This window comes from Cydia pomonella, chromosome 2 (genome assembly GCF_033807575.1).
Source record: "Cydia pomonella isolate Wapato2018A chromosome 2, ilCydPomo1, whole genome shotgun sequence".
In the NCBI taxonomy this organism is placed as follows: Eukaryota; Metazoa; Arthropoda; class Insecta; order Lepidoptera; family Tortricidae; genus Cydia; species Cydia pomonella.
The window spans coordinates 20,711,597-20,783,685 of record NC_084704.1 but is presented as its reverse complement, the minus strand read 5'-3'; the positions used below and the strand labels follow the sequence as shown (position 1 = coordinate 20,783,685).

The 72,089-nt window shown below is 35.2% G+C and overlaps 1 protein-coding gene across 3 annotated transcripts; it reads left to right on the top strand.

Moving 5' to 3' along the window:
• Positions 1-34,903: 34,903 nt before the first annotated feature.
• On the top strand, positions 34,904-69,448 carry LOC133534617 (V-set and immunoglobulin domain-containing protein 10-like). 3 transcript variants are annotated; one of them, XM_061873815.1, is made up of 8 exons: positions 34,904-35,541; positions 35,868-35,938; positions 47,048-47,126; positions 51,139-51,338; positions 55,533-55,743; positions 56,487-56,614; positions 66,587-66,755; positions 69,045-69,448. In XM_061873815.1, exons 3-8 carry the CDS (start codon positions 47,060-47,062, stop codon positions 69,173-69,175), a joined length of 906 nt encoding a protein of 301 aa, XP_061729799.1. In that variant the 5' UTR covers positions 34,904-35,541; positions 35,868-35,938; positions 47,048-47,059; the 3' UTR covers positions 69,176-69,448. The 3 variants fall into 3 exon arrangements, with proteins under 3 accessions (XP_061729799.1, XP_061729798.1, XP_061729800.1); XM_061873814.1 differs by having other exon boundaries at positions 34,904-35,769; XM_061873816.1 differs by lacking the exon at positions 47,048-47,126 and having other exon boundaries at positions 34,906-35,938.
• The last annotated feature ends 2,641 nt before the right edge of the window (positions 69,449-72,089 follow it).

Here is a 72,089-nt window from a genome sequence, read left to right as displayed (position 1 = left end):
TGTACTAACGCGCATACCAGTATAACCTGACCTCAAGACTCATATTGCTGGTGTCATGTATAATCTGAATCAATTAGACTGGACAGTGAAATGGTTACTTGATAAGCGATTGAAATGCCAACCAAGTCTCACTGGGCATTTACGAAGCTTGCTTAAAAACAGTTATCGTTTAAGAGACCAAAATATTATTTAAATTATTGAAATATAATATAGTGGCGTACACAAAATATGATAATTTACATTAGTTTATTAATAAAAAAAGTAAATATAATTTGTATAGGTGAAATAAACAGGTACATTTTAACGATTTGAATTTGTAATACTTTTTGTTAACGTGCTTCGTATAGTATTTCGATCATTTATGATTTTGACATATTTATAGTACGAGAAACTCGAAAAAGTTGTTCGTAATCTTTAGTTGTGTTTTATAAATAGTGATCAGTGACCATTCTTATAATTATGCCAAAATAACAATATATTAACATTGTTTTCGCGATAAAATATACCTGTGGGTCTTTCGTTGTGTCTTTTGCATACAAAAATCAAGTGTATATTACACGCCGGTGGCATTACCGCGCGAACGTTATTGAGGCTTTCGTTTGTTATCATATTACAATGATATTATTACTGATAAATTATGAGGTGGTAAGTTAGTAATTTCTATATAATAATGGTACAAAAAATATTGGATTTGTTCTCCTTAGTTTGTTAATTGTTTGTTTGGTAGTTTATGGTTAGTATTTATTTCAATATATGAATGTTAAACTTAAAATGATATCAAGTAGCAAAAATTGATACTGAACAATCTAACAATAAAAATAATAAACTGCTAAATTAGAACAAGTTTCATAAAAGCATCAAATTAAGTTGCAATAGGATGTATGTACTTTAACTCCTTAGTTTGATTCTTAAATTTATGTCTTCTGTTGTTAAAGTTCTGTTTTAAACCTCCAGAATTGCACTCCAATTAAATATTTAAAAGGAAGTTTAGCAATGCCTAAATATGTATTTACATTAAATATGGTTTGCTGCCGTTGGAGTTGATGGAATAGTCGATGCTGCAAAACTGCTAGTACCTCTCCTCATTTGAAGTAAGACATTGTAACACCTCATTTTAGAGAATGAGGTACTCATACAAACTCATTTTAAATTGATGTCCTACCCATCACTATTGCTGGTATAAAAGCTAGCCAAGACAAATCTTGAACTTTAATTACAACTCAAGTAAACTATAACTTGGTACTTATCCATATAGATCTCAATTCTTTTGCCGGTTTCTTTATCTTAGATTCGTTACCACACAATTGCCCAGCTGGATGCCAAATTTTACCTTTGTGAGTTATCTGGAAGTGGGTTTTTTTTTTGGGTGTTTAGTGTCAGTCAGTCAGTGAGAAAAATCCCGATTTTTAGATGTTTGTATCTTAATATTCATGAAATTTAGGGTTTTAGTTAGTCTTAAGGGTCTTGATAAATGAACCAAAATTTCTGTTTACGCTTAATTGATTTTGATTACCTACGTAGGTATCAAAAGTGCCTTCAAATGCTTCGTGTAAATAACACACGGCAGCTGCATCGCCAATTCTTTTCTTTTGACCTTGGCTTATATTCATATATGATGATGCATGTTTGAGTTTCTATGTTTATGATGTCTGAGATATTCATAAATCATAAATCACTTATTTCGTGGTAAAACTTAAATTACATACAGAAGTATAAAATGTATACTATGATGAACTTTTTGTGTCAAGTGGTATCAAGCCATACAACCCCATTAAAATATGTCTATAATATTTCAAATAGCCTGCACGTCCTCTAAGCAGCTACTAACTGAAACTATAACCGTTATTCCAGTTTGTGTACATGCAGCTAATTTATGGCATGTAAACATTACATATTGACATCGGTATAACCGCTTCCAATAATTGTATCGGTTGATGATAATGCTTGTCATTAATTTTGAATGATGCTGCTTACCACACACATTCCAGCACAAAAAATGAACGTATATATCCAATGAACGTGAAAACTAATTCAAAAGAGTGTTGATACTTTTATTTGGAACCATCCCAACTGGTATTAATAATCAATTATAAGTAAAATACGGGCAAATGAGTGTCTTTGTTACATTGTTACACGTTACATTGTTACATGTTAGTAATAGTTTTACTAATGAATACCAACAAAATTACAAAGCTTATTACGCCTACTTAAGATATCGTGGAGCATCGCATTGTTCGGGTGTAAGACGTGGACAATAAGGCTAATAATATAATACTATAAAGCTTTTGAGATCTATGAAAAGAAAAATGGAGAAAATAAGGCGGATGGATAAAAACGAGCATGAGGAACCGTTCGGAATCGTGGGCGCGAGGGAAGAACTTGCATTTTTTTAATGAAAATTTTATTGCACTGTAAGCAAGATTTGAACTTGCGACCTTTCGGAACACCGGTCTGATCGTTCTATCCAACCTAGATATACATATGATCGACTCTTAATCGACCCTCGATGATTTTTTTCTCCCACTTCTCTCAAGTTCCCTATTTGCTTGCTTAGGGAAGCTCGTAGATATATCTGTCATAAGGGTACTTCAGCATCCAAGTCTCAAGTCATATTCAGAAATCGTGGATCGTAGATAAGAATGCGCTATCCCATACTAAATAATTTTTATACTAAACAGCAAATTCTGTTAGCAAAATTAAAATTTACCATCATCATTGCACGGTGCAGTGATTTCACTGAGCACTGAGGGGACGGCCGTGCGTGCTCCATTACAGGTAGCATTGTTAGTGAATTGTTATTTTTAACAACAACCGATGAGAATCGTAATCGATGAGTTTGATGTTACTTACGCTTTTATAGAAGCAATTTGTATGTAGCTTTTGTGCAAAAATAGTTAATTGGTAATGGAGCGGTTTAGAAGTATTTTGATATTTTTTAAACCACGTGAAAGGTTAAATTGATAAAATGATAAATTTACTACAAAAAGGCCTCAATAGTATTATTTAACCTTAAATAACTACAAAACAGCTCTAAAGTGTCCATTACATAGAAATAAAATAGCATACTTATTTAAACGACTACTCGCTCTTCTAAAAATATACTTACGTCTTAGTATACTTACATAAAAATGCCGGGACTGATAGCTACAGTATTCGGAGCACCAAGGCCGCATGGATCAGGTGATAGCCTGCGTGACAAATGACGTCCGAATATGAGGGCAGTGGTCGACAATGATAATGTCGACGGTTATAAATGGGTAGCTGCAGCAAATAGCGTGATCTGCGCTAGTTTGTAGCACGGAGAGTATTGCAGTAGTCATAAGCATTGTTATTACTACAACAGTAGTATATATATAATCAGATATTTCAACTACGCGTTATACAAAGATAGTCTATAATGAAGAACTTACCTGTCTCCAATGTCGCACATTTACGGACGGACATGGACGGACATGTAGAGAGTGGAGTAAAATAGGAAATTGAACTAACATCATAAATTCTTACATTCATTTTCTGTTACAAAAAAGTATAATTTTACTGGGTACCCTCTAGGAAATGCTCTTGGTACTGAATTTGTATTGCAAGAACCGAGAATACACACAATTCGGGAACACCGACTATGATTCAGATTTAATTGTTCAATAAAAGTCCAAAATTCTTATTACCTAATTATGTTATGTAGTATACTTTTTTATAAAACCTCCGCCCTACTGCTGCTTTTGCTGATTTAATATTTGTCTATGCAAATCGCTTGCTGTACTTTACAGAAAGCCACTATCAGCAGATATTTAGTTGGAATTTGATACGTCAGTTCAAGTTTATTAGATTAATGGAAATTTGATGTGCATAGACCAGTAAAAGGTATATCGTGTTAATAAGTAACGCAGCAGTTTCAGTATAAATTCGATATTTTTTTGTAAAAATAGTAAAAGTACAATTTTCAAAATGGTGGCTTTCAGTTTTAACATCAAATAATTGCACTAAAGCATGCTGGGCTTGTAGGCACTTATTCGCCAGTTCATTGAAGTAAGCTATTAACACGTTTTCCAAGAAAGACTAGGCGTTTTTGCTAATTTTCCATTAAATAAATGTTTCATATGCCGTTAATTATTTTTCACCAAATTTTTATTGTAAAAGGCTATCATTCTCGGCTCTTGCCTCATTTTAGTATTACTGGCAGCGTCAATTTTATGTGTTTTACATTTTCAATGCTTGAAAATGTCATTTTCGTCAATATATAAACTAAAAACTTTCAAAACTATTCAAATTTTATTTATTTTATGACAAATAGGTACGGAAAATGGCTGGGGCGTTTTTTTTTTTTTACGCACGATTCCAATGCGCGCGCAAGGCAATCTATAAATTATGTTATTAGCAATCAGTCGGATAATATAATGAAAAAGCACGAGTGTTATAATAAAGGTACTGAAAAAGAACGCGTGTTTAATATTTAGGATATGAGCCAAAAATCGGTGGAATAAAAACGTCGTTTTGAGCAAGTGTGTTGAAAAAACATATATTGAGCACATAGTTTGTAGTGATTATATTAAGCAAATGTTGAAGCAAATGGTGAGAGATGTTTATCGGTGACACCATCGTCACTTTTTACGTTAGCCATATCTAACGAGATAAAAAAACATAGTATTCATGAACATTTTGACAGGCTTCGTCACCTATACTAATATTACTAATGATCAATAAAATGTTGACTCGACGGAAAAGTATTTTTTATGAATATCACAGGAGAGCTTATTAAAGTTTTTTTTTTAATAAATAAAATGTATTTTATTTGGAGAGTACTGCACATCGCGGTTGCGTGGTTGGGCGGGGTACCAGAATGCTAGCCCGACCACACCATCTCAAAAAAATCATGGGATTGGTAGCACTAAATAGCACGTAAAAAGTAATGAATTTGTAAATAAACCAAAACTTATTAAAATATGTCGTGATTAATAAAATAACTTTTTTTAGATATCTTATAGTTATGAAAAAAAATCTAAAAGTGTTTATTTCGTTTAATAGTACACCATAACAGTATCATGGTTGGGACTTTTAGTAAGTAGGTATGCATCATACATGTGACAAGAAAGCCCGCTCTTCCTCAGTTATTTACGAATACGTTATCTACAACTCAATTTCAACGAAAGTGTCGCTCAAAGTTTTCTACCTTTTACCTTTCCACCATCCATGTCAATCTTAACCACTAAATTAAATTAGGTTAAAGTATCACTCGGGACCGTAGTCAGCTCTAACGTCCCCATGTCATTGGTAGCGTTGCCCAGTTATTTAAACAAAATGAGGATATAACTGAAATAAATATTTTGAATAAAATATTTCATAAAATTGATTTGTTCCTTAGTCGAAAATGAGATTTGTAAGTCGTTTTATAATTTCATAATTTCTGGCTTGATTTCATTATGTACATAGGTAGTAACTAGTAAAACTTGACGGTAATAATACATCTTAAAAATTGTTCTCGGGGCCGATTTGATTTAACGATTTGTTATCTTTACGATCATCTTGGTGATTGGTCCGCATCTCAGCCACGACTTTCATTTGATTGTACATATTTCCAATGCACCAATTAGAGTGAGCAATCTTCAAGGTCGTACCAAAATAATATCAAAATCGTTAAATCGAAGTCGTCTATCTTATTAACTCCTTGTTGTATCGAATAGCACGTTCAAAAACTAAACTAAGACTTTGTTATTATATAAATTCAGACACTACGAATCGTTTATTTAAAGCACATACACGGAACTGTCATTTTTGCACAAACCTTACCTCTCATAGGTATATTTTCACAATAATTCGTGGCTTCAGCAAGGTGAAAGTAATTTCGTCGGTAGAGTATGTCAGCAGACGGATCACCGGATGGTAAGCGATTACCGCCGCCCATAGACACCTGCAACACCAGGAGGTTGTAAGTGCGTTGTCGGCCCTTAAGATGGGAGTACGCTCTTTTCTTGAAGGTTTGAAGGTCGTATCAGTCCGGAAACACCGCAGTTCATTCCACAGTTTAGCTGTGCGAGGCAGAAAGTTCCTGGAGAAACGCGCAGTTGAGGGCTGCCAACCATCTAAGTGGTGAGGATGGAAATGTTGTCGCGAAGGGCAGTGGCGAAAATAAGCGGCAGGGATTAATCCGAGCAATACCTCGGAGCACTCGCCGTTATATAGGTACATGCGATAGAAAATATAGAGCGAGGCCACATCTCTACGCAGCGCGAAGGAGTAAAGAGGATCCGAAATACGCTGGCAGTCGACAATTCGAGTCGCTCTTCGTTGAATGCGGTCCCGAGGGAGAAGCTGGTAATTGGGGTGCCCCTGCCCATAAATGAGAACAGTATTCCATGTTTGGGCGCACTTGCGCCTTATAAAGCTTTACGTGGTGGGCCGGTGTGATTAAATACTGTCTCGATCTGTTGAGCACACCGAGCTTTTTTGAGGCTAATTTGGCGTTACTCTCTAAATAGCCACGGAACTGGACTTCACTCGAGATGTCGACGCCAAGGATTACGATTCCGGCTGTGGCAGACAGAGGTGTGTTCTCAAAACGAGGTAACATGACAAACAACGGCGCAAACTTGTGTCTTCGTAGGGTTAAAACGGACTAAGTTCCTTTAACACCTCACTGAGAGACTTCTTTTAGGGAAGTCTCAATTTCAGACACAGGTTTGTTCCGGCTTTCAGTGAAATTTTCCCAAAAGATATTGGTGCGGCTGGTGTAAGAATATTATTGTATGTCAGTAAAATGAGCAATATGTACTGTTTATATATAAAATATCCTGGACGATATTTGAGTCTGAGGAAAATTGTTGTACCCAAGTAAAAATAAAATAAAATAAATACTTATTACAGGGACATTCCTACACAAATGGACTATCTCCCGCAGTAAGCCAAGAAGGCTTGAGTTGAAGGTACTCAGACAACGATATATACACCTAATATACAAATACTTAAATACGTATAAAACATTCATGACTCAAGAACAAATATCTCTGCTCATCACATAAATAAATGTCCTTACCGGGATTTGAACCCAGGACCATCAGCTTCATAGACAGGGTCACTACCCACTAGGGCAGATTGGTGGTCCAAAATAATAATCTTAAATAAAATAAAACCACTATACTTACGTACTGATTCATGGGTAGGTAGCATGATATCGCATTCATAATTGAAAAAGTGTCATCTTCTTAAACATTCAAAACTAATCTGCACGAATCTTAAACCAGGGTTATTTAATTTACCGGGGAAAAACTCGTGCCATGACAAGATATTGCTAAACGAAATTCAATTTCCGATACACAACAAATTTAAAAAGGGACCGTGCCTTTCCCGCATTATCCATGCTTAACATTAATGTTGATCTATTCTGGGTCGAATGGTGATTCCTTGACATCTTTTATAAGGTTTGGTTACAAAGCCTTGTAAAGATGACAGAGATGTCGTCTATTTACATATATGTATTGGCAAACACTGCGGTCAAAATGATAGATAATTCTAGGAACCCTTCCATAGCAAAGGTGTTAATAAGTAGGTACATTACCGTTACTCATTGCAGGAGTAATTATTATAACTAATATAGTATTTTATTCCAATTGTTTGCATTGCTCTAGAAGTGATTAAGGTGTCGTGAGTTCAGGTCCTAACGAACGTAGCTCGCTGCGCTGAGCACTGAACGGACGACGTTATTGTATTGTTATAATTTAGTTAGTTTTAATATTATTGGGACCAAAATTAAATTACGCAATTTTAGAAGCAGTGTTCATGTAGTTTCAGCTTACAAATTTGGAAAAATGGATACAAATTGTTTTGTCCGTGTTTTTTTTCTGTGTGGCGGAAATTGTTTAATCAGGTTTCGAATCAATTATGTTACTAAAGAAAGGCCTCTAGATTCTAGAAAAAAGCCCTACGATTTCTCAAAAACTCTGCTGGCTGAACCCACCTTAAAAATATGATAATCGCCAATCTTTCAACTTAAAACTAGTTTTCCCGGTATTTTGCTAAAGTCGAAAGAATGGAGCGACAACGAGCGAAGCGAGGAGGAGGTGACCAAACAGGCGCGTGAAGCCGAGCGAGTGAAGCGAGCGTGCCGCCGCAGCGGCTGGCGAGCGTCAGACCTGACTTTATGTACCTATTATACAGTAGGGTCAAATGTGCATGGACAAGTTATGACTGAAATCATTCATTATATTGTCCATGAAAATTTGAACCTGATGGTACAGTGTGTAAATCCAATACGGGCAATAAATCCAAACCAGACAATAAATTTACCTGTATAATCATGAATGAAGAAGTTTTTTTAGTTGATTTAAATATTTTTCTGTAATTAATTTTTGATAATTAACCGAGCAGCAATGTACTGCAAACATTACGAGAGATTTCAACAAGCGTAGACAGTTACTATTAAAAGCTAGTATCTGGTAACTTGTGTGTTGCTTTTGAAGCAATTGTGGGTCCAACTACTTTGTATGGTTAATATTTTCATTGTATTTCCAAGCAAAAATTATCTCAATATAGGTACTTCTTAGGGCCTAAGCTAACCATTGTTTAAAGGTTTGCCCGTATTGAATTTAAACACTGTATAATGTTAATTTAGTTATGTTTTTATTTTCTGTTATGTGTATCGCTTTCACCAAAGCCTAGTTTTGACCATTGTAAACGCGTTTTCACTGTGTCGATAAGGAAAACTAGTTGTAAGTAACTAAAAAGGAGATTGTACGGTAACATAATATAGTATTATAGGTAAACACATACAGCGTTGCATCTTATTCAGTATTATTGCTCTTCGAATAGGTACGGCATAACACTCAAGGGTATTACATGTTTGCATGATCTCCATGTTTGAGGAAACTTCGTCAAATGGGGTTGAAGTAAATAACGCGATCATTTCGTAGCGAGTACTCGGTGCGCGTCGAGTATCATTGGCGAGATTGGATAAGATGAGATAATAATACCTTATATTTATGTCCTAGGAAGTGTATGTGTACCTACACACGTGTGTAAGATAAATTGAGGTTATTTTATTATACCAACGTTTCATGTTTTCACTTTACTTTTTTAGATCTACGTTGTTTAACAACTCCAAAATGAAAAAAGATAAAATATTAAAATGGCAACTAAGTTCGTTTGACTATAGGTACATACTTATTAATAAATAAATAAAAAAACAAATGAGAAGCCTTTTAAGCGACGCGTACGCCAAATATGTGTTATGTAGTAATAATTTACATTTACCTAGTCATAATTTACATTAAAAATAAATAGGCTATAAATATACAGTAGAAATCAAATTAATAAATAACTGAACTAGTACATTAACTGATACAAGAGACCGGTAGATAACACTATTAGAGGCCCGCACTTCTCCGCCAGAAGAGTGCCTGATACCCCATGCAGACAGCTCGCTTCGCTTTTGTAGCGGCAACTATGTGGGGCGCAAACTAAAACCGCGAGACAGATGCAAATTGAAATTCGGAAGGTATCGGGTTTTAAGGAAGTTTCAATACTTTGGGAATAGTGCGCTTAAGAGGCTGTCAACACCCAATGTCCTTGAAATTGATGTTACTTAAACAGTTTTTTTAAGAAAGACTATTTGTTTTAGTCAAGTAAGAAAAATATATTATTATGTTCATATTAATTATATTTCAAAGACCGTGGTTGTACTCGATACATGATTGAACGAAATCGGCTCGATAGAAAATAATTGCAAAGATTGGTCTTAAAATCACAATTTCAAAACATTTATATCTAAACCGCTATTGAGTAAAATATTACACTAATAATCCACTTTTTTTATTTTAATATTTTTCTTATTATTCCCTTGCAAAGGCCCAGTAACATGCGACAGTGCTATCTCATTTACTCTGATACAAATAGACAGTGTGCGCGCTTTAGGTATTGACAGCCTCTTAAAGCCAGTACCCGTCTTCTCTGACACTTACTCTTTAGAGTTTGGCACGTCCATTAGCTGGGTTAGAAGTTCATCCAGGTTCTATTTTCCAGTAAAGTAGACCTAACTTCTTTGTCGTTTTAGGTAAAACATTTGACCGGGATTTTTTTAGATCTGCCAAGCCCAAAGTTTCGCTTAGCTGAATATTTAGAATGGATTCTCTAGACCTACTTATATGTGACAGCGGCATGCCACACAATTTAGGTTTGAAACAAAGTAAGTACACTGAGAGAAAAAATATTGTTCGAATTAAAAACCTGATGTCTAAAAGACGGGAATAGCAAATTCGATTAATTTTTAAATTTTTTTTAGGCGATAGTAAATATTATAATTTCAAGGAAATTTTATTAATTTCATAGTATAGGAAATACAAAACGATTTTACTTAATCGTGAAATTAATATTCTTTACTCGGAATAACAGAGTTCAATACCACACCTTCGTAAAAAAAATATTTCAATCGTTTAACCCACCTAAATAAAATACGGGTATTAAAATACCGAGCTTTGAGTAAATACTCAGTATTTACTCACCCCTTCCCATCTCTACCCACAAGCATCCCTGTGGGACTTAGTTAATTTGTGTAATAATATCATATAATATTTATGTATACACTTTGTTTTTAATAAAAATGTCGCACTTACTGACGCGACGGTCAAATGATGAATACGCAATACAGTACCGCTTTAAAGATTTTCAAAAATTAACTACAATCTTTTATTTAAGCAAAATTAAAAATGTCTTTCAAAATTATTTAATAACACTTAAACCTACGTCTCATTTCATTTTGCGGTTGTATTTAAAATTTGGAGTCAATTCTATTGCCCATATATCATATGATACATCATCATGATTACTAAATAAAAATCAAAGTATTCAATTAAAATAACTTGCAGTAAAACACAGAATTCTTCTTTTTGAATTTAACAAATACATCTGTGTACACAACAGATGCTTAGCAGAACCGCAACAGCTGAGCAAACTTAGCTTTGTTCATATGCCGAGTTTCTAACGACTTTCGACAAATAGTGAGCACTAGGATATGGGTCGACTAAAGTAACTAAACACTAGCCAAATCTTAGCTAAGTCTAATAGTTACCAAGCGAGTGTTTGAGTGTTTTACCATCGTAATGTTTGAATAAGAGTGTTCTATTTGATATTGATACTAAGCATATCTAGGTTTTATGCTATGTACGTTTTATTAACCGACTTTTGTGTTTTTTAAATGTATGTTCACCGAATAAATCATTTTTTTTAAAGTAATTCCATTACAAATTATGCATTGCAATTATAAAATGTAATTTGAATTATGAATTGAAATTACGGAAATGTAATTTCAAATTGCATTAAAATTTCACTGCATTAGAAAATGTAATTCGCAATGCAATTAGAAATCACATTTTGTAATTTTAATTCGTAATGCATTATCATGCATTACAAATTACACTCAGTAAAAAAAAAACATTGTTTTTATATAGCATGCTATACTCGTTTGTAGGTTTTAATTTAATATGTTAAGGCCAAATTTAGCAACTCAATTTTAAGGAATTTATCTTCAAAATTTTCAAATTTTTTTTTTTACATACGTGTGTAAGTTTTTTAGTACATGTTTTAGTTCTTACATTCAACTTTGGACGCTATTTGTGTCAGTCCAAAACAAGAGACCTTATGACGGTATTTTTAGGTTGGTTGATTGTTGTATTAATAGTTAGGTATATGTTTCTAGATTTATATCCCTAAGATAACTCAATTTCCGCCAAAAGGTCCCTTTTGTTTAGGATTGATATATATATGTATACTTTTTCAGTTGACTGTACCTCCCGGTTATGATTATGTTACCATCCGAAGATCTACACTTAAACTTGTTAAAATCATATTACTAAGAAAATGTAAGACTAAAAAAATACTTATACCTAAGTACCTCCTTAAATGCTTAGTAAATTGTAAAGTGGTAAATTTGATCCTGTTTGTGTAAGTAATAAATAGTTTACACAACAATGTAATTTCAATTAAAAATTACCAGGTAATTCAAATTAAATTTAATTCAAAAAAAAATCTTTCTTTTTTTCTTTAATTCAAAATTCAAATTAAGTAGGGTCAAGTGTTATTTGGCTGCGGTTTTCTGTAAGGTGGAGGTACTTCCCCAGTTGGGCTCTGCTCTAGATCTGGAATGACATCTGCTGTGCTGTGCATCTGCTGTATGTGTGTGTGTGTGTGTGTGTTACGAGCATAATGATTACAAGTAATTTAAATTACATTGAATGCGTAATGCAATTACAAATTAATTGAATTATGCCCAACACTGATTAGTAGTATATCTTGCGCGCGAAGTAGAGTACTCGTATCTCTTTCTGCCGTAATTAAAATGAAATAAATGTATGATCATTAGGTATTATACAGTTAACCTAATGCAGTATAACATTTAAATAACTACCTAAGTATACTATTACGAAAACGACCTAAGGACGAAGAAGGGATTATGTATGTATAATAACATTAGTAACGAATACGCTTCACCACATTAATCTTAGTGGACGTAAGCTCTTTTGTATCAAATGGCTCGCATATGGACCCTTCGTCGCTAATACCGTGATGGCGACTATTTATCATAATAATTTTCTCACTTGCACGAGAAAGGTCGCGCTGAGATTAATACATCCCAGGATGAGAGGAAATATTTTGTTACAACCGTGCACTCACACATTGGGCTATCGCCATCCAACATCAGGCAAGAAATTGCATTGAGAGACGAATTCACTAAATCAATGTCTCATGTTAGTAATACTCAGTACCTTCGGAAAATGTTTAAATGAATTTGGGGCACGGTAGTGCCCCCGCTAAGACGAGCAAAGCGAAGTGCAAGGACACTACCCACCTTTTCTCGAAGCGCTTCGTCGTCGTTTTGAACCCTCATAACTTGGATTTAGATTATACCATATAAAAAAAATTCTCGGGATATGAATTCAGTAGTTGTTTTCTCAAATATATAAATTTTCATTCAATTGCACAGCTTTTATACTTTAGATATTATTGATATCTAAAAAAAAACGATTTCGTCACTGATTCACTCACTCACTGGTGATCATCAAAACTCTTAGGGTACTTTCTGCATTTGGTTTGTAAGCTAGTATTAGTTAAGTACAAAAACAACAAAAAAAACCTAAAAAATGGAACTTTAAGCCCCCAACCCCTTAAACTAGGGGATGGAAATTTGTATGAGGCTATCGCAAATTTTGATGCTAGAGGTCTGAAAATTGGTACAGGGACTCCTTTTTATAGATAATAAAATACATATTTCAAGATTTTAAAGTAAATTCCCACATTCTTTAAATTAGGGGATGGAAGTATGAATGGATTTTCCTATAGATACAAACTTTATTTCAAGCTAGATAAAATAATAGATTAGATGCAAAGATAGAAGAGAGTGCGAGCTATAAAAAAGGCACCCATGATGGGCAAGTTATACCTACACCCCCAAAAAATAAAGAAATAATGAACGAAATAAAAAAACATAGTAAATTTATAAAAAGTGAGAATCCCACCAAATACATTTTTTCTACTCGTCGACTGTTGTCATGTGCCTCTGCGCTCCTATAGATAAGACTAAACGGACGCTGGGCGGGAGTCGCGCGTATATGTCTATATTTTTGTTTACCTCAGTAAAATTGGTATGTATCTCATACATACCAATTTTCATTCTTATTTAAGTTATATAGTAAAAACAGTATTATCTTAGATGACTCGTAGAAAAGGTATTGTATACAATAGTGATATATTTAATTAAGGTTTTCAATCTCGAACCTTTCTTAGGCAATTTAGCAATCTTCGTTGCCTAAATACGGTCCACGACTGAAAAGCTCTCTATTATATCACGGTTGTATAAAATACTATTCATGTTAAATGTTGCCAAGACGAGATCATAATATGGATGGCTCGCACTGTCAAAAAGTGATCAGATCGCATGTAGCTTCTAACTCTTGTACACGCCTTAACTCTGCATACCCTAACTTCACAAACTCTACACCGTAGTCAAAATATGTGGGTTGGCCGTTTCGCTAACATCACATGGGCGTAAGATGAGAAATGTGTGCACTGTTAATTTGTTCTGTTATATAATAGTTCTTTTAGTAACGAAACGGCCAACTCGCATATTTTGACTAAGGTGTAAAGTTTGTGAAGTTAGGGCTTGCAGAGTTAGGGCATGTATGTAAAAGAGTTAGAAGCTTTGCTCTACATGAGATCTTATAACTCTTTGACAGTGTGAGCCATCCATAATATCACATATTATTATGACCTCGTCTCGGCAACATTTTACATAAAAATGTTTTTGGTGGGATTATTATGTATTGATTCGATATATACTCGTATTTCATATCAGCGTAGCAGTAAAATACTTACTCGCACATAGTAGAGCTTCAAAAATATTTTTGAGACATTTGTATACTCTACAACAAGCACTACCAGAAAAGTAGGTAAAGTAAGGTTAGAACTCTGACTTCACAGCTATTAGTAAAGTAGGTTAGGTGAGGTTAGAACTGCGACCCCTAAACGAAACGAACTGTTGCTAGGAAAGTAAGTTAGATTAGATTAGTACTGCGACACGTACACATAAGGAAAGTAGGTTAGAACTGCGGCACCTACACAAAACAAACTATTGCTAGGAAATAAAGTACCACACCATTGAATCCTTATAATTATATATATTAAATACTGATTGGAATTATTTTATGAATGTAAATGTGCTGTAATAATGCTGTAATAAAGTTATAAAATTTACATTACTACTTGCTTACCTAAATATTAAAATGTGTTTTAACTAAACAAGACCTAACATAATATAACATAATTATAAGCAATTTTAAGTATAATAAACTTGTATACTTATGTTTCTACTAGATATATAACATAAACACCCGTATGACCCGAGGTGGGCGTAAATAGCTGCGACACAGTACATACTAAGTCAGCTGCTTACGAAAAAATGGTTATAAGATGTATCTTACTATGTTCTATAAAAATCTTTAAAACTAAAGTTGAGCGTCTAATTAAAAAGGATTCAATGTGACTATGGAACCCTAAAAACTTCATTGTCACAAAGTTACACTTCCAAAATATTGATAACCCGTTATAAATGTGTAACTGTTTATTATTATTATTTTACGAATAAATTAGTGTATTAGTGATCCTGTATACAAATACGAGTATTGTTAAAATGCTGCTACTTTTGGGAGAATAAAGAAATACTGACAACATAGTTATGTATAACATATGTATGTATGCGTGTTGCTCATCGTAAAACATGAGTATAGTAGGCACACATCGATCTTGTTTCGGCTTCACTTTTGCCAGAGCAGTATGGGACTACTTATCTATGTGGAATTTTATGTCTCTTATAGTATTACAAATAATTATGTTTACAATACACAAATTATGAAACGTTTGCGAGTTAGACCTTAAAAAAATGTAATTTTAAATCTATTGTAAATACAGTAACTTTATAATATAAAGGTCATACCATATTTCTATCAGGAACAAATATTATTAATACAGGAACATGAGAACCAATTGACAAAAAAAAGTTACAAAAAATAACATTCATAGGGCTTCATTCATAAATGCGAGGAATGATGTGCCATTTCAATTTCTTCCTTTATGGAATTACGAGGCCATAACGCAGCATTAAACAAAATACCTATTACTAGCAAATACAACTAGTACCAGTTGTAAAAAAATCGTATTAATTTGTAAAAATTATAAAAATTGTGCAATAGAACTTTGTTAGTAAAGAAAGCTTTAGTCATTAAAATAAAACGCTTGAACTAATATAGTTATTTAAGTAGTATTAATCGAGACATGTTTCGTATGCTTCAGTAATTCATCTTCATTTAACCATTTTATTTTGATGGTAGTATGATTTATTTTAAAGTAATTAAATCACGATAGTTTGAATGTAATTAAAGTGTAGATCCAAGCTCTGCATAGAAAAGCATGTTTACTATCTTTCTTCCTCAAAGCATGGTAGGGAACTTCCGGAGCTTAATGAGAAACACCCCGACTGTCACTCTTCACTCTACGAACGAACATCCTTCCAACCTAACTTCTACTTATGTACTTGTGTGTATATCGTCTTATAGTTTGAAACCAAGGATCTTGTTTTAAACGATCACAACGATCTACACAAATTATATATAATGAAATTAATAGCTTCGAAGATTTTAATTAATATGGTACATGCTTAGATCCATCGTTATGATGGTTTTTGCACGAGAGGACGTTAAATACCTACACGGTAGTTACGATGTTCAAAAAATAATTTCAGTTAAACTAGTGCCTTTTCATCCTCCACTTATTTCGACGGTACTACGCAAATTGTTCTGAGTAGAATGAAATAGGTACCAACAGCAAATGAAAAAAATATTGTTGGATACCAACGAATAAATGGTGAAATTTTTGATGGTTTTGATACAGCAGGGCAACTTAAGACCCGAGAACTGAAAGAGTGACGGGTTATTAATTATCAACGAGTTTAGATAATACGAGTAATTGCAAATAATATTCATTTTATTTATATTTGAAAAAGTATATGTAACCATTTTTTACCGTTAATTACTCGCAGTCTTGCATATGGTGAGGGCGATCACACTTAATTCTTATATAGGTATATTTTTACTTATTTCAGTTCAAACAAACTTCGTTAAATATTAAATTACTTACATATAAAAACTTTTTTCGATTCCAGTGTTGCCTGTTACTGTAGTTTGTTGCTCGAAGCTTTACTTAAGCTACATTGCTGACATCAGACGCGGTCAAGTTAAAGACAAAGTTGCGCCCAGAGGAGCAATGTCACGTATTTAGTGAGATTTGGTACGATCAATAGTCTTTTGTCTACTGACTTAAGAGCCCTTAATCCTTGGAGCGTTCTCTGATTTCACGAAATAACGCTCGATAGATGGCGTTGGCGCTCGGTACGCGAGCGCCGGCAACGCGACGCGCGTTTCAATGCAGACTAGAATAATCTTGATAGTTTTCAATATAATTTCAAGCAACATTAATTTTAGTGTCATATGATATCATATGGGCACTCTTTATTTTATTGTATATGCACAGTAGTTTTTTTTTTTATGTACACTACTACTAAGTGTACAGACTACAGAGTGTACTATAACCCTTGCTCTTTATTCTGTCTCTTTCACACCAATGGAAAATGAAGAAGTTACTAAATGACTGCAGGTATAAATAAAGTATATTAGTGCGATAGAGAGACAGATAGTGTTTCGTTGTCGTATCGTAAACGATTGGCATGTTGGCCACACACTTGCTTAGTGCCTAGCCAAAATACCAATCGTTTGCGTATATTAGTGCGATAGAGAGAGAGTACTGTTTCGTTGTCGTATCGTAAACGATTGGCATGTTGGCTACGCACCCATGATACCTAGCCAAGAAGCCAATCGATCGCGCATATTAGTGCGATAGAGAGACAGATAGTGTTTCCTTGTCGTATCGTAAACGTTTGGCATGTTGGCTACGCACCCATGCTGCCCAGCCAAGATGCCAATCGTTTGTGCATATTAGTACGAGAGAGAGACAGATAGTGTTTCGTTGTCGTATCGATTGGCATGGTGGCTACGCACCCATGCTGCGTAGTCAAGATGCCAGTCGTTTGCGCACATTAGTGCTATAGAGTTTCAGTGTTATTTGAAATCACGTTAGGGTTTGTATTATTATTTTTGACCCGAATGAAGTCCATCCAGGTTCTTATGATGGAGTCAGGAGTTGGTCACCAGAACTCCTAATCTACTCATTATAATTCCATCGTGCTTGGGCTCAAAAGATTTGCCCTGACGAACACCATCGATCTAGATGAGGTCCAGGGTCTCATGACGGAGTCAGGAGTTGGTCACCAGAACTCCCCAGAACTCCTAATCTACTCATCATAACTCCATCGAGTTTGGGCTCAATAGATTTACCCTGATGAGCACCATCAATCTAGATGAAGTCCAGGGTCTCATGATGGAGTCAGGAGTAGGTCACTAGAACTCCTAATCTACTCATTATAATTCCATCGTATTCGAGCTCAATAGATTTGCCCTGATGAGTACCATCGATCTAAATGAAGTCCAGGGTCTCATGATGGAGTCAGGAGTTGGTCACCAGAACTCCTAATCTACTCATTATAATTCCATCGTGTTTGGGCTCAAAAGATTTGCCCTGACGAGTACCATCGATCTAGATGAAGTGCAGGGTCTCATGATGGAGTCAGGAGTTGGTCACCATAATTCCTAATCTACTCATCATAACTCCATCGTGTTTGGGCTCAATAGATTTGCCCTCACGAGCACCATCAATCTAGATGATGTTCAGGGTCTCATGATGGAGTCAGGAGTTGGTCACTAGAACTCCTAATCTACTCATTATAATTCCATCGTGTTTGGGCTCAAAAGATTTGCCCTGACGAGTACCATCGATCTAGATGAAGTCCAGGGTCTCATGATGGAGTCAGGAGTTGGTCACCAGAACTCGTAATCTATTTATCATAACTCCATCGTGTTTGGGCTCAATAGATTTACTCCGACGAGCACCATCAAATTACCATTATGATGAATAGATTAGGAGTTCTGGTGACCAACTACTGAGTCCATCATGAGACCCTCGACTTAATCTAGATCGATGGTACTCGTCAGGGCAAATCTTTTGAGCCCAAACACGATGGAGTTATGATGAATAGACTAGGAGTTCTGGTGATCAACTCCTGAGTCCATCATGAGACCCTGGACCTGATCTAGATTGATGGTGCTCGTCAGGGCAACTCTATTGAGCCCATACACGATGGAGTTATGATGAGTAGATTAGGAGTTCTGGTGACCAACTCCTGACTCCATCATGAGACCCTGGACCTCATCTAGATCGATGGTGCTCGTCAGGGCAAATCTTTTGAGCCCAAACACGTTGGAATTATAATGAGTAGATTAGGAGTTCTAGTGACCAACTCCTGACTCCATCATGAGACCCTGGACTTTATCTAGATTGATGATGCTCGTCAGGGCAAATCTATTAAGCCCAAACACGATGAGGTTATGATGAGTAGTTTAGGAGTTCTGATGACCAACTCCTGACTCCATCATGAGACCCTGGACTTTATCTAGATTGATGATGCTCGTCAGGGCAAATCTATTGAGCCCGAACACGATGAGGTTATGATGAGTAGTTTAGGAGTTCTGGTGACCAACTCCTGACTCCATCATGAGACCCTGAGCCTCATCTAGATCGATGGTGTTCATCAGGGCAAATCTATTGAGCCCAAACACGATGGAGTTATGATGAGTAGATTAGGAGTTCTGGTGACCAGCTCCTGACTCCATCATGAGACCCTGGACCTCATCTAGATTGATGGTGCTCGTCAGGGCAACTCTATTGAACCCAAACACGATGGAGTTATGATGAGTAGATTAGGAGTTCTGGTGACCAGCTCCTGACTCCATCATGAGACCCTGGACCTCATCTAGATTGAAGGTGCTCATCAGGGCAACTCTGTTGAGCCCAAACACGATGGAATTATAATGAGTAGATTAGGAGTTCTAGTGACCAACTCCTGACTCCATCATGAGACCCTGGACCTCATCTAGATCGATGGTGTTCGTCAGGGCAAATCTTTTGAGCCCAAACACGATGGGATTATAATTAGTAGATTAGGAGTTCTGGTGACCAACTCCTGACTCCATCATGAGAACTTGGACTTCATCCGGGTCAAAAATAATAATGCAAACCCTAACGTAATTTCAAGTGAAAATGCGTTTTTCAGAAAATCGCAGCCAATTAACACTAGACCTTACTCATAGTGTTGTGTTCCTGCCGGTGAGTAAGGTTGCCAGAGCTCAACGAGGGGTGGGAGGGGGTTAGGGTCGGCAACGCGCATGTATCTCCTCTGGAGTTGCAGGCGTACATATGCGGGCCGTATGCTTGTTTGCCACCGACTTAGTATTAAAAAAAAAGTAACACTGAAAATCCATCAATAAGCGAGTCTAAAAAATGAACTTTTATTAAGATTTTCTAATCGCAGTATATAGCACTTCTCGGAATTCCGTAGCTGATTACGATCGCAACGAATGCCCGACAATCGAGCACAGGTCCGTCCTCTAAGCGCGCTCCGCGCGGACTGAGAGCGGGGCGTCGCTGCTGCGTGATTTATACGTGTTTTAAAAAAATATAAATTTACGGCAATGTAGGTCCCATAGTTACGATTTTTTTTTTATAGGTTAACATAAAGTTACAGTTTGCTATAATATTATTTTTAAAGCAAAATATGCGTACAATTTGCGGAAATAAAATATAATAAAACCCTGTTTTCGCCAAAAAAATGAAGAAAACTCGGAAGGTATTTTATCAGTTTTTTCAAATGAATCTTCGATTGTTAATCAAACCAGCCCCTCGTACGAGATATGTTGAATCAAATTGTAGTCATTCATGTACCAAATGATTCTTGTTTATAGCAAAATTGAGAACCGAAACGCCACATCTCACTGCAAAATTTGGAAAAGACTCCCAAAAAACCTCATTAAAAAAGAGGTTTAAAAGAGAAAATGAAAATTTGAACTGTTGGAGCCCCTAGTTTAGGAAACGATTATTTAAGTACGTTATCAGTTTTTGAATAAATACTAATAGTTACGTCGTAATCTTGAATGAAAAAGGAAGCATTTTACAAAATACGCTCGTCTGTAGGAATAAGGACTCTTAAGTTACAAACTCAAAGTTGATTTGATTAAACATACAAAACAGCATTTTTTGTCTAGTTATTAAGTGTATTATTTTACAAAATCTCCCCACACAGACACATGTTTATATATCCACTTCATCTCCCTGTTCATAGAATTATGAAGTTAATAATTATGACTTAGTAAAGTAAACACTAAACTCACATACAAGTCTATGCACAGGCACATGCCTCCGGTACATACCTAGTTCATTTCACGGAAACATTTGACTATTGTTATGCGACCAAAGACTCATTTCGTTAGATGCAGTATTTATCCTTCGTATTATTGACTAGGTAACCCATCTCCTCAATTTGACATCATTCGCCTGCGAATCTCGTCCGTACTTTGAAAATATTACATAAACTCTGTGCTAGATTGAGTGGTGCCGTTTTTGCACTGCGAAAACTAAAACCCCTTATATCTCGGGACGCCTTAAGATCCGTGTACTATGCGCATTTCCACTCATCAATATCTTACGGGACGATAATATGGGGAAAATCGACAGATGCAAGACGAGTTTTAGTTATTCAAAAACGCGCACTACGTATCTTGGCCGGAGTGAATGCTAGACACTCGTGTAGGGATCTGTTTGTAGAACATCGTATTATGACGCAGTTTGCCTTATATATTTTTGAAATCATTATGTTTGTTAGAAACAATATATCAGAATTCAAAAGCGTTCATGTCATCTAATTAAGCTGTCAAATTCGAAGTACGAATTTATCTTAGACTTTACACATCTTACAATACGTAATCAATTAATATTCGGCGCGAAACAATTTCTGGATTAAGTCTATGTATCTGTATTTAATTACGTCTAACGCCAAGGATATTCAATACCTTAAAATAATGCTGGGCAGTCGCCATTATGAAACTTTCCAAAATCATTTCACTAAATTATTTCATCGCCAATTAAAATCAAATCCTTTTTTTCAATTATTGTATTTTTCTTGAGAAAACATACCTTTTAAATTAAAAAAATAATTTCTCTCCCTAAATCTGTATAAACAATTCAATAAAATAAAAAAAAACTTCAACAAGCGTATAACGAAATATTATCCCTTTTATGAGATAGCAATTAATTGTTAGGTTTGAAATAAGTACCAAGCCAAATCTTAGAAGCGTGAACACACTATCGAACCGAATGCCAATTCTGGTGCGGTTCGAAAATAAAGAAAGAAAGCTGACCATCAGTAGACGGGACTTCAAACATATAAATTGTTAGCGCAAGTATAAACGGTGATAATATTCTATATCATAACTTTTGATAGTGGGTTTTCTTTATGATTTTAATGCAGCATTTTTTCGGACTCACCAACACCTTCCCTTCCGGTGGGCACTGGGCTGGGCCTATATTTTTTATACTACGTCGGTGGCAAACAAGCATATGGCCCGCCTGATGGTAAGCAGTCTCCGTAGCCTATGTATGCCTCCAGAGGAGTTACATGCGCGTTGCCGACCCTAACCTACACTACTACAAAAATAAGTTTCAATGTTATATCTGATAAAAAAGAGAAAAAATAACTAGAATGTGACCTGTGACCAAGCCAGCAGGGTACGTTTCAACTTTCAAGGTCTGGTTCTGAATCCATCAGGATGTTTCCTTCACAAAAATGTTTTTTCATCCTTGCTTGATTAACAAACTTAACGAAGAGGACAAATCGCCAAACGTGTAATAGGCGTCGTTAAAGAGTTTCGTTTTGGTCTGGGCAGTTCCACTTCACCATCAAATGGCACTTTATTTTTATGCAAATGCTTGACTTGTTGATAGAAATACAATTGCTGGTGATGAACTGTATTTATGCTTTTGAAATCGGTTCAGATTGATAACCTTATTTTTAAAATTCGGTTTAAAAGATGTCTGTTGCTACAACAACTTTACTATTGTATAACAGAAAAGTGTGAATAATTTTTTCACCTTACGCCCATGTGACGCCAAGCCACATATTTTGACTAAGGTCAAAACGACTAAGCGCTTCAAGAAAAGGTAGGCGCTTTCGCTTGTCTCGTCTTGACAGGGGCACTGCCGTGCCCTCAGATTCTTATTTCGGAACGATAGCAAGTTAAACCGCATATTGCATAAATGGACAAAAAGTTGTTTCAAGTTTTTAATTTTTTTCTTTTACATACCTTAAGTCACATTCATTCATTCAACACTGTTTTTGCGATAAGTACGAGTACTCTGTGTGTTATCATTCTCTTCAACTCTCCTGCCGATAATTATAGGTATTCGAACTTATTCGACGTGGTGTAACAAATCAGTGGTAATCAATATCTTCAATAACAAATGTACCCGTCTAGTGCATTTAAATAGGCTTATATTAAGCTCCCGTCTGACCTTGTGTAAACATTCTTCATCTGACATTCTTTCCACGAGATATGGTCAGCTGATATTTTTAATTACTTTCAATTTATATACATAAATATACTTAAATACTTAACAGTTCTGTTACTGGCAAACAATTTACAGCCATCTTTAATCTACAACGCTTTAGGTACTAAATATCACCAGCTTATAAGTGAAGGTATGACCAAATCCAACCTTCTTCTTTGATTGTAAACAGCTAAATAAAACATGCAACTAAATTAGCATCATAAACGTACCAAGGGGTTCAAAGGCAGATTTAATCCACTAACTATGCAATCAGTAAAGCTAATAAATAACTGGAGCACCAAGCGGACACAAAGTCGGAACAAACTCGAAGATTATTGGCTAGTTTGAGGGACGATTTATTGGACGTCTGCAGCACAAGACAAAGTAGTTACAAAGCTTAAACCCTAGAACAACAAAGTTAACCTTAATATGCGACCGCAGCCGGCAAAACGTCTCACTTTGTCGCGTGCCATAAGGACGCCTTGATAGGTTATTCGTATAAAGATATAAGCAAATCTCATCCTTATGGCAAGCGACAAAGTGGGACATTTTGCCGGCCATGGTCACATTTAAGATACCTATGTTCATATTGTATGGTTTTAATGGTAACAATATCAAGCAAAGCAAGAGCAAAAAACTGTTTTCACACTTTGAAAATCTAATTTGATTGACATTACAAGATATTTCATATCAATATTAAATCAAGTTGAGCGTTTTAAAATTAAAATGCAGCTGCAGCAGCTACTCGATAGAAATAACCAGTCTATGAAAATAGAGGCTATAGTTAATCCCGTAGTTCCTAGTTCTATGAATCCTAGTTCGGGCCACCGAATTTATCTTTAATATCGTAATTTCTTAAATCTGGATGTACTGTATAATTCGGCTGCCCTACGCAGAAATCAAGTATCTCGAAATTTACCAAAAAAGTTTTTTTACATCATTCGATTCACTGTTTGAAAAGACATCTTTCAATATTTTAATTTTTTTTTAATAATGAATATTTTTCTAAATACAGAACTTTTAAAAATCCAAGTATCTTTTTTTAACGGGATATTCTACGCTAAAGTCAAGTATATACCCTAATTCTATCTTGAAATCGAGTATCTTGCGAAATATACTTGCAATTCATATAGATTGCTAAGTTACTTGACTTCAGCGTAGAAATATTGATATAGATCGCGAAATTACTTGACTTTAGCGTAGAAATTTTCATTTTATTACGATACCAAAACCTTATATTTATATTTATTTGAGTTTCGGGTAGAAATTGTCGTCGATATTTATTAACTACCTTTTTAATTCAAGTAATGAACAGTTTGCCTGTTTTCTCATATGTTTGTCAGTCATAGATCGTATACATACGTGAAGTGTTATTTAAGTGCTTATTATCTGATAAGTGAAGTGTTTTCCTGGCTGTGTAAGTTATTTACAATGAAAAGACGCAAAGAACACTGGAATAATTCAAATGCTCGCCATAGGGCAAAACAGATAGTTTCTATGTGTTTAGAAAATAATAACAAGGGCTAAGTAGTTTCTACCTCTACCTATCTTTTAATTCTGTTGGTTTAAAAAATACACAGTGCACGAATTACCAAAAAAAATCAATGTCTTAAACGGCAAAGGTGTCAGAACAGCAAAAAAAAAGAGATTTTGGAAAAGTTAGTGCCCTTAATGCCAAATAATCGACAACTATTTTGGACACAATTACAAGAAAATTCACAATCACTAGATTTAATAGAGGAAGGTGAACTAGTCAGTACAGATGTTTGAATAAAGTTGATGTATATAGGTACTTTTATCTTTATGTTCTGTACCACGTGTAAGTAATGTACATTCATTTATATTGTATGTTGATTAATTAAACAAAACTATAACTTTTCATTTTTTTTTTATATCTTCCACGCGTGCGTCCAGATATTTTATATATTTTATTTAAATTCTATATATTTTAACCAACTAATCAACATACAGTATATATTTATATATATTGTATGTTGATTAGTTGATTAATTAAACAAAACTATAACTTGCCATTTTTATGTCTTCCACGCGTGCGTCCATATATTTTCCACAGAATGTCGGGTTCGAAGTTCTTTTTTGGTTAGGTATTTAAGTAGTTTCCTACAATTTAAGTAGTTGATGTACATTTTTAAGTATTTTTGAATCAGAAATACTTTGTTCCAGAAAAAAACTTATACACCTATGAATTTTAAAACAACTTGCATTCAAACAGAACAGGAGCTTCTTTTCCTTTTAATACTCCAATATCTACTGCATTAATATTGAAATAATATATTTTACTCAAGCATGACATACACTACATTATAGGCAACTAAAATGTAGTATAAAACATGCTTGTGTTATAAACTTATCAAGAAGAAGCCTACCAAAGCACTAAAATATATACAGATACTTGTTTTTTTGTAGAAAAGCTTTAAAATTATCTTATCGCATTCAAGGCAGAAACCTGTTTTTGCATTTTAAAATGATTGCCCTCATAATTTTGAAAAAAAAATACAGTACACTATTAATGATATCTTGCATAATAAAACACGGCTATTTTAAATGCTATCATTTAACTAGTAAACATGTAATCACGAAAAGTCTAAAAAAATAGTTTTTTCGCTCTACTGTAAAATTTGACAAAACACAGATACTTGATTTCTGCGTAGGGCAGCCGAATTATACAGATGTATAATCGTAATTCTTTAATCCTCAATATTACCATACAAACTCACCAATCATGAGACAGTTTACAGAAAATAGTGTTTCAGAAAATACAGTTGTTAAGAAAAGTTAATTATTGTCAGTTTTGTGACGATAATTAAGCATTCAATTTCAATAAAAACTTGGTTTTGGTGTTAATTTTATAAACTATAAGCGATATTACAATGTAAAAATAATCATAAAGATTTCATGCTTAGTTGTTATCACAAAACAAAACTGTCAGGGATTAACTTAAATACTCACGTTAATTGAGTACACTATTTTCTGAAAACTCCCATAATACATAACATAGGGAAAATAGCAAGGAGAGGAAAATAGGTATTAAATGTTTCAATAATGTACCATGTACCGTCCTCTATATCATCTCGAGAAGAATGTATGGAGAAAAATCTCATTTGAGTACATTACTCTCATTTTTCAATAAGAATATAGTCCATACACATCTCGAGATGTCAGTGATGAGCGCTCAGTTTGGCAAAATAACTCATTATGTTATTACGTACATCACCCCTACTTTCAATACAGACCTTGCTGATCTACCAGGACCAAGAGGTCAGACACAATAATGCTTAATAAACACTACTCCCGAACGTGCGTAATAAAAGTCTTCTAACCATGGAAATACTGTATCCCGGTTGATATATTGGTTGGCGAATGCGTGTACCGTCCAATCTAGTTGATTTACAGTACCAATAATCTTTGGTGTCACGCCACACCCGTCAGGTGAGCGTAGCCAGCAGCTTTTGTCATATATGTAGGTAGGTACTGCGTAAGTGCATATTTTTTTGGTAAAATATATTCTATATGTAAAATAATATCTTACAATACGAAGGGCACGAAAATATTTTGCACAATCTTATACCAACACAATCTTAACCAAACATACTCGTATATTATACATTTAGATAATATAAAATATATTTTACCAAAAATATAGGTACCTATTCACTTACACAGTACCTACATAATCGATTTCTTCCATGTCGTATTATGATTGATGACTAAAGTACATAATGTAATATACTTAAACTAGGTAAACAATTCACTCTTAATAATAGTAAAGTTAGTTGCCATGGGGATATGCCTGATATGTACAGTCAGCATCAATAGTAGCGGATGAAACAACGCGCCAAAAGTATCTGATATTCCGGATAACTTTTCCAAATATAGATAAATCTCTAAAATTTGCATTCAAAAGTATATCTTTCACCGTCTTAATTGTTCTACATATATAACCACCACATGTTGTTAAGCTGTTTCAGAATGGTAGATACTTTTGAAACCTTGTTTGATCCGCTAATTTTGATGCTGACTGTACTCCGTATTAATAAATAGCTGATTTGTCACTCTGGATATGACTGTAACTACACACACACACAGGCTTATCCTAATTTTAATAACAGGATATAAATTAGATCTGCATTTGATCTGTCAGTGTCAAAAGTGACATTTTTTCTACTTTTTTATTAAAATAAATAAAAATACCGGCCAAGTGCGAGACGGACTCGCGCTCGAAGGGTTCCGTACCATTATTTATAATTTTTAATATTTGTTGTTATAGCAGCAACAGAAATGCATCGTTTGTGAAAATATTAACTGCCTAACTGTCGCGGTTCATGAGATACAGCCTGGTAACAGACGGACAGACAGACAGACAGACGGATGGACAGCGGAGTCTTAGTAATAGCCTCCCGTTTTACCCTTTGGGTACGGAACCCTAAAAACGCCTGATAGTTAATTCAATATCTGAATAGGTACCCGTATATTGCTTCTTGTCCATTCTCATTCAAAGTAAAGTTTTTAAAATACACAAGCAGCACGCTAGGCAATTGAGACTTTCCTAATCCTCAATTAAATTTAAAAATATCGTAACGTTTACGACTAAGCTTGTTGTCTTAGACTTTCCCAGCTTGCAAGCACGCAGCAAAAAATGGCGGATTAAGGTCAGGCAAACAATAGAGTAAAGAAAAGTGTCGCGTAGCGCCTGTTTTGCTTGGCCTGGAGTCAAATGTTGCATTTACGAAATTAGACTCACTTCTGCCCTCCAAAAATATTATCCGATCCCCGCTTCAATGCTCTTTTTATTGCAACTACGGCTAATCTTCGGCTTGGAGCTTTTTACAATATGGATGTATTAAGGTGACAGTCCATTTCCAACTGCAGCTGCACTACCGTTGCGACGTTAGAGCCGCCATACACGGACTGCTCGAGCGGTAACCCAGTGATCAACATACACGGACTGCTTTTGCAGCTTGACCGCATAATGATATTTCACCGCGCAGCCAACCGCCAGAAGCAGTTGCAACTGCTTGAGCGGTTCGTGTATTGCGAATGACGATTTTGTATTGAAACTGCAGATCACCCAACGGCGACCGCTTGAAGCTGTTGGCACTGACTGCTCATAGCAGTCCGTGTATGGCGGCCCTTACTGGTGCGACATTACTGCAGCGGCCGACTGCTGCTGTTTGCGGCGTGCAGTCACGGCAGCGTTCGTCAGTTGATTGTCAAAGTCAATGAATAGTGTCATTGTCAGACGTATAAATAAAATTACTAATTTACTTATTTGTATTTTTTACGAGAAGAAGTAAGTGACGATAATGCTACATGGTACACGAAAACGAAAAAACAGTTTGCCTTTCTACAAAAGTCACAGTCAAAAGTCTACGCAATATTATTAAAAAACCAGATATTGTTGGTGATCGTTTGTTTGCCGATTAAATGAATAACAATTTAACTTCAAATTGAAGAAATACAACCAAATTACTTAAATGAATGCAGAGGAGAAATATTTCTTCACTTAAGGTAAGTTAACATTTTGAAATTATCTTCCCCATCCTCTTGACTAAATGCGTGACCACCGCACACAGCAACCCGACGAGAGCGGGACTCATGTTGCTCGTGATGGATACGGTATGCGCACTTGATCCACTTACATCACGTGATCCAGCCAAATCCAGCCGGTGGTGTCTGCACGTTTTTGGTGGCCTAGTACCGCCTGGATGTAGAAGTCTGCGATAAACGTCCCCTCAAAAAGCTAGGTAGGCTCTTTTATCCCGGGTTTACTTTATTTTTGCAAAGGGATTCGTGGGCTTCGGAGATGGCGATGCGACAAAATAAATTCTCCAATGCAGTCGTTCAGTGTTAGCAAAATATTACAGATTTATCTTTCTGAGTTTTTATATTAAACCAATCTTTCATTAGTTACCTAAAAGTAAAGAATAAACGAATAAATTGATTTGTAAGAGCTATAATTACGCAATTTACACTTAATATTGTCCAGTTTCCTATTTCAAACTAAACCACAAATTTAAATCTTATAATCGCTCTTGTGTTGCAGGTGTCCATGGGCGACGGCACTTGTGGTCGTGGCAGATACAGTTTATGACTAGACCATATAAAACTTGATGGGCGAGACAAGAAATCCTTTATGAAGAAAGTTATTTACGTTAGCCAAGGGGCTGATAGAAAGAATATTTAATAAATTACCTAATTGAAATAATAAATATTTTCCTCGTGATGGTGTGATAAAATAAATTCGTGTTGCGCTCTGTAGCAAAGTTTGTTTAACCCTCATGCCTTCAAGTCCCCGCAACTGTCAATACAATTTTATTTTAAAACCGCTGTCGCTTCTCTTGTGGTTCAATTTTGTAATTTTTCTTACGTTTGAGTATCCATATGCTACCATGAGGTGTTAAACAACAACTTTGCCTTTTGTATTTCTAGGTAATACAACTGAATTATTGCTTCTTTTATCTCAGAAATGGCTTTGAAATGACAAAGTGAGAAAGTGTCACGATATTATACACCGTGGGCTGGTAAAACCTGATAGATTTAAAGATGTATTCTTAATCGCATTTAGAGGCTAAAATATCATACAAATTTTCTGTAATCGGTCTTCTTTCAGAGATAATGGCAAATTTTGCGAAAATTTGTTTCTGCAATAACTTTGTGAAAAACGCCTTTTTTGCGCGGCGCTGCCTCTATGTGACTTGGTTTAGTCATACCTTCTGACAAACATTACTCAACTAAAAAGAACACTCGCAATTTTGATCTATAGATGAATTAAGAAAACTACTTCTTCGTTGTAATGTTTTTTTTTTTTTCGCCAAGATGTAGAAAGAAATAACGTGCTGTGTGCAGAAAATGGCTAAAAGAAAAAACAGAACATTTTATTTCCGAATTTTACTAAACTTTTTTTGATCCTCAGGAATGCGTGGTTCAGATCTGTCGGATTTTACCAACCCACGGTGTATATAATATGATATTACGACATTTTCACATTTTATCACGCCAAATTCACTGTGCCACGGTACTGTCAGCGAGAATTCAGTAATTAATCCTGTTAAATATAAGCATCACTGAAACTCCTAAGCACGCCTCCAACTCCAGAAGTGATACATGCGCGTTGCCGACCCTTTAAAAACCTGTACACTTCTTTTTTCAAGAACCCATACTGTAGACCTTCAGAAAAACCTCGGCAGGGAGCTCATACTAAAGCCGGAGCGCCCGCGGGAGGAAATTCCTCCACAGTGCGCGACCATTGTTGCCACTAAAAAAATGTAATTTACTGTGGTTTCGTAATATCGCAACACAAATACAGGGGATACAGAGTAAGCTATTTCATTCGAAACATTTTCTCAGTCAAAATTTGGAAAAAGAGAGAAAGAGGAAAGAGAGAGAAAGAGGAAAGAGAGAGGAAATTGCATACGACCACTCCGTTCAGTATTAGAATCATCATAGAAATATTATGTTGTCTCATTTTTATGCTACGTGTACATGATTGTACGATAATGGTTAGCATACCTACATCGATCTTATTCTAACACATAAGTGCGTCCTGTAATTTAGTAGTAGTAGTAGTAAAACTTATTATTGTACAAAAATGAACACAAAACAGGAAAAAACACTCATCATTAATACAAAGGCGAACTAGTTTTCCAGTTTTTTCACTATTATTAGTTTGTAAATAATTTATATATACATACATACATAGCTACTATCTACTTATTGCCTACCATGAAAATCTTAATTTGAAAATCGTATATTTGCCTCTCTATCGTTCTTGTCCTTTCGAGCTTATAGCTATTCTCGGAAAACTACGAAAAAAGGAAAGAACTGTTTATTTAACGAATTTATCAGGAAACATTAAAAAAAACAATAAGAGCAACGCCAAGATACAGAGGAACTACCGCGAAAAACAGAAACTATCGGGGTTGTTTATCCGCGGGTGTAATAAACTCCTTATATTGTAGTGGTTATATCCTCTTTGCTTAGAGCTACTAATACCTATCTGTGACCCAAGACATTTCTGTAAAGATTTGACGTGCGGTTTGCAGTTGCGGTCGTATGTACACCAAACACTAAAAATCACCATGCTACGTGCAGTCGGTCTTGTCATCATTTTACTATGGAATTTGACAATAACACTGACGCATTCAGGCCGCTGCAGTAATGTCGGAGCAGTAGTGCAGCTGCGGTCGGAAATACGTTAAAATTACCATATTACGTGCAGTCGGTATTGTCATTGATTTTACTATGGAAATTGACAATAACACCGACGCGTTCAGGCCGCTGCAGTAATGTCGGAGCAGTAGTGCAGCTGCGGTCAGAAATGGACTGTCACCTTAAAGAAAATTAAAAAAAAAATACAAAATGATTATAAACATAAAAAACCTAACCTAGGGTGAAATTATTGATGTTTCTTTTTAAATTATATGGTCTTAACTAAGATTAAGATAAATAAGTAATCTAATAATTATCTTTAAGATAAAGGATGTCTTTTTACGGTATAGTACCTCAAAATAAATAAAGGATAACTTATTTGTCCGTATGGATGCCGTTCGAAACTTTAATTTAGATATGCATATCATATACTCAGGTCTGCAGTCTTGATGCCTTAATAGGTACTTAAAACAATCAAATATCTTAAGTTCGTTTTGTTGCATTAGAAAAAAGGTAAACAATCTTGACGTGTCTTTTTATTGTTAATTATTGCAAAACGCTTTTTAAATATTAATTTATTTTACTTTTTTAATCAAAACAATGTAAATAATCGTATATGATTTAAGTGTCACCGACATAATATTTGCTGTGACTTATTTTTCAGAAGTGTTTTTTAATAAAAAGTCAAGTCAAGATCGCTTACCCTCTTTCTTATCCTAAAAAAAGAACTATCCGTCCGTTTAAGCTGGCATTATCCACGCAAAAGAATTAAACCCTAAACGGCAGTATAACTTGTTACGAAAAAGAGTTTCTAATTTGGAAAGGTATACCTACTTATATTGGCAAAGAGTTGCCTATAAAAATAAAATACAGATATTTCATACGATGTCTTTTTAGAAAATATTATAACGGTTCTCATTATTCTGTTTTCCTAAAAAGCCATCTCGGTCACATAATGGGCGGCTTATAATTATTAAAATATCGTAATTAAACACAAAATATCCTGTTTGAATCTTTGATTCACTTTACCTTTGATTAAAAAATATTACCTAAGTATCGGACGCTTTTACGTATTCTCATAACAGAGAAGTTATTGTTTTAAGTATGTTTTGGGTGTGCCATTCTCGCAATTTATTTCGCCCTCGTAAAACGTCATTTGTTTGAAAGCACTAAGAACGACTTTTTTTCCAGATTATTATTATTATTTTTACTTATTTTTTCGTGTATAGATAACACATAAAACATGTATATGGTTTAACCATAGTAAGTAGTCAAAACCATTCATTGTCGTCACCACCCTGGTTATTTATTCAGGAAAATGACAAACATAACAGAAAAAAACTTTTTTCATAGTTCAAACAAGGAAGAACTGGGGTTTTAAACACACGCTAAATACATTTATTGCTAGTGACTGGAGAAAACACTGGTCATTGAAGAAAATAATGAAAAGCAAAGATTTAAGCATGACCATCAAACAAACCTTCAATACCTGTATGTTCTCCTGCATCACATACGGGAGTGAGACCTGGTCCTTCACCCAGAATCACAGCCAGCGGGCAATGGAGATGAGTATGTTGGCAATAAAACTAATGAAAGAATTGCCTCAACTCTAACACGGAACAAAACTAAAGTTACTGACATACTAACACGAATTGATCAACTGGAATGGTACTGGACAGGTCACATGTTACGATGCAAAACAGACAAATGGAGTACGCAGATAACACTTTGGTATTCTAGAGACTGGAAGCAAAGAACAGAGGCGTCCAACTAGACGGGAAGGCAACTAGGGGATGGGAAGACGCCTTTCGCCTAGCCTTAGGATCTTATTGGACTAGAGTTGAAACCGATAGAATATAATGGAAGCAGTTGGAGGAGGCCTATGTCAGCAGACACGCCGGACTGAGGGACATCTATTAAAAAAATAAATATATAGGTATGTATAAATTATGCACATAAATATATTTCACACAGATTGTCACTTTTGGAATAAAGGGCGTGTTATTTTTATTATTAAAAAATACATGTATTTACGAATATTACATTATATTTAAAAAGATAGACTATTTAATAAAAACGTCATTTTCCTACCATAGGCGTCATATTCCTGCCCCAAATTATTTCACTCTCATTGATAATAAATTGTTAACTTTTAGCTGATGTATTTTTATACAATGTATTTTCTACTTCAAATTTATTTCTTTCGTAATCCATATTTATTTTCTTTAAACAACTAAAAAATACCAACAATGGCGTCATTATCCTGCTAAGACTAAGTGACGTACTTTCCTGCTACGGGCGTTATATTTCTGGTCCAATTTATTTTAATCAATTATTTCTTCTAAACTATGTACTTAACACCGGTGCCCTACGTATAATTCCCATTCTATTTCGAATGTGTTTCTTACGTCATACTTAGTTATTTACCTCAAAATCTAAAGAAAAAAACTGACCAGAAATATGACGCCAAAATTTCATTTCAAAAAGCCTAAGTCTCATTATACTGAGCAGGGTGACTAGATTTCTTGGAGGGTAGACTGAGTTCCTGTGATAAGTATAGTCACATAATTCACTTAAAATCGTTTGCTGGATAATTTCATAACAGTGTGGTAAGGTAACGAATTGCATTGATATAAAGGTACTAGAAAGAACAACATTATAATTATTTCATAACTAAAAGAAGTGCTACGCGAACAAAGTTTGAACGGAGCACTAATAGGAACGTTGTCAATGTTAACTTTATCACATTGACGTTTTAAAAATGTATGTTTATAAAACTATCACAATAAATGAAACAATTACACTTATGTTGTTTATATTAATAATTAGCAATGGCTACAAGATTGCAATAAGTTTGCTTCATAGAACATGTTCTGCGGTATGTTCCTTCCAGTTAGAAATGTATAATCTTGAGGGGCAGCATTTCATATCGGAGTCGAGCACGCCCTGGCATTTCCCGAACCTCTAGGGAGCCGGAGGGTACGTGACGAGCTTTCACTCCTGAAATATTTCTACTATTCATCGTCGCGAGTATTAAAATTCGCGTTATGCGGCCGCTTTATCTCACTTTATTTTTTGAGGTCAGTGATGTTTTATAAACAGTTGTGGAAGATTCATTCACTTGATAATGGTTTTATTTTAACTGTCATGAATGACAGAGTTTTTTTAAAAAAGCACGGTTTTCAAATTATGGCAAAATTTGTATACAATTTTATATATAAAGCGTAAATTCTAATAATCCTAAGGGTTGGTTGAATTAGGGTTTGGATTTATAATACTAATCTTTTTATGGTTATATTGCTAACCATGTTATATGAAGAGCCAGGATATATGGATAGGCGGGATGGGACTTGAGGACTTCGGTTTTGGCTACAATAGGTTTTTACTATCACACGTTATAAGGCTCTTTAAGTCTGTCTCGGCTGGGTTAGTTGAATTGAGTTTTATATAGGGGTAATTTAAAACTCACACCTCTGTGGCAGCTGGTTCACGGCTGTATACAGCTTTGCTTTCATCAAACGCAAGGTCGTCTTGCTCGAACGTTAAGAGTGAGATTGCGTATGTATTTGCCTGCTATGTATTTTCTTCAAAACGCGCCCTATTATTCAACAATCCGTTTTCAATTACTTAAGAGCAGTTCCAAATTTTCTCAACCAGCCCAATTTAGAAATTAAATTACACTCCTAGTGGTTGGATTATAAACAACAAATAGCGCTAATTGGTTGGCGATAACAACGGACCCTGTTGGAAGGAAATAAACTCGAAATTATTCTTTAATCCTTGGCTCGGCTAAAATGTTATTCCGCTGTACAGACTTTATGCTAATTTGCCGGTCAAATTATGAGATTAAGTCGGGTGTGAATTACTGGGAAAGAAAAAAGGTAGTTCCGGCTTGTTGTTCCGGTGATTACATTCTGTGGGAACATCCCCTGACGACGGGCTCTTTATCGTACCTTCAACGGCCGGCGGTTTCGCAATTTAACTGGTACGGGTAATGAGAAAAGTGTACCGAGAAGCGTGCTCGTGGTATGTACGAGGACGCATGCGCGCCGCGCTTACCGCGACAAGCCCCGCAGTCCGCCGGTAACGCCACCGGACCCGCCCGCGCTGATCGCTTCCCCCGCGACCCCGCCACTTGTCAAAATAACTAATTGATTTATACCCCCAAACATTAGCCAAGTAGAAAGCGAACTTCACACTTTGAACCCGAATCCGAAGCAATTTATACCGGAAAGTTTTGACGGAGTACAATAATATGTTGAGAATTAGTCAACGCGGTGAACTCTCGATTAAGTTGGTGATAAGTTTCAAACGTATGTTGTAGGCGGGAGCGGTTGCTCATGTGCGATTAGCTTTAAGTCGCCGCCGAGCGGCAATCTGTCACGGTAAAGTGACAGACGAATGAGTGATCGTAAATATTAGGCGGTTCTTTGTAGTATTTCGCTGCCGAGTCACGATGACATACCCGGCCTAATGGATTCTTCTTGTATAAATAAAATGGTCCTAATCTGAAGAATTGCGGTACTGTCGTGGCATCTTAATTAATTTTGCCGGTGGCTTGTCATCGCTTCTTTCCATTATCTAAATTAGATTAGCATTGCCAAACATTTTATTTTTAGTACTTACATGACATTCGTCTGAAGTTCCGTAATAGCCGTCGTTAAACGCAGCTGAGTACGTTTTTAATCAAGTAAGTACAAATCTTTCATTACTATCTACCTTCGCTGTACGCTTGCCAACCGTTCACCTTTAACGATGCCTTACGCAAAATGATCCAGTTGTAAACTTTTATAATAACTTTTGTCTTTATGCACTCCTATTTTATAATGTTTTAACATAAAGTTTTTTTCGCCCTCTTCCTCATGAGAGGAGGCCTATACCCAGCAGTGGGACGTATATAGGCTAAATTATTAACATAAAGTATTTCTAGCAGCGTCCATTACAAAACATTTTGAATAAAGGTTTACATATTCAAAATTAATAAAAATGTAAAATTTCTTAATGCTTTATATGAATGGAATAGTAAAATTGTAACAATCTTCGAAACCCTGTATTTATAGGATACGTAATTATATTTGACAAGGCTCAAGGTAAGTTTCATTTAAAAAATCCTTTTGTGGGGAATTTTACGGTACGCTGTGTTTACATGTAGGAACATATGAATAATTCTATATATTTATAATCTACTAGTAGTTGAACCGAATTTCAGACTTTTGGAATAGTTTAGACATTCGGGCACGTTTGAGTGAGACATATTCAGCATTTCAATGAAGGCCACCAGAAACGATCGATATACCACCTACCAATCACTTTTTAGGAATCCGTAGTTAATTAAGAAGTCATTTAGTTTCGTTATGTATATCTGTCCATCTATCCGTCACAAAGTTGTAATTTGTTTCATACATCTAATAAATCTTAATTTATCACGCCGATAAAATGGCAATATAAAATCCATACAAAAATTGGCTACCTCTTCTCTCCTTCACTTAATGTGAAGATGTTTTTTTATGCTTCATCTGTATGGTGTGGGATGTTCGTGGGTAGGTCAATAAATAATTCTTTCAGAGTCATTGTTTTCCGGAGCATTATCTCCAAAAGTTCAAAAACTGTCCTCACCCGTCGTTTTTTTTTCGAGACAGAGGTAGGTATTCATTAATTATTTAATATAATCATGGAAATTTGTTTTAAATCATTATTGGTCGATTTTTTTTTGATAAATGAAGTATCATATAAGTATTTTATAAAACGTAGACAAATAAGCTGTTCAAGTTCAGAAATGAGCTTAGACCTAATAAGATTGTCTTCCAGTAATCTCAGGGCTACGATAACAATAAATCAGTATTCCTGTCAGATTTAGAGACGATTTGGAAGATTGAATACGATCAGCACATCGAAGTTTCAAGCAGTTCTGATGGGACATAACTCAGAAAAAGTTTCCAAACACGAAGATAATTTTGTTCCGTCGGTCGACCTACATACTTCAATGCTCAATAAGACTCTCCCTCCGTTCATATGGCAAGCTACAAAGATTAATCATACAATCTAAATACATCTCTGAAGTATGACGCATCAATGAAACACACTTCCAACATTTATGGAAGAGTTTTTTTTATGACGGATCTCATAAGAAAGTAACTTCGTTTTGCCTGCGGGGACCGAGTCAATCTTAAACGATACGAACCGGAAAAAACTCGGAGATGCTATGCTACGTTGTTTATCCCTTGGAGAACTTTTATTTAAGGATGAAAAATAAAATGTGTTTGTTTGCTTTTCAATCTGGAAGCAGGCAAGTTACGAGTATGTTTATTGTAAGGTATGTATGCCACTTTTATTCCGATATAAACGAGTTTACGTAAAACAGACATAACAAAGTAAAAGATATGTACATGTACAAAGGCGAATTTATCCCTAATAGAAGTCTCTTCCAACTAATCTTACACCGTTACCGTTACGTTACGCCGTAAACTGTTTTTAGGGTTCCGTATTAGAAAGGTACAAAAGGAACCCTTATTAATAATTAGCACTGTCAAGTACAGTTATATTACACCTATGTTTATACGAAAAACACGACTACTGCTGCCTAAAAACTAGGGCGCTTATATTATTAATTTTATGCCTTTACCTATCACGACAGAATGGTGTTCTGGGCATTAGAGAGGCGTGCGCGGAGCCGAAGCCAACACGTAAATGCCTTTGTGACATTTTAATGAAATGTAAGACGTAAACCGAACGAATGCTACCCTTTCCCGATTCATGGGACGCACGCAAACGCAGCACCCGCCAGGGTGTAAGGACTAGTGAGACTTGATGGAATCTAAAATGAACTAGGCTATTGGGTGAAAGCAATGGACTAAGACTTATGATTTCACTATTATCAGCCAAAATTCAAAAGAAAATATTGAGATTGAAGAAATTGACTGGTTCAACCTCTAACTGCGCTATGTGATAAAAAAAAATACAAATTTGTTTCCGGCAGACGGTCATTTGCCCCCACAAGATGGGCCCCCACAAAAAACGACATCTAGGATGGCGTAAGGGCTGAGGGTAGAGAGGTGTCACTGGACTTTAAACATATAGCCGGCTCGCCACTTAAGTTTCCACATCTTCCCTCGAGAACGCTACTCTCGTGATTCCACTCTGGACTGCTGGCTAAGGCAAGCCAGAGGTTATTATTATTATTTTTAAGTACATATAATTACTTATAGTATACATAATAAGTATATAAAGTTTAACTTCCAATTACTACTAACCGCGGAAACTGGACTTTTCTGAGCTCACAATTTTTTTCTTCCAGAAGACATAATATATTGATAACATTTATTTCAAATGTAGTGTTGCATTTTTGGTTCATTTGGAAACCAGAATTCCCTGTGATGTAAATGCTATGGTGACTGCGATTGACCTATATTTACCAACATTTAATGCGAAACAGGTTTTAACCTGGAGGCTTAAGATAAGATAATTGTTTATTTGATAAAACACGAGTAATATATAAGATGTTTACAAATCAGTTCTGTACATGTCTGGCTGGAATTTCAGCATTCAAATATTTATCACAAAAATAAATTACAAACAAGAAAAAATTACAATGCATTTTGCCATGGCTCATGGGGGCCTGGGATCCGCTTGGCAATTTATCCCAAGAATTGGCGTAGGCACTAGTTTTTACGAAAGCGACTGCCATCTGACCTTCCAGCACAGAGGGTGAACTACTAGGCCTTATAATTGGGATTAGTCCGGTTTCGTCACAATGTTTTCCTTCACCGAAAAGCGACTGGTAAATACCTATCAAAGGATATTTCGTACATAAGTTCAGAAAAACTCATTGGTACGAGCCGGGGTTAGAATCCGCGACCTCCGGATTGCAAGTCACGCTTACCGCTAGGCCACCAGCGCTTCAAAATTGTTAATGTCAAATTACTAAACTAAATTATGTAACATATCTATTGGAAAAACAGATATACTCGTATATCTCTATTCCAGGGTGGCAGATACTATTGGCGCGTTGTATCTACCTACTTAAAATGAAACCAAAGCACAGTAACAACATAGTTTTTTAAAAATAATTGTTGAACCAAGTTATCTTGACTACAAAACACATGCTTAGAAACCGAAGCATCAAGCAAAAAGTTAATTTATTTTTTGCTTGTACCCAAGCACTTACAACTTGTGCTTATGGCTTTGGTCCAAATTGAACAAACAACGGAGCTGTGTTCGTTCTCACACAATTGGGAAAGTAAAACGAAGCTAAAATTAGAGCGTAGTTATTCCTAAAGTACTTAATGAACGTTAACTAGAAACAAAATGTTTCACACAATATCTTTGGAAATCTTTGATTAAACTTATTAAATACTGTGAAAATGAAGCTTTTTATATCATAGGTATTAAAATTGATGATGCTCACTCGACATGATTGTAATAGTAACTATATTTATATGAATATCACGTACAATTAAAGTAGCTTTTTTTTTTCAATGAAAAATCGAACTAGATCCTTAGGTTTCATAACTTAGGTTAATTGGTTCTGCAATCAGTTTTAATTAATTGCAAGAACAAAAACGCTTTTAATATCTATCATCATTTTTATAGCAACTACTAATTGTGATATCGGGATATTAATGAATCAATCTCCAAAAAAATTATATCTCCCTCATTTCATACAACGCGAATATAATGTCGGCTACCTATAGTATTTTTCAAACAGCATGATACGGTGACAGGTGTCATTCCCATACAATATATAACTTTAATTTAAAACCCAAAATCTCGCAAAATCGTATTGAGATGACATCGATCACCGTACCCATGCTGTCTGGTAATACTAATAGATATGAGTACCTATTTGAGTTTAAGCGCTGAACACTTAAGCAGTTCCCGTAAATATACATAAGTACTTATTTCATTTTTGTAGGATTAGCATAAACTCCATAGAAATAAAATATCAGGTAATTTTTAATATACTTACCTAATTATTTGGTAAAAATTGTACTATTTTCTTACAGTAAATTCTGAGGCTAAAATCCGAAATGATATGTATGTACATCGTTTCAATGTTATCCAGTGTACATTTTGAGTGTATTAGCTTAGTTACTGGGTTAATCTAAAGGAGATAAATTCTAAGAGCCTATTAAGTAAAGATGCCCACAACACTCAATTTAAACATATTCGTCCATCCGTCTGTAGCTTATCTCAATTATTTTCAAGTCAACGTCAAATTTTGAGTAGTTTGCAAACGGCTCTCAAAGCGACAATGACTTAAGACAACGCTCATGTTAAATGTAATATACATATTTTATTAGAAAAAGCCATAAATCCCAACTCGTGTTCTTTTGCCATTGATATACACTGTAACAATAGCATGACCTGTGTAACATCATCAATAAAATGGTGAGACTCAACGAGCGGTCATCCTTGTATCATTGTGGCTGGTGTAAATTGAATAAAAGGCTACCTTGAAACTCAAATGACGTAATTGCCGGTTAAAGGGAAGAATACCTTAAATGTGACTCGTGTAGATTGATTACATATTGACCAAATTGAATGTTGTCACATTTTGACGTGAAAGGCCCGGTCTAGGACTGTTATAAAGCTTGGACTTGATGTCGATTGTTACATCCAGTCCTAATAGAGCAATCATCCGATACGTTCCACGAAATGAGGGGTCCAAAAAGATGTTCAGGTAAATTACACATAGCCTATTGAAAGCGTCCCAAATAAGAGGCAGTGCCTTGCATTAAATAAGGGTTAGCTGGTTTTTTATATGTTAATAGCGACAAAATGATCTTGTGAGTTTCAAGTTTCCGACCTCGAAAGCTCAATAACTTAGCTCAACGAAAATGCTACAATTTAGCACTGCTATAGATACAACATATAAATCAGGCCGACAAAGTGAAAAAATTAAGTCTTCAAAAATCGGGTAATACGCCTAAGCATATTTGTTTGCTTCGAAATTGTAGTGTGCGGTGTTATTATTTTTTTTTTTTTTATTTATTAAAGTTCTAAACATTAATTTAATCGCAGAGTTTCTTATTTCTTAACTGCTAAGCCAAAGATGGCTTGTTTACAGCCATTTGATGGGTGTTTCAGAAAATAACTGGACGCTTAAATAACTATTAAATATTGATTGTAGTGAAAACTTTATGTAATAATAATCGCTCCGTGAGCCCAAAAAATCTCACAACTAACCAAAAGGCTAAAATACTACGTCCACAAGAGAGGTATGGGCATTGTGAATGTCATCTCGCTCTGTGTAGTAGGGCACAGCACAGCGGATGTCATTCCAGATCTAGAGCAGAGCCCAACTTACAGAAAACCGCAGCCAAATAACACTAGACCCTACTCATAGTGTTGTGTTCCTGCCGGTGAGTAAGGTTGCCAGAGCTCAACGAGGGGTGGGAGGGGGTTAGGGTCGGCAACGCGCATGTAACTCCTCTGGAGTTGCAGGCGTACATAGGCTACGGATACTGCTTACCATCAGGCGGGCCGTATGCTTGTTTGCCACAGACGTAGTATAAAGAATAATAATAATTATACTTATTTTTCCATGTAAATAACTTGAAGTAACTGAATACTTTTATATAATACATATAAACAAAAAAAAGTATAGGGATCCTTCCGACTTGCATTTCAATCGTCATCAAGGAAATGTTCACCTTTGTTTTGAAACTTGCTTTGCTATCATGTTTACTATGTGACTAAATCTAAATTACGTAATTTTAATAAAATAAAACGTATAAAGCACAATCAACAAAAACACCCAGAGTTTGTGTCTCAGCCAATTACCCAGCCCCAGAAAAACACTCGAGAGAAAACTTCCCCCATAAACAGCGCATGCTGTATTAGTTTAAAAAAAAAAGCTTTTATGCTTTGGCGTCACTACAAAGATGAAACCATTAGCAATAATATAATATAATAAATATAATTTGACATTGTACTTTATTTTTATTTTGTTTGTATAATTTGTTAAACATTAAAAAAAAATTCTTTTTCTTCATGTCATGTGATTTACTGTTTTTTTTTTATCTTTTGGATTTATTGGACATTTATGCTGCTATGCTATTGCAAATGTATTATTGTATTTGGTGTAGGTATTTGCTGATACCTATCTAGTTCTTAATTGAATGATCTTGTTTGTATAATTTGAGTCATAGTTTTATTTGGAGTATTTTTTTTTTTGGTTTTTTGTACCGATTTATGTACCGACCCTGAATAGTTTTATTTTGTTTAATTTTGGCCATGAATGACTCCTCTTCTTTACGCCTTCGTTGTCCCCACTGCCCCAGTTCAACAAGAGAATTTACCACTCATGGACTGGCAGTGCACATCGGGCGCAAGCACAAGTTCCTCCGGATCCTCGCAAGCGGTGCCACTGCCAGTCCAAACGGACGTCCCCACTGTCTCCAGTTCTATGGGGCTGGATGACCTAGCGGTGCTTAGGAAGTCGGTGCGTGTGCTGCGTCATATTCCTAAGGGAGCTCGGAGTCTGGCGGCGGGTAAACTAAGTGGCCTGATCGATAGGTGTGTCAGCGAGAACGGTGAACATGAATGGTTTGCCTTGTTGTCTTTCGCCTTTTCCGCGTTGCGAGTGCCTGATGCAGTGGTTAAAGGTAACCTGACCACTAAGGTCAAGCGTAATTTAGATTCTACAGGGGGTTTCGACGGCATGGACGTCATGGAGACCCAAAGGCCTCCAGTTCATCCTCGGTAATTAAAACGATTGAATCCAAAGTTTTCGAGGGTAATCTCAGGACGGTACGGGTCAGGTACGGGTGCTAATGTCAGAGGACGCAATGGCTCCATCGTCTACTGAAACTCTTGTTGCCTTGCAGTCTAAACACCCGGCCCCTTCTCGACTGCTAGTTTTCCCGCAAGAGCCAGACAGGTCCTTTATTGCATTAACTCAGAGTTGAGGGACGTAGCTCAGGCTCTCGGCTCCTTCAACAGCGGTTCTGCTGCTGGCTTGGACGGCATTCGACCAGCGCACCTAAAGAAACTTACGTCCAGCTCAGCGGGTGACAATGGTTTTCGGCTACTCGAGTCCTTGACAAGGTTATGCAACTTCTTGCTCAGTGGTCAGTTAAACCCTGCGGTTTGCCCTTTTGTGTATGGGGCCGCATTGTACACCTTGTCAAAGAAGGATGGAGGTATGAGGCCAATTGCGATAGGTAGCACTTTTCGTCGCTTGACAGCTAAACTGGGTTGACGAGCTGTGAAAGAGGAAATGGCCACATATCACTTTTAGTCGCCTGACAGCTAAACTGGGTTGCCGAGCTGTGAAAGAGGAAATGGCCACATATCTCTGTCCCCTTCAGTTGGGGTTTGGCATGAGATTGGGGTGTGAGGCCGCCATTCACGCAACGCGGGCGTTTCGTCGGATCCGAGCAACGAAGGGTGTGTGATTGTCAACCTGGACATAAAAAAAGCCTTTAATAGCATTGAGCGTGATGTCATGTTAGCCGAGGTCAAGGAAAGAGCACTCTCATTGTATCCCTGCCTTTTTCAGGTATATGCGTCCCCCTCCAATCTTTTTTGTAATGGGTCCCTCATTTCTTCCCAGGTCGGCGCGCAGCGGGGAGACCCGCTTGGCCCTCTAGTCTTCAGTCTCACCATTCCTAAGGCGATCTCAGTGCTTCAATCCCCGTTGAACATTTGGTACTTAGATGATGGTACTCTTGGGGGGCGGCAAACAAGTTGTCCAGTACTTATTATATCTTCTTCCAAATAAGGCGGTGCGCTATCTCCATGTCATTTTCATTGCTTAGACTAATTTTAAATTCTGGTTGAACGAATGGTTTCAGTGGGCTGAATGCAACTTTTCCTTGGTCTTTTAATTTATTCCGCTGCGTATTTTTATAAATTTGATAAGAAAAAAAATAGGGCACTTTGCGTTTTTAATAAATGAACAATATGCGACCATTTCCGAGCATGTTTAAGAATAAATAATAACGTTTTCCAAAAAACATAGGTTACGCGAATGTGAAGTGAAGGACGTGAAACAAGAGTATCTGAAATGTGTAATACTGATACCGTCGTTTGTATCCAAGACATAAATTGCTGCCTATGATATATAGATCATAGGTAGCAATTTATGTCATAGATACAAAATTAACAAACTGTCTTCGTTAGAGTTACCGGAACCTAGCCTCCGCAATGGTTTAATGTATTTAGGTACCTGTCCTACATGGCCTCGTTTGTGACAGGCATTACGGGGCAATTTCGTTTACAGCCCACATAAAGGAATGCCTTTTTATCACAGCTCAACTTAACTACACGAACGTATAGTGGAATTACGACACAAGAATATTAAAGCTGGGCGTTTGCGATATCGTATTACTGTTACTATACACATGTTTATTAATGATACAGTAAATGACATAAAAACTAAACTTGGACTAAATTTCAACTTAAATTAATCTAAAACAGACAGTTTTTTTTAATTAGAAGTAAACAAGACTTATTAAATTAAACTAGCATTGTTTGCAGAATATATACACAATAACAGCATATACTTACATTTATATATCATTATTTTTATAGTGTTTTTATTATACTTGAAGAGTATATAATGCTATAAGCGCGATATAATCATAATTGGGAAATTGAAAAAGGTTTTTATGACTACTTTTATATATAGGTATTAATATCACCCATGTTACAGATGTAAAATAATCATCACACTTGCAAGGAAATAAAAACATATAAAACACGAACCTATACAGTGCGTGTGTAGGCAGAATATGAACAGTTGTCATAACAGTGTCGCCTCTGGATAGCTACGCTTATTCTTTAGCGGCACAGGCGTCAAACGCTAAGAATGGCGGACACAATTGGTTCTCGATAGTCGGTAGCTTGTCTATAGTTCGTGTCATCTACGACAGCTGGCAGATTTGTCAAATCTAATATTTAATAACAAGACATTACGAGTCAAAGGCACGCGTCGTCGTGAATGACACGATCAATATAGTACGTAGTTCATATAAGACAATGGTAGGTACTTTTAGAATTTGTCCTGACGTTTCCAATGCGACATTATTCTTCGTCGCAGGCTATAAATTCCCAATTTAGTTTTCAGTACTTTATTTACAATAACAATAGTTTGTTTCGGAAAATCAAAATAACCAGATTTAAGTACACATACTTAGAGTTATGCATAATTGTGAATTCATACAACTCCACTCTTTATATGGCTTCCTAGTGTGAAACATCTTTTCAGTTTCGGGTACGTAAAATTTAATTGCTCGTATGAAATAGCATGACAATAAAACTCCGTGCACAAATGTAATATAAAGTTCCGTAAATTGAGATAATTGTGTTCTGTTATTTGAAATATAGAAGTAAATGCTGAATTTGAATCTTAATAAAATAAAAAACAAAACCATATTAAGCTTTAATAAACGTGAAAATATATAATAAAGTAATACATCATAAATTGAGGAGGAAAAACAAGCAACTGACGATTTGTTTCCCCTTCTAATTTTGTTTATGTCTGCGTCATGACTCAAGGTTTATGATAATTATTTTTTATTGAGGTACGCTTAGCAACACTAGAGTTCGAGATATAAATAAATAATAACTCAAGCTCATTATCAGATAAATTTATTGATGTTAATAATATCATTATTTAAAAATGCTATATGCTTGCTATGTTTCATGGATGGGTCCAGACTATGATTGGTTCTACCCTGTTTAAAGTTTAATACTCCAAAGCTTGGTGAGAGAGATATACCGTAAGGCAGACGCAAATTTCGTCGGTTATCGCATCCGGGCGATAAGTCGTAAAGAGGTTAAGGGCGATGTATTATTATGAAACAACGTCGATATCAGCTGCCGCTTCATTGATCTCTTGAGGAACAGTGGCCACTCTGCCAGTGTATCCTCCGTGATGCAAACGCCTGACGATTTTTTAAATTCGCAAGAGCATCTTAAGTGTCTCTGGCACATTTGATATACGATAATGATATGTATTTTTTTACTTGCTGAGTACCAGAAGTTGCCATTCCTCAATCCACCAAAGAAGCGGCTGCTGACGTCCACGAGAGTTCATTACACATCGCCCTTAACCAATTTACGAGTTACCGCCCGGAATACTATTGACTATAGAAATCTGTTCGTCTTGCGGTCAAAAAGTGTTTTATTTTGTTTTAAAAATAGTGACTTTTACATAAATAAATGGCATACTTAGAGAGTGGCATGCCCGTTTTGTCATTAGGTAGGTAAGATCTAATACGTATTACCTTTTTTCTTTTCATTATTTTTATTTTTTACAGTTTTGCTAAGTACAAAATTAAAACAGCAGTTCATCACTACCTGCTGACTTCAAAAACTTATGAGTTTGCAACTGGATCGACTATCAATGCTGGTTTATATACTCTGACAAGCCAGCTTTAGTGTCCGATCGATACAAATTTTGAATTTCGCGTCTTTTTCTTCTGACAAAGCTGGCGTGCCAGAGTATATACTAAACAAGACTTAACTTATTTCAGAAAAACAGTGTTTCATTCTGTTATAAGTTTGAGTGTTAAGGCATCTATAATATCTGAATCCGTATATAACTATATAAAAATTAAAATAAAATCAAAATTTAAAGTGTAAATAAATAATTTCATAAAAGGTGCTTATTTCACTCGTATTTTGCAAAAACAGTGCCAATAATAAAATTATTCCGAATGTTTTGGAGTGTGCAATTTTGTTAAACTAAAAGTACCTCAAAATAATGTTGAAGAATGTACTCGTAATCTATTCAAATTTAAAACCATTTAGCGTTAACAAATTCCCATATTAAAGCTGTAGCATTTTTCAGCACGCCACCGGAATGGGCCAGACTGGGACGAAATCCGTTTTATTGCTATCTCTTCTACATGGCTTCCTCTTCCTCATTGGTACGTATGTGTGATACTGGCATTACCCTGAATAATCATGAATTATGAGTGTTATCGGTATGTGAGTAACCATTGCAATGAAGCGGGCGTAAAGGCTGGGAGAGCTTGATATTATCTGCTCGGCCTTTTGTTTGTAGATCCTATATACGGGTAGTACTGAGAATTCATCTTCCAAGTAAGTAATAATTACTTCGTCTTCTGTTAAATAAAATTGTATTTAATTATGTTGTGGCTTTAATTTGAAAATCGTTGCTTGAGATCATTGAAAAGTGATGGTATAATTCATCACATTGAATATAAAGTGAATTAGCTACCTAATTGGTTACTAAGTTCTGTTATCACAGTTTTCATAGAATAAAAGGAATTAGGTAGCTACTTTAATTATTAATGTATAAAGTTTTAAAGCTTATTTATAAATAATAAGCTTACAATACAACCTAATAAACATTGTTGATCTGGTTTTGCAGAATTCCTTATAGCACTTGGAAAAATGGCGTAACAAAACACTTCAGAAGTACGCTCCCTATTCATGTCGTTTTTAAATGCTATATATTTCTTATCATATTAACACTAGAACAGTCGCTAATGGGTCTGCTAGACCCAGGGCCTTTATTATTAACGCTAACTTGCTCGTTAGGTATTGCACGACGATGTCGTTTTTAGTACCTTCAAGTGAAAGTTGGTCGCGTCGATTCGTCATTTCGTTTGTCTGTCAGGGCGTCACACTCACGAGCAATGGACGTCTGAAGTGTCTATGGGTCTGTTAAACCCCGGTAGCGACCGTTAAGGTATGTAAAATTTTCTTACTTCTGGATCCACTGGACCCATGCGTGACTAATTACGTGACTAGTATTTAGATGATCTAAAACCATTGTCTTTAACAGTTTTAATTTTTTAGCATAAAAATTAACTGCTAATAGTGTATTAAAACTCTTCTGAAACTGAACATAAAGATGTTGGAGGAATTCTCCAATAAGAGAAATTCGGAGTGCATTTACGGATCATGTTTTAATATACATTGAGATCGTCTTTAGCCATTTTTGATTAAACAATTCTAGTAGTTTAAAAAAAATAGTTTATAAAAAGAGGAAATAAATAACTTTGAACGTTATTTACATTACATTTGAAAGCACTAAAAAAGTTAAAAATGCCATTTATAGATTTAGATTAGCGAATATTCGCTAATTAAAACTCTTATTTATTATGCCATGAATGCTTTTTAATCTAATTTAAGGAATATTATGCGTATAACCATTGTCTTTAAATAGTTTTCATTTTACGGTTATTTAAATTACTGGGTCCAGTGGACCCCAAAGCGACTAAATGTGTTTCAAACTAGGGCGCGACTGTTCTAGTCTTAAGGATGTTACCCAATTCGATAGCTTTATTATTCATCTTTTATTAAATAAGGTCAATAAGGTCTTTACATGCCTTCTTTGCTAGCAGAATGAAAAAATCATAATGTATGTATAAGCTCTATATGTTTTGTCGTAATTTATTTATATCTCATAATATAAGTATGTGTATTTAAATGTATGTATGGTATGTTATTATATTATATTTGGTTGTTATTGTTAAAGTAGCACCACCCAAAATCTCTCTGATTTGCCTGAATGTTGACTGGTCGAGAATGCCTCATGTCATTAAGTCCGCCTTTTGTACTTTTTATTTTTATAAGTAATACATAAATAAATACCAAGAGATAGTGCACTTGCCCCTAATTTGTTTAATTTATTTAATCTTCTTAATTTATGTCATATTTTTGATTTATTAACAAAAAATATATATATTTTATTTTCATTAATTTTATAAATTTTATGAATTTTGTTAATCTTAATCTTTATTTTATTTGATCTATTTTATATACACGGTCTAACAAGAGGAAACCAAAATGTTTTAAAAACGAAATCAAGAAAAAATTATGTGACATTTTTTTTCCTTAAATGTGATCTGGAATACACTGATAAAATCTTTCGGGTTCAAAAATAATAATTTCTGTCACTTAATAGGTTAGTAATATTACCTAAAATATCTGGGAGACCGAGTTTTGCTCAAAAAACATATATAAACTGAGCAACTTTTACTATGGGACCAACCCCCAAATCGCGAAAAATAGTTTACCATAGAAAATGTCACGGTCAGGCAGCCAAAATGTATGAAACAGCCAATTTTTTTTTCGCAATTTCGGGGTTGGTACCATAGTAAAATTTGCTCAAGATGACCTATATATTCAACCCGGAAATTATTGCAGGTGACTAAATAAACACCCTGTATATTATTAAGCTTTAGTCGAAACGAAATATCACCCTAGTCTCGTACACCCAATCGAACGTTCCAGACGCACGAACATCAAAAGGCAAAATATTTGTAACATGAACCGTAAGAAATCCTAAACGTAAAAGCACATTATTAACTGTTAACCCAGGCAATAAAGGCATTCTTTCTTGCTCCGTTGCCAAATAAATGTACGCCAACAGTTCGCCTCAACCAAATGACGTTCGTTCTCGTAAATCATAAATACGGGATTCTTTGTAAGTATACGTCTTGTTATGTATAGTATATATTTATTCATATTCGGTCCGCTGCTTTTGAATGACTGGAGTAAAGCAGGCTGTACCATAAGATGCGATGTAGTAGCTGGCTTTTGTCTCCTGAAAGACCCCCTTCAAAGTGAGCCATTAATTTTTAAAAGAGGCGGTTTTAGTCCAGAGTCATTACGAGCTTTGCGACTTAAAACCTGAACGTGATGTGGGGCTTAAAATTCTTTTATGTTCATTGTTAATTTAGAGTGAAAATTTAATGTTAGGTGTTAGGCTTAGCAGTAGCTCAGAATTGATTTTATAGACATAAATCTATCTTTATTGGCCTCGCTGTTATAAAAAGAACGTGTAAAACATTTCTCTTTAAAAACAATTTTGTACTACGTAAAGTATATTACAATTTCTTAAGCGGTTAAATGAAATGATACAAAAGTTCACGCCTACAAAGATACATGAAAATAGTTGGTGACTAGATTTCTAATTTTCACCTTAATTCTCCCTTGCTCGACCGACCCCCTATAGATATTTTAGAGTCGGACCGAGCTAACATAAACAGAATTACAAGGCATGGTTAGTGAGAATGTTCAACATAAACGTCAAATTTCTATGAAAAATTGACCTTTATTTTAGTAACTCTACACTTTGTCACATCATATTCAGTGCATTAGCTTGGACCGAATGTATTATTAATTTCAAAGCAACAAAATATTAAGTTCGACTTAGACGTGGGTCTAACTCAGGGCCTGTTTTCATTGTTCTCATTATGTTGATTTTTCTGAAATGTCAACTAAGTATACAGAAAACATCTTAATAAATGAATACGTAAATATGTATACAGAATTGTAAACTTCGCTTAATATAAAATCAATTTTGTCATAACTGCTGTGCCAAAACGTATTCTCAGAGAAGTAAAAGAATGTAACTGCATTGGTCGTAAATAATTACCATTAACATAATGTTATATCCAGAGATCGGACAAATTAGCGTCATTGCTCTCAATAATGTGGTTATGACTCAAAAGTAATTAAAAAATTAATCAATTATTATCAGAAAATTTAGAAAAATTACTGATTATTTTCTTTTATAAATCTACATTATAAGAAATCTTTGTATTATTTATTGACTAGGAATCAAAATTAAATCTTAGGTAAGAAATTAAATAAACGCTGCCAGCCTTCTGGGTACCATAATGCATGAAGGTGACCTGGGGAGCATTTTTTATTTATAAGTTTATTTTAAGTTCTATTATATTTTAGTTTTAATATTAATAATTAGTTTATTTATTTTGTTCGTTTTTTTAGTTATATACTATGTTACTTGATTAATAAATACATCCATTAATTGTACAGAAATAAACATAAAACAGTTCGAATTGAAAAAAAATGATCATTTTTTTAATCAATTTTGGAGTTATGTCCACATTATTGCGAGCAATGACGCTAATTTGTCCGATCTCTGGTTATATCCGACAGCTGGCTCAGGCACAGATGCCCCGACAGAGAACACTACAATGGACATATCTTCTCACCGCTTTCGGGCAGAGTTTCTGCAAGAATGGCAAGGATCTGCTGATGCTCCATACTTCGATCCTAGCACTCCAAGAAACATAACTGGACTAGTTGGACATCCCGTCAGATTATTGTGCCGAGTCAAGAATTTGCAGAACAGAACCGTAAGTAAATACATATTTGGTAAAATTATGAGTCGTGCCTAACTACTCGTAGGTCCTACTAATGTCTTCTTCTTCCTCCTGCCCTTATCCCACGTTATGTGGGGTCGGCACAACATGTTCTTCTCTTCCATTCTCCTCTATCTTTCGTCACCTCAGCACTCACTCCTTTCTTTCTCATATCCTCTTTCACACAATCCATCCATCGTTTTTTGGGTCTACCATCCGCTCTCCGTCCATCAACATTCATTCCTAACATTCTTTTTCCTATATGGCATTCATCCCTCCTCATTAAATGCCCATACCACGCTAACCTACCACTCCTTATCTTCTCCGCTACCGGTGCTACTTTCAAACTTCCCCTTATATACTCATTCTTAATTCGATCCTTTCTCGTCACTCCACACATCCATCTCAACATTCTCATTTCCGCTGCGTGCACTCTTCTTTCATCCATCACTTTCGTCGCCCAGCATTCTGATCCATACATTACAACAGGTCTCACGATCGTCCTGTAGATTTTCCCCTTAAGTTTAAGGGGCATTCGTGGATCGCAAGTTGTTCCAGAGACCTGTCGCCATTTCATCCATCCCGCATTTATTCTATTTTTCACGTCACGGTCGATGTTGCCGTCACTTTGGATCAATGACCCAAGGTACCGGAAATCGGAGCAGACTGGTAGGGATACACCGTCTAAGGCAATATGGGAAAAACTGGATAGACCACCGAAATCGCAGAACATATGCTCCGTTTTGGTTCTGCTTATTTTCAGTCCCACACTTTCCAGCTTTTCTTGCCATTTTCCCAGTCTGCTCTGGACCTCAAGTGCATTTTCTCCGACAAGAACAATGTGTTGCAAGGTTACACGCACTGCGCTGTGATGCAATGCATGTTTCGTATCTCAGTGGGAATTTTCATACATTTTTTGTCCCTAATTTGGGTTTTTTACTTATTCTAACCAGTATAGCCAGCTTTTGAAACCCACCATTACCCTTACAGTAAGTAGTATGATAGTAAGATACAATAATACTGCATGCTTTTTTATCACAAATCAAATTACGTTCAGACACCAACTTAATAATCAATTTAAAGGGGGGTAACGTGGAGTATAATAGTATAACTTATCGAGTCGGACCAAGCTAACTGTGCAAGGCATTTGCAAAGACACATTTCTATGAAAATAGGATGCTTATAGTGACACACCCTAACTTTGTCCTGTTCAAGCCTGTGCAAAGTTAACACGCTCAAACTGTACGAACATCAGTGAAACCAGCGATTGATAATGAACATAGATGACGAACTAGCTCTGCATAATGATCCCACATACATTGTGCCGAAGCGGGCGGGGCGTCAACATTGTGCCGCGGAGTTGTATTAGTTCGCAAATGGCGGCCCGTTGTCACAGTCGTAGTAAGAAGAATTGAAATTATATCTTTAACAAAAGAAATATGCTTTATTGTGCGGATAAATGATGTGCTAATAGTTCCAACAAACATTGGAAAAAATATTGGATTACCTTTCACGTATAGTTTAGCTAGGATCAAATTGTTTTGATTTCTCTTGATCAAAACAGGTTTTATATGGGATGATGTTATGCAAATAGACCAATCGTACTTTGGGTGAGTTTAAATTGACTAATCATGGTCAAACGAAGTTTCATCGAAGAAAACAAGACCTAAACTTTGACGAGTTGCAATTGATCCGTTATGAGTATTGCGCGTTTTAATAGTGGGGCCACTTTTACGCTGATATTTTGTTTGAAATTAGTCTTGCATGTTTTTTTCGTTCGCTGAGTGAAACCTATTACATTTATCACAAAAAATTGAGAACAACACAGCAACGATTCGCTTCAAATTATTCATTTATTTCTCATGCATAATCTGTAGACAAAGACCACAAAAATAGTTAATACCTTCATCTTACGCAATCTAACGAATGTAACGCCATATATGTATATATATGTATATGTACACGAGAAAGATATCTCGTGTTAGTACAATATTGTGAAATTTCTTCTCCTGTTCCAAACAATTACCAATTTGTGTTTTCTAACACCACTCAGAATATCAATCAGGCGTTGGAGAGGACCGGTAATCTAATTTGTGGATTTCGATCAAGTCGGTTGACCCTTCTTCACCGTTGCATTGATCCTTTTATTTATTTGATGTTATTTATGTTCAAGCTTATTTTGTTATCTATCGATATAAAAAGTTACTTTGATATCTACAAGCAATGTCAAACTTAAAAATATACTAACGGAATATATTTTAGATAGTTACATTTTTGCTATTGGTCCTGTTCTTAGAATCACATACTTACTTATAAAGTGTGTAAATCCAATACGGGCAATAAATGTGACGTTATCAAGAAAAAGGTACCACATTGTCGTTTGCCATAAGAATACTCTGACAGGTTATTCGTATAAAGATACGAGCAAATTTCGCCCTTATGGTAAGCGATAATGTGGTACCTTTTTCTTGAGAACGTCACAAATAAAACCAGACATTTTTTGTAAGTTATACTTATTTATGAGCCCGTAATTAATTTATGAAAATTTACCGAGCAGCAATGTACTGCAAACATTACGAGACATAACATGACATGACACATTTCAACAACAACTTGTCAAAAAGCTCGTATCAGGTAGCATCGTGTGCTGCTTTACAATGCGGGCCGAATTATTTTGTATGGACAATATTTTTATTGTATTTCTAAACATAAGTTATATCAAATGCCTGGTACAGCTTTGGTGGAATGCCCTTGTTTACATCTGACATCTGAATACAGATGATTTGACAAAATTCGTAAAATATTTGATTTGTAGCCTTACCACGAGTTCGACATTGACTTGACACTGGCATTCGCTAGCGTGTGCGTAACTTCCTTTCTATGTATCTCGCTCCTACTGGCATATTAGTGTGAGTGAGGTGTATAGAAAATATGTTAGGTCAAACTCGTGTTAAGGCTACTGATATGATGAATGGCAGAACTTTTATTTTAGATGGAGCAAAATATACAGTGTTTAAATTCAATACGGACAAACCTTTAACACGGTGGTTGCTATAGGACGTAATAAGTATATTTAAGTAAAATAAATAAATAGTTGGGGACAATCTTACACAGATCGACCTAGCCCCAAGGTACGCAAAGCTTGTAATGTGGTACCTTTTACTTGAGAACGACACATATATACGTGTATTTAGATTTTGAACCCGGGACCATCGGCTTCTGGTTTTATAACACATTTAGACGTACTCTCAGAGTAAACACAACAATTGAAGCGAATATATACATTGATGTCAGATTTGATTTGATGGTTATGTCACGTCCTAGATAAAATTCTCCTAATCTAATGGAGGGGCATTTAAAGTTGTGTGTTAAGGAAACTCCAACTAGAGCTAGTACTTAATATATATTTTACGTTTACCTCCTCTCACAGCGATCGTTTCACGGAAGTGCGCACTTAAGCATCACCATTGATAGCACGTAGACCAGTAAAATGCCTCATCACGTCCCATTTTATAGAATCCCAAATGAAACCCAGGATAATGGGTATTTTTCTGACAGGACAATTTTTTACAGGTTTACTGACCGATTTTGAATTCTTATCTATCAATTAAAATACAGGGGTAAAATTGTATAAGAATAAGACCGTGACCTTTTATTCATTAATATTAGTGTAACAGTAAAATGCATTCAACTCACCACCCTGGTGATTTTGTTAAAAGTAGTAGCTAATTGGTACTGACTCTAACTAATTATTTCAATAAAACGGGACGAGTGGATAACTCTACTGAGAAGGCGTTTTAAATTAAAGGGTGAAAAGTGACTAGCATGTATTAATTTTAAACGTACTACTTATCAAAACATAATTTCATGTACACTCAAAATACCCAATCAAAAAAGTACATGGCAAAATATCACTGGAATGAATACGTACCTACGTAATGTAAAACTGGTGTTAAGCGAACGAAGTTTTGCATTTACTTAAAACTAAATACTTACTAGGCAACATTTTAGAATCACTATTAAGTCGGAAAGTTCCAATTTAAAGTTGGAAATGCGCACCGCTCCACTTTCCTAGCTGAGATCTTAGCGAGTCTGAAATTATTCCACCACCATCCTTATCCTTTAAATTCATGCATAGCAATAACTCTGTTATATAAAGGTAATGCTATTTTCATTTATGACTCACAGGTCTCATGGGTGCGCCACCGTGATATCCATCTGCTGACGGTGGGGCGCTACACGTACACATCGGATCAGCGGTTTGAGGCGCAGCACAAGCCGCGGTCTGAAGAGTGGGCGCTGCGCATCCGCTCCCCGCAGCGTCGCGACTCCGGCCAGTACGAGTGCCAAATATCTACCACGCCACCCATCGGTCACGCTGTCTTTCTTAACATCGTAGGTAAGATCCACTGCAAGAAATGGAGGAAGCGGGAGCGTAGCACTACGGGCCAAGATTGTAATAATGTGTCCCTTGCAAGTATTTACCTACCCTCTCGACAGGAGAGCACTGGAGTAAAGTAACGGAAATACTCTCCCCAATATATTAATACTCTTATTTAGCTTCACGGCCTATATTTATTTGTTTGTTTGATTCAAATCTTGTAACTTAAATTTGAAGCCCTTCCTAAAGTCTCATTCAGTTGAAATTTGGAGTACTTACTTCTGTAATTCCCATAATAGCAATGTTTATAAATTGCATAATAATAATTATGATAACTTAGAGCTGATCTGATGATGCAGTTGAAAGCTCCCTATAATATAATAAAGATTATTTTTGATTATGTCTTGTATTTTTCCGATAACTACAATAAAATAATGAATTACCTCTTTTACTAATAAATTTAAATATAACTGTAACTCGTGTATTTCAATGCAATTGAACACCCATTTGAAACGTCGAAAACTCGATTCTGTTTACAACTTTAAATACGGAGTCCCAAAATTTTCAGTGATTTTAATTTATAAAGTTGAGTCCCGAAGTATTTGTAAAATATTTTTACTCCATATTACCCTACTGTCCCCCAGTTACTTTGTAATCAATAATTAATAAATATACGAGATTAAATCCCGTTTAGTTAAAATTTGTTATAATTGTTTATAGTGTAGTTAGTAAGTAACTATATGAATTTTCTTTTTGTACAGAACCTGAAACAACGATTTCAAGTGGCGCCGAACTGTTTATTCAAGCCGGCTCCACCATCAACCTCACGTGCACTGTGCGACATACGCCCGAACCCCCGTCTTCAATAACTTGGACTCACGCAGACCAGGTCTTTATAAATATTTTTTATTATTTCACTCTTACTATATGTGTAACAAAGTGTACTATGAAGTATGTGACACATGATACTACATTGTGACACGGATGGCGGGCGAGGGAACTTTTTCGTCGAAAGTACCTTTTTTATTAAATAACTTAATCTTAAAATGGTACATTTCAAAAATCTGGCCAATTTAAGTTAATAATGTACCTATCCCGAATAGATTACTAAGAATTTTGCTCAAAAAAGACCACATAATAACATCATCTTTTTGTACTTTTTTTCTTGTACATAATTTTTAGTACTAGCTATAGATTAGCGATGAGTAAAAATAATCATTAATTATGATAAATATTATGATATTCAGGTATTTACTTATAAGTTTTTTCAATAAACACCATCGTCTTTTACTTTAGTTATATTTATGGGACCGTGCGAAGTGCATGGTGGGGGTAAGTAAAACGATCCCAGCGCATAAGGTGGTAAAAATTAGAACTTACTGCGGATAGCGTCTTTAACATTTCTTACAAGTTATATGGCTGAAATGAAATTTTAATTTACGATTACTCCTGAAATATTCATTTAAATTTTAAGGTGTAAGGGACCATTGTAATCTGTATGAAATGCTTAATATAACTAACGTATTTAATTTGGTAATTATAAATACTGTATCCGTGTTATATAGCTTTGCAAATGCCACATACTATTTGATCTTTTTCTAGAAGTTAAGAATGGGTATAGTAAGTTATGCTTAAAAAAGATAGACATTCCACATCGCGGACTTTTTTGTAGACCCTTGAAAGAGAGACAACCCCACCATACATTGTGTTGTTACAGCTCAAACGGATTAGGGAGGGCTTTTGCGATTAAAGCTCCTAGCCAGCGGGATTTTTTTCTACAACATCGGTATATTTCAACCAATTTACACAAAACCTTAACAAGTTATATACCTAAACCTTCCTCAAGAATCACTCTATTCATAGATGAAAGTCGTATTAAAATCTGTTCAGTAGTTTTTAGTTTTGGAGTAGTTTTATAAGATGTAGTGCATTGTCGTTTTCCTCTAGACTTGCGGCCGCTAGGTTGCGTAACGTGCACGTAGCGAATAGTTTTACATTTCTAATAATAAGAAACAAAATCTAATTTCTAACAGCTTATGAACTATCGCAATGGCCATAGATAAGTCTAGAGCTAATCATAGACTTTAAAAAAAGTATAATACTTAAGGGGATGTACAGACATTGTTCTTCAACAGTATTGAGCCAAGAAATAGGTACATAAATCTATAATATTATTTATACAGGATGTTTATTTAGTCACGTGCAATAATTTACGGGGTGACTATATACTGAGCAACTTTTACTACTATGGCACCAACCCCGAAATAGCGAAAATAAAATTTATCTTTTCATACATTTTGGCTGTCTGACCTTGAGGAGAGTAATTCTTTTTGATTCGCGATATCGGGATTGATCCCATAGTAAACTTGCTCAATATGACCTATGTATTCAGCCCGTACTTTATTCCAAGTATCTAATACACCCTGTATAAATAAGTAGGTACAACAAATTTAGCTCTTCGTAGACTTTAGCTCCCACTCCTAAGATTCTAGGTAACTCGCTGAATAGGTACTCTAACAGTGCTGAATACATAATCATATGTAAACATATACTGTAGTAAACTTATGTATTCCCCTCGTAGGTGGTTTTGAGAGAGATTACTTTGTAACTAAGAGGGACTTAATCTTAACTCGGTTACAGTATGACTTGCTATATTAAAACAAAACTTGACTACGCCGTTCAAATTTAATTGCTTAAACTTTTTAATGTTTTCACAACATCGTCCTTTGTCGTTGATTATAATGCCAAACAAGATTAGAACTGTGTGTTCATAATCATCGAGGAACTTAAATACAAAGCGTGGTTTACGAATAGGGTGGTTGAAGGCAGCTATTGAATAAAATGTAGTTAGCGTTTATACGATATGATTTCAAATAACCATAATTGTATTATTGTGTAACAAAAATGGACTATAAAATGACTTCATATCATTCGTCATGCCTTCTTTATGTTGTAAATTAAATATGTGGGTCAAGTTTTAATGAGGTGTTCTTTCCAACATTTATATGGCATGTTATTTTTTTAATTAGATTCGTAATTATTGTGTAAGGAAGGGTTTTTACCAACAAAAATATAGTATTCAAGGCACCACTCTACTTTTTATAGTAAGCTGGATAAATATGGACGTATGGCAGTATCGACAATTTTATGGCACTATTCAGCCTTTGTTGGACCCTGACGGCATCTGTATGGTACCTTTCCGACATCTGTATGGCACTGAATCGACACTGTATGCCACATTCGACATTTGTATGGTCAAAGTAGCCGTACAAATGTTGCCATACAAATGTCGCCAAAAATCTTTTTTGGCCATATTTAGTACAACGTTAATAAATCAACCCGATAGGAGGTACCCTTGAGTCATTACAGAAATAGTACCGCGCGGGACAACCACAAGGAAGGCTTTTCTGGTTTTAATAAATAACGCATACTTATTTAAAAAATCATTAAATCAATTCTCTCAATAATTTAAATAATATTAAGTAATAGTATTCTCTAAATAATATTAGATAATAAATACGTTGCCTACGTCCAAAGTTATGTTTTTTTCTGACCCAAACCGCACGTGGGACACGCGATACAGTGGTAGATTTCGCTGCGTCTTGGGGTTTAAAATTCGATTTTCTCGAAAACAATACATGCTTAAGGAACAAAACTATATTTTTTATTAGTTTATGAGATAATTATATAATGAATATATAGTTGCAGTATTAGCCTTAGGACAGCAAAAAATGCTCATTTGAAAATTGACCTATGTACAACTATAATGATTACTTTACATGAATTTTTATCATGTACGTTTATACATTTCTACCACATGCCGTCGCAACGTGTCACAAGACGATGTTGTATCGCTTAATTTTATTTTGGTCCCTTATTTTATCCTAAACTTACTCACTCATACATAAGAAATATTTAAACAAAACATGAACATATATGATATAGTTTGCACCCTGATTTCCGAAACCATCAGTTTAGAGTGACCTCTTAACTAGTAAGTCAATATACCAGAATTTATCGAGTAATGATGTAGTCAAAATGTTGATTGCCAGATCCTAATTGTAACGGTTCAATACATCTGAAAACCAATGATATAATTATTATATTCTATAGTTATTGATGGAATGCAAAAAATTAAGTTTTATATACACTAAGTTTAATAACAAATAAACCAACTCATCTTCAACATAGAAAATCATAGGGTGGCTGGAGGATAGATTTTAACAGCAACGTCCCTTAAGGGTTATATAAATCCCGCGCTTAACGCGACTACAGGTAACCCTCGGAAGGATTGGAAACTCTATTCTAACTTTTTTGGTTCATTATTTTGAATTTTACTTATGATATTCTTGCAAGCAGCTTTAGGCGTTAGATTGAAAGAAGAGTGGTGTGAAATATAATAGTGACTAAGTGAGTAGATCTAGGTTGTTGTAAATTGTTCATCGATATTCTTAATATTAAAGTAATATCGTACAAAAAAAACCTAAAATGTATAAACATATTTATTTATATCATAATTCATACATTTTGATTATTAAAATATTAGGATATTTTTAAATAAGTAACTACTTTTTTTAAAATATGACAAATTGAGCGAATATTTCTGCACTTAAGAGGAATTTCTAGTTGCGATTTTTCCACTCAAACGCTCTCGACTGTTTCCTCCTTGGATTTATAACCTAGAGCAATGATTAAAAAAAAGATCAATATCATCAATATCTGTGCCGCTATGTTTTGCTTTTTTGGATTTTATTTTGAAGAAACGTACAGCGCAGCGCCTCGAAAATTGCTAAAACGGCTCAAATGAATTGGCTACAAAAAAGACGCAGTATACAAATATCAAAAAAATCAAAACATAGCGGCACAGATTATTTCTTTCTCTTGCAGTTTCCAAAATTTCATAATGATTGGTTGCGTTTTGGAGGAGAAAACAGTCGATAGCGAAACCTCGATTTTTAAGTTTTTTGCGTGGGAATTTTAGTCCGAGTTACAGTTGTCTTTATTATCGCACGCACGCACTCCCGCCCACAGTAGCGCGACAGAAACATACACTAAGGAGCAAAACTGTCCCAATAGTAGCATATTAGTAGAATGTGGAGAAGTCGATGTCGATCAAGGGGATGGGGGGGGGACATGGTTAATACATAACAGTACTCCTTGAAATTTTCTACAAATCGGCCTAAAATATCATGTACTACTTAGCATTTACGGTTACTTTGTAATTTCGAATTGAAAAGTAGAAAAAAACACATTTCTATTTTTTCCAATATTTCTAGTTCCTTGTATGAAAACTCCAAATAGGGAACTATACATAAGTAAGAAATGTTGCCTCTCTAAAATGAGGTATTAACTGTTTAAATCGTGAACATAGTTTTCTAGTTATGGCAGAATAACAGTAACAGACACTTTCTATGGCTGTTTTTAATGGTATACTTTTGCACCGAACTATAAGTAACTTCAAAAATATGCCCCATTAAAACAATTTCATGGTGATTTTATAGTGGCAGAATTCCTTAATTATATATGGTTCCCTATTTGAAGTTTTCATAGGAGGAAATAAAAATATTAGAAAATCTAAAAAGTGTTTTTTTCTACTTTTCGATTCGAAATTACAAAATAACCGTAAATGCCAAGTACATCATATGTTAGTTAGGCGGATTTGTAGAAAATTTCAAGGAGTAAGTACTGTTATGTATTAATCATGTGCCCCTCCCCTTGATAGACATCAACTTCTCCACATTCTACTAATATGCTACTATTGAGACAGTTTTGCTCCTATGTGTAGCTTCAAAAATTCGAGATTTGAAAAGTTGCTCGGCTAGGTATTGACAAAATTTCATTTTTATAAAACCTGAAATATTACATATGAATTGGATGTTTTTTGCTTCCTGAACACTGCATGAATATATGAATATGAATTTAATATCGCTTGTTACGAAAAATACAAAATAATTAAAAAAATGATGTGATTTTACCAATTCTACGGCACGATAGGTGAAATGCCATTGCCATTCATCACGAAAAAAAAAATTGCTGTCATAATATTGGATATGACATTGTCCATTAAATACGCCGTATTGATTGAAATTCAAAACAAAGAGAAATTTATTTACATAATTAAGTTACTCAATTAGGTCAATGAGGTATATACTCCTCCAAAGTATACCAAATACTGTTTCATCCCTTACCTACTGCAAAAATGATTCGTCGAAGACATCGGACAAACATTTAATTACATTACATTCGTTAGTGTTTATCCGTCGATCCGTCGTATCAGTATGAAAGCCTGATATCGTATTCATGTATCAGTATCCGTTATAATATCCAAATCGTCGTAGAAATATGATATTTTATCAAAATTGTTTTAAAACAACAACGGACCAGTGTTAAACATTGACAATGACAGACAACGTCAGATTAATTGTCATGTTTTTTTTTTCGATCGAGATGAAAGACCTAGCTTCTGGCGTAGAACTGGAGTTACGCCATTTTAGTAAAGTAAAAAATTATAAGGTCAGAAATATGTGAAGTTCTGATTGAAGGCTAGTATTTATTTCGCATCAGGCCACGAAAAGTCCTTAGTACGGATATGATGGTTGCACTTGTTTACGTAATAGCTCAATAATGTCAGTGATTGTATCTTTTAATATAGTAAGTCGGTATTTTATCTAGTTTTTTTTTTGGAATCGATTTTCGCTCCTGTTATCTCGGATATGGGTGAATATAGTATCAATTTATTCAGTTTGATGTCCTGATGAACACAAATATATGAGATGATCAGCGCGATTTCGATTTGTGGGGGGGTAGTTTGAAATGCGATCTAAAAAGTTACACTTATTTGAACACCTTTACTTGTTACTAATATAACCACCCATACGCCGGTTTTCGTTTCTTATCAAAGATGAACAAGACATATCTTACACATAGATACAAAAAACATTAATATTTTGTTACCATCCAACTCTAGTTTCATTTAGGTACTAAATACAAAAGTGCGCCACTTTCAGGCGTTTATAAAATATGAGGTTTTTGTTGTTGCCAAAACGAGATTATATTTCTTAGATACAAATAAATTTTAAAGTTACTAACTGCGATTTTAAAATCAGCTTAACGTACCAAGTCACTATAAAGTTGGCACAAACTTTTCTTTTTTGTTTTACTTTTTAAATGTATAAGTAAAATAAACTGCTATTGGAAACGACACAAGTAATTGTGTTTCAGTTCAAATTATTTTACTACGACTAAGAAATACTATTTCTAATGTGAAGCAGTTTTAACGTGAGAGTCAGAATGGCGGGTGTGGCTAAATAAAAATGAAAAAAAGCTTACCAATATTTTGGTACCTAATTTGTGCTATTTAGTACTTCCAGTGAAAAAATTTTACCTCAAAGTACTTAAATTTATCACCAAAAAACAGTACGCCCGCCATTCTGACAGTCAGAATAGCTGGTGTACTTAATTACGCTATGATCCCGCGATTATTGACAAATTCTATAAAAACCAAATTTTTGTACCTTTTTCCACCTTCATATTCAATTATAATATGATCCAATTTATTTGTGGTTTCCAAGGTTTACTCATTTTTCATTTCGCTTGCTATTACACTTTTGCAGGCACTATAACTTTTCACCTTATCGATTTCATTTTTAAGAAAAAACGCTAGGGTACAATTATTTTTATTACGCCAGAAATTAGTACCTTTCACAGTTCAAATAACTCAGAAAGTTATGCCTTAAAAAGGGCCAAGCGCCATGTCAACGAATTCCTTCTAAGAAAAACCATGTACTGAAATGTTCGTTGTTCATTGATTGTTGGTGATTAATCAAATAAATCCCGCAAATTATGCGTGTTTGTCGGTATATTAGTGTGATGAATAAACCTTTTTGTGGGATATTGATGATGTTCTTTTTATGTACGAAAAATTCAAAATAGGTTATATATTTCTATTATGACTACAACTAGTGGCTCTGTGAGCTGTTCAACTCGCGATAAGATCGATAGGTTAAAAAAATGTAAAAACAACAAAAAATACTTACCTCGTTGAGCCATTTTCACAGCTACTTTGTAATTTTTTGTACAAAAACAGGACATGATCAATATACCACAAAGAAGTATATTCATCACACTAATATACGTATTCGATCCCAAAGTTCAGTCACTGGCACATTATTATTAAATTTAGAACATGATTTTAAGAAAATTTTATTGAATTCCATTTTTGAATGTTTGACAAGTATTTAAAAGACGCATTCGCTGCAATTTCTCACGATGGAGTGGACATTAAAAGAAAACTGAATAGAGCATTGCACCGCTGTGGGCACTCGCCAAGTACCATTTTCAAGTTGCTCAAAATTTTAAATATAACGCTTAGGTTTGTGTACCGTACTATTTATAGGTACAATAAAGTCTCAAGTGTTGAAGACAAGAAAATAATTGAACTCGCTCCGTACGAACACCAGCAGTGATCAAAGCGATCAAGGCTCGCATAGCAAGAAATCCTGTCCGAAAACAGAAGTTGATGGCTTTGCAGATGGGTGTCAGTAGAAAACCGTCAAAAAGGTTTTAAACGAAGATCTTAGTCTACGAGCATAAAAAAAAGAGTGGGCACTTACTTAATGCCCGTCTTAAAACAACAAGGCTTAATAGATCTGGGAAGTTGTTAAAGCGGTACGTTAAAAATCGACACCGTGATATCCTACAGACGAAAAGATTTTCGATATTGAAGACAAGTACAATAAACAAAACGATAAAGTGTACGCTAGCGTAGCTCTGAAGAAGCAGGAAAATGAGTTCCGCGATGATGGTCAGTGATGGTCTGGTTGGATGTATCTTACTTATTACTGGCCAACTGAGGTTCATTTTTGTGAAAAAGGGGTCAAAATCAGTGCGAAAGTGTATCAAGAGACGGTTTTGGATAAGCTTGTCAAAGATCTGCCCTACACGCTCTTCAGAACACAATTATGTGTTCCAGCTGGATTTTGTGCCAGCACACAAAGCCAAGACCACTCAAGCCTGGTGTGACCGTCGAAAAATCGACTTTATAAGACACGAAGATTGGCTTTCCTCCAATCCGGACCTTAATCCTTTGGTCTATAAAATTTGGCAGGTCTTAGAGAAGAAGGTCTGTGCTAAACCTCATAAAAATTTGGAGAGCCTGAAGTCATCTTTGAGAAAAGCAGTCGCTGAAATAGACATGAAAATGGTGCGTGCTGCAATAGACGACTGGCCGCGCCGATTAAGTGCCTATATTAAAAACAAGGAAGATCATTCTGAATAATTTTAAGTAATTTTAATTCTTAATTAAATGTATTTTAAATTGGTATATAATTTATTAAAAACTGATGGGTACTTTTGTTTTTATCTTTATTTTCATTTGTGACAAAACTTTGAAACCGAGTAAGTACCGATAAACACGCATAATTTGAGGGATTTATTTGATTTGACCAACAATCAATGAAAAACGAATATTTGTGTACATGGTTTTTCTTAGAAGGAATTCTTTGACATGGTGCCTGGCCCTTTTTAGACATAATTTTCTGAGTTATTTGAACTGTAAAAGGTACTAATTCCTGGCGTAATAAAAATAATTTTACCGTAGCGTATTTCTTAAAAATGAATTCGATAAGGTGAAAAATTATAGCGCCTGCAAAAGTGTAATAGCAAGCAAAATGTAAGATGAGTAAAACTTAGAAACTAAATTAAATTGGCTCATATTATAATTGAATATAAAGGTACAAAAATTTGGTTTTTATAGAATTTATCAATAATTGCGGGATCATAGCGTAATAAAGTACACCCGCCATTCTGTCTGCCTGAATGGCGGGTGTACTGTTTTTTGGTGATAACTTTAAGTATCGTGAGGTACATTTTTTTTAAATGGAGGTACTAAATAGTACAAATCGGCACAAACATATGGTAAGCTTTTTTTATTTTTATTTAGGTACACCCGCCATTCTGAATCTCACGTTTTAACATAGAATACACAAACACCGCTTTATGACGCGTTTACTAAGAGCTCGAAGTCACCACACATGGGTGCAATTTTACTTGAAATTATGTACTTATTACGATTCAAGTAGCACTGTTTAGTTATATTTTACATAATTTTATACTATAATAATCCCGATACACTCTTGAGTTTTAGTGAATAAGTTTAATTTACACGACTACTGCTCCCAATTGTGAGCGCTACTGAAATAAGCGGCCGCGCTCCCTTACTCAATTTGTATGGCAGCGCTTTTGAGATGGTCTGTGAGTTAAAAGTAATAATAACAACAGCGGCACCTAAAATTAAGATTACAAAAATTGCGGGAAGGATAAGCTCTAGTAGCAAGTTATAGTTTCATGAGGTTAAGTTAAACATTAAATTAAACGTCATGAAGGTGTGTCGAGTATATATATCGAGACATTTGCAGCAAACCGGATGCTTGTGCGTTGATGTGCGCTTTCCGCTGTAAATTATTGATATGTCCTATGTATGAATTTATTTACAACTCTGGTGGTGATTGTGAAGGTGTACATGATTAAATTAGACATAAAGTTGAAACCTTATTGTGATAGAATACAAAAATGTGTCATATAAAAATATGACGGGAATAAATTGGTTCATTTGAGACAAAATTAAAGAGGAGTATTTCCTTTATCATCGATGAACTATTTGCGTACTATTAGGTATCAAGAGGACAGTACGAAAATGGTGCATACGCTACGGAGCTGCAGCTGCGTATAGTATAATTTCAATTTCAATTTTCAATTCCGAAATGGTTGTAAATATTAAATTACATGTTTAATAGTTATATTGTTTCCAACTCATAACCTCTTAGATTATGAGTTTGCAATTACCCAAAGTGTTTCTTGACAGGTTATAAATTTTGATTCTGCACGCGGTGGTATCTCCCTGGTCACCGAGAAAGGCATGAAAAGCACGAGTCGTCTGCTGGTGCAGCGGGCGAGGGGCGCCGATGCCGGGCTGTACACGTGTGGGCCTAACAACGCGCCTCCTGCCTCCACTCGAGTCCATGTGTTGTCTGGTGAGCAAATTGTTGCATTAAAAGCACTCGTCTACTGGTGTTGGTGCATCGTCACAGTTATATACAAGTTCAATAATGCGATCCAGAAACTATTAATAATAATGTAGTACGTATATACGTATTAATATCGACAATATAGATATTGGATTTAAGTGAAAAGATATAGAAATATTTTCTTATCGCGTCTAGAACTCTAAACTGTAAATTATGTTCTATTACCGTTTATTTACGGACCTCAAAAATCCAAATTTATGCTCAAACGCTTAATCAAATCTCAACGTCCGGTGGAGGCTTAGGTACAGTCAGCATCAAAAGTAGCGGATGAAACAACGCGCCAAAAGTATCTGATATTCCGGAGAACTTTTCCAAATATAGATGATTCTCTAAAACTCACCTTCAAAACTATATCTTTTACAATCTAAATTGTTCTACATATAGAAACATCAACTTTTGTTAAGCTGTTACAGAATGGTAGATACTTTTGAAACCTTGTTTGATCCGCTACTTTTGATGCTGACTGTACATAATGACGTTTACTTACGAGCTTTGAGACTAAAGGTATTAGAAAATTATATACTAATCACATTACTTTTTAGCTGCAGTAAAACTGCCGCTATTTATTCAACAAATGTGCCAAAACATTCGTTTTACATCCAATCAATTTAGTTAAAAGGACAAAACTTTTTAATCTAATGAAAAAACATGCAGCACTCCTATTTAATATTAGCCTAGCAATTTTTGTTTGTATTCATGCCCTATTTTTCGGCTATCATCTTCAGTGGCATGTCGACTACAGAAGAATATTTATTTCAATTTGCGTACGCAAAAATCATATTTTTATTTATTATGATCGCATGGGATCGGTCCGTTTAATTTAACTTTTATAGCCTATCCTTCTGACGTCAACCAAATTGATCGACGGCGATGGTGGTGTAACGGTGGTGGTGAAAAAATTAGGAACTTTTGTACTACATTTTATTCCTCACCAAAAACCATACACTTTATAAAATAGAAATGACATTGGAAGATTAGTTTTGCCCGTAGTGTTCTTTTACTCCATATCTACATATATTAGAGGTGTATAGATTATAAACCAGGATAAAATACTGACCGTGTTATCATTTTTAGCTGCATACTTATACAAAGACGCGGGTTACTTACAGCATGTAGACGGGCTTGTCTCATAGGCGGACTTCGTTGACCTTGTTCGTAAAATATGGTTCGGTTTTTATTAGCACTGACATAGTTAAGATACTTGGTACTTTGAAACAAAACTCGACTATGAAGTCAATTTATTGTGAAAATGTGGATTACGATATTTTCGGCATGCGTGAACAATAAAAATAAAAGCATTCCATTTAATTTCCCTGGGTATGGGGTGTGGTTAATAAATTGGACAGTTAGCCTAAACAACCGAATAACAGCATAAAAAATGAAGGGATTAACAATGCTTTCATCTCAGCATTTTATTTCAAGCAAAAGAAATGAGTTTCTATATAAACCTAAACGAAAAGACTTGACGGGTAACAGATTAAATAAACAATTTTTTATATAAATCTATATTTGAATAGAAACCCGAATACAATTTGAAAATTATACTTGTTATCCGGCCTTGCAAGATTCTGTGGACAGAGTCACCTAAGAATTATCCGGGGGATTATCTAATCCACCACGCTTGTCTTGTTCGGGTCAAGTTATGAATATTTAACTGAAGGTATTTTCAGACTTAGCCTTCCGTAATGTTAATACGGCTTTACAAATACGCGGCGTTGGCATAAATTGTGAAAAGTACTAGGGATTCTTTTAATGAAAACCAGATGTCTACATAGATGGGCTCAATTTCATTGAAGTACCTAATATAAAAATACTCATAGGGTAAATGTGATTTAGGTGTGATATCACAGCCTAATTGCAACCGTCCTAAGTAACTTGCTATTTTGATTGTGACATGTTGTCGTTTAAATTGAAGTTAGTGCCAACTTCAGATAATCTAATGGTAATTAATGTTATAAAAGACTAGTACTAATTATATTTTAGTCAATATCACATACCATAGACTGAACTAAATTCAGAAAACAAGTATACGACAACAACGAGAGCAATTTATGTACAACATTTTCATTAATTGGGTCAATTTTCTGTTGTAGCAAGGAACATCTTAGTTCGTAGGTAAACAGAGTGTAGTCGTAATATTTGATTATATTATATTACTTATGAGTAATATCATTTTTAAAATGTACTTATAGTATTTCATAAATTTTCTGTTATTAAAAAACACATTTTTCTCAGGTGAACATCCAGCGGCGATGCAGCAAGGCTGTGCAAAATCATCTCTTGACCAAATGACAACAATACTATGCTGCATTTTAACCTTCTACTTTCTAAATAAATCGTTTTCTGACATACAGTTTGCTACTTAATTTCATGTTTATAAAAATTGATTTGTAACTACAAAAAACAACATTTGTTGTTTGCTAATGTATGTACATATATTATCTCTCACCTTTGTAAACAATTTAATTTATTTCATTTATCTTACAACTGTGTTTGTTTAAACAATTTCAACGCACACAGTAATTAAAATATTCTATGTCTGTTATTATAGTACATACTTAAATGTAATTTTATAAGGACTGTAAAAAGTAGTTTAATTAATAAATACATCATCGAAATATAAATACATTGGAATAAGTCGTAAGTAGTTTTATTGACAGGCTAATTCGAACATACACTGACATCAGAATAATATCTAAATGATGGCGCGAGGAAAATGCACGATAGCTAAATTATATGATTTAGATATCATTTTGATGTCAGTGTACGTTTAAATTGGCCTGTGATATCTAGTATCTTTAATTTATCAGTATATAAGTAATCGTTTCAGTAATAGTATTTTATGCAACGGTTGTATAAGAAGGATAAAAAAAGGCAAGTGGCGTGAATTACAATGTGAGCCAGAGCCGAAGGCGTAGGCGAACATTGTAAAGGAATACGCCACGAGCATTATGTTGCATTCAATACTTTTCCTACGAGTCAACAAAAATAATACTTTAAACTAGTAGAATCATATAGGTAAACAAACCAAAAGTATACAACTAAGATACGCGAGCAACCTTCTTACGCGCCCGGCCCGCCCCGGCCCGGCTGGTCAGCGACACCTCGTAAGTCATGAGGCCCTGGTACTTGCTCCTTGCTAAATTCAATTTTTGGACAGATTCTTCTCGATTTAGGCCACAGTAGCCTATGGAGACTATCAAGCAACGTTAAGCGGCCTTCGTATATGGGTGTTGCTATATTACGGGTGTCACATGCGCGTTTCTGACTTATGAAGCAATTGTTTCTACTATGCAACCAAATCAATATTTTGTAAGTTGGCAGCAATGCACTTAATTTGAAACTGTACGTTTGATTCTTTTTTTTAGGTTGGCAGCCAGTAATCATAACGTTATAGCGATTTTAAAGCACAAGTGCTGGTATTAGGAATAGACAATATAGATTTATTTTCAAACCTTTTACGTATGTTCTTATATTCGTGTTCATGAATGTATAGCTGACAGATAACAGTAGAGGAGTAGGAAAAGAGTAAAAAAGAAATTAATTTATTAAGGGTATTATTTGGACATGTTACAACCGTCCGCCGTTACTGATACAACCGACCACGGTATGGGGAATTAACTGACTGATGAAAAACTGTTGCAAATAATTATTAATTTTTAATTAAATGTTAATTATTCAGTTTACAGGGTGGGAAAAATATTCATTTTTTCCTGGTCCCTGGAGGGAAAGTGCATTAAAACCTAAAGTATCTCATTTTGCTTAAAGGAAACATTCTTTTTTTTATCTCTCGCGTCTTTTTAACAACTTAGTATCCAAACAATAAAAAAATCATTGAACTATCGTTGATCGGCACATCACAAAAATATTACGGGAACATTCAGAAATCGTAAAAAATTAGGTAACATGACATCGTAACGTTTAATACTTAACCAAATCACACTTGATTGGAAACCCAAAGCTTGTTCAGATTAACTTTGAGTGATGCTCCACACTGTTTGAGCGACAGGGGCAACTCATTCCACAACTTCACAGCGCGCACCGTGAAAGAATTTGCATACGTTCTCGACTTATTCGCAGGAATAGCAAGGGTAAGATTAGCACTTGAACGTAAGCGGTGCCTTCCGTAAACTATTTGTTTACTTTTATGTAATTATTTGATATATTCCCCGGACTTCGCGCATGCTAGGTGACCTTAATATCGTGCACATAGCAAGTCTTTTGACAAGTTATCCATATAATTTGTGCTAATATAATCCTTACAGTTTGTGCTAGTAGCGCCAACTACGTAGAGTTTTGCGTAATACTCCATATTAAAATATATATTGTACTCCTCAAACGGTGACACCTTTGTACAGGTCATTTCACGAAAACTGGCACGAATGGAATGAACGAAAGTGACACATGTATCGGTCACAGATATTTTCATTCACTCATTCGTTCCAACATAACAAACTTTAATTTTAATTTTTTAACTAAGTGTTGGTCAGTTTGAAGTACAGCCTACAGTTTAGTTTTATACTCCCGTTACAGGCCTCTCCCGGTACAGGCATCGAATAAGACGCTTGGATTTATTTTGTGGACGCCCAGCGGAAGGGATATTCAAATCGTTTCAAACGCCACAGAAGGATGATCTTTTTAAGCGAATAATTTTATTGTAATAAAAGCTTTTCAAAGCGGCCCTGACGAACGTCTTTGGGAGGTCGTTAACCAAAGGCGAAGTGTTTCGCACTAAAATATGGGAGCATTTCTTAAATTTTCAAAGGTAATTACGCAGTTTTAGCGAAAACGGGCCTTTAATGAGATGGTTTAATTTATTTTATCACGCAATTTGTGTGCATTACCGTACTTAGTTTCAGAGCAGGTTATTTTTATGACTTTATCAAGAAGCGTAAATTTATCTTTCAGGAAGATCATTTGTTATTATGAAAAATAAAAGGTATCGTCGAGAGTAAGGGCACTTGAAAACCTACAATAAAAGTTTTTGGTTGCCTAACAGTACAAAATACAAATACAAGTAGAAATCCTCTTTATTGTACAACCTCAAAATACATGGGCAAGGAAACACACATAACATATGAAATCAGAGGAAAAGAACTGGCGGCCTTATCGCTAAATAGCGATTTCTTACAAACAAACTTTAGGTTGCAGAAATGAAACTCATAATTTAATAGTCCTGACATTTTATTATAAATAGGTACTTAAAAACATGGAGTACTATAATTTTAGTCAAACCTATAATTCTTTCCAGAGATTCTAAACCTTTTCTGTGAAGATTTC

Bases quoted from the DNA above. Each gene is read 5' to 3' on its own strand.
- LOC133534617 (XM_061873815.1), top strand. From the start codon at position 47,060: ATGGGCCAGACTGGGACGAAATCCGTTTTATTGCTATCTCTTCTACAT. The intron at 47,127-51,138 runs GTACGTATGTGT...TATATCCGACAG, and splicing joins TGGCTTCCTCTTCCTCATTG to CTGGCTCAGGCACAGATGCC. The intron at 66,756-69,044 runs GTGAGCAAATTG...CATTTTTCTCAG, and splicing joins TCGAGTCCATGTGTTGTCTG to GTGAACATCCAGCGGCGATG.